The sequence below is a fragment of the Melospiza georgiana genome, chromosome 13 (genome assembly GCF_028018845.1).
Source record: "Melospiza georgiana isolate bMelGeo1 chromosome 13, bMelGeo1.pri, whole genome shotgun sequence".
NCBI lineage: Eukaryota > Metazoa > Chordata > Aves > Passeriformes > Passerellidae > Melospiza > Melospiza georgiana.
This window is the reverse complement of record NC_080442.1, coordinates 15,451,146-15,523,234: the sequence shown is the minus strand read 5'-3', so window position 1 is coordinate 15,523,234 and position 72,089 is coordinate 15,451,146. Positions and strand designations below refer to the sequence as shown.

Genomic DNA, 72,089 nt, shown 5'->3' with positions numbered 1-72,089 from the left:
ACCTCTGAACAACAAAACAGGAACGAGTAATGGGTTAGTTCTTTGCTAATAGCATACCTGACACAAAATATCTTGTTATCCAGCCTGAACCACTTAGGAATTAGCAGCTGCATACTGTGCTATAGGCAGTTTGAACAGATGGATTTAGAACTGGAGACTCAAATATATCCCTTTTTGGAATTTGTCTGCCTAATTTACTCATGTTACTGTTACAGAGATACCAAGATAGCTGCTGCTACTGCTCTGCACTGTATTTACTCGGCTGCATTGCCACACAGAAATGTGATTCATAGACTCACAGGAATTGCAGATGGAAGAGCCATATTAGATCATTCAACCCATCTCCCTGCTGATGCAGAATTGCTTGCTATGGCTACAGTACATTTTCTAGCGTTTTGTCTGGTCTAGATGTAAAAGTCCCCTGACATGGGACTTCCACTGCTTCCCTTGGGAAACTTCTCCAGAGTTCATCTTTCAAAATTGGCACTGTCAGAGACAGGCTAGAGAACTAGAGGGACCATTGCTCTGTAGTCAGTTGGGAATTCCTCCCTTCCTAACCACTAGATGATCCTGCATGAAGATGCTGCATCACCAAAAATCTCATAGTGCTTGTGGACACGTCACAGATTTACAATAAGGGACGTTTGTCTTCTCATTTGCAAGATGCACTTTGCTCTTCCAAACCTACCAACTTCTGTTCCCTTTTCATCCCAATCCCTCCAGTGCATCTGCCAGGCCCCAACAAGCAATGGCTTGATGCTAAAAATCCATCTGAACAACCTCAGTTCCTGTCTGGATCCCTGCATTTCTCATGTAAAGTTCAAGATTTTAATTCCCACAGATTCCTGGCCAGTTTTCAGTGCAGGGCTTTTCCCTCCTCATCCCAATGATATTGTCTTTCTGTTTGATTTTTTACTTCTACAGTAGCCTTTGATTTATTCCATAAAACAAAGTAATTTTCAGTTTTCATCTTGTTCAGAAAAAGTCTGACCAAGGAGGTGGGAACTGTTGTCAATCAACACCAATAAAAAATTAAAATTTCTCAGAATGTCTGAAAAGCAAGAAATTAGTAAGGGGTGGGGGGAAGACTTGTTGATTGAATGAAACGGCACTTAAAATTGTGAGTACACTGTAAAAATGTAAATAAGCAAAGGAAATATTTATTTAGAAATGGAATTGTGAGCTTCTCTTGACAGAATACTTTATTTATCTGACTTCTTTATGTAAGAAGAAAAATAAAAAAGAAGTACAGGGAGGCATTTCAGTTATCTGTATGTACACTGGCTTTTCATTCAATATTTCTTCCAAAGGAGGTGATATGACCATCTCCCAGCCTTCATGATTATCTGCTTTTATTATGACTTACCAAAACAAGGCAGGCCAATATTCAAAGATTTCTCTTAAATCAGTGGGCTCTCTGCTGAAAAAGTTCTGATTTCTCTACAGTTCAGGAACAATTAGGAAATGGAGACTGGAGGATAAAAACTTTAAAAATGAAGAACAATCAAAATTTACACAATATAAAAGATCCATATATTTTTTCATTAATTATACTTTTTTCCCATGATCTAAGCCAGAACTGGATATACCAAATACCAAGTGAAAGGGGGCAGTTATGTCAGTACTTCTAACCCATCTGGAAGCAATAACTAGAGTCAATCACAGAGTAAATCCTTATCTGATGAGATTTCCAGCCCAATTCTTTTAGACACCAGAGGTTCAGATAGTTCAGATACGGTTTGGCAGCTGAATTGGTATTTGTCCCAAGCAAACCTCCAGAGGTTCACCAGTCACTGGCAATAAATGAAAGTCTTTATCAGGTGATGGCTGTTTTGTGGTCAGCATGAGATAAATTGGTGGTGCCAGCCCAGGTCCTAGGAGACAAATGTCTCTGTCCAAATGCCATCACCAGCCTCCTCAGAATCCCAGCAAAGGCACTGGCACCTGGAGGTTTTAACCAGCCCTCCTCCAAATGGGGGTGGCTTTTGCTTTTGCCCTGAGGTAGAGTGGGAACCCAACTGCTTTCAAGGGCAGCAGCTCCAGCATGTTCATTTTCTGGAGCAAAAAGGCTCTTTGAAGGAGACATCAGTGGAGAAAACAAGCTGCTTGGGATGCAACACACGCCGTGAGATCCACATCCATTCCATCTCTTCCCCATTAGCTTGTTTGCCTGCTATGCCAGGTGTTCTCATTAGCCATATGTATAAATATTTGTCTAACTTTTTTTTAATCATTCTGGTACTGTATGTATAGGGAGAAGTGAAGTCAATCTGTTTGTGAAAATCAGTGTTTGAAGATTTCCTCTTGGCTGCTGGTAGCTGGGCCCTCTTTAATAACCCCTGTTGCACTTGGCTGTTATCTCAGAGCCCCTTTTCCAACTACTAGAAACCAAATTAGAAAAAAAAGAAAGGATATGGATGAGATATTGACCTTCCACATGTTGTACATTTTACCAATAAGTATTAATGACAAAGGCACTAAGGAGTGTAATCTCCCATCAATGAATCAATACAAATCCCATTAACACTCGATGAGGGGATAAGATAGACTTCAGAGTTTCACACTTACTCTTTGTATAGGACTCCCTCTAAAGGCTCTGGAAGTCCTTTTTGCCTCAGGACCATCAGTATATTGTGAGTTTAGTAAAATGAACAATTTGCAAGAGGACAAGAAACTCAGCTGGACAACACACTTTACAAATTCCAAGTCTGCTCCATACAAAAATTGATCGCTTATTTGAATGCGAGTCAATTTTTTAAGAATCTGGGAACTAAGAAGCCTATGACATCAGCTGTTCGAGTTGCCAGCAAGATCAAAAAAAAAAAAAAAGAAAAAAACAACGAAAAACCTAGAGACAATTGAACCGTTTCAAACTTCTTAGAAATACAAGTTATCAGCTTTTAATCAGCTGTCTCCCAACTTTCTCACTTGTGCTTTAACTTGTCCCTCCAGTTTCACAAGTGATACCAACATTATATATAAAGATCCACCCTTGACCTCTTCCCTTGTAGATCTACAATCATCTGCAATAGTGATTTAACTCACAGTCCCTGCACTGTGCAATATCTGCTTCTGCTAAAGCCAAAAACTGGAGCTAAACTTCATGGGAACTTGCAAGAGACTTGAGTATACAGATTTAGCTCACTGGAGATAGCCAAGGATAAATTAGTTAAAGAAAGCACTGATGTTACTCAGGGTAATTGGTTTGAGTTAACCATTAGACCTACTGGGCAACTTTAAAGTTCTTGAAATGCTTTTGACTCCAACACTGTGGTGGGAATAAGAGAAAAATTGCTTACATATATCTAAATCCTCTGGGCAAAATTTTCATACCAAACAGTCTTAATTTAGGCTGATAAATCAGAGAAAAGAGAAAAATCAGATTCTGAGCTGTATGTTTTGATTTGGAAGGATCTTTTGGTTTTTCTTTCCTGAAGTGCTTGGTGGGGAAATGTTCAAAGCCTCTGAGAGTAATTTGTACTGAATATTAATTTGAGGGAGGGGGCTTTGAAAGCTTTTCCATAAATCAACAGCAAATTTAGGTACCACAGTGTCAGTGAATTGAATAGTTTTCCTTAATCTTCTACTTCCCTTTCTTCCTCCACTCTCTTGTATTTATGTCTCTCTGAAAATCTGAAAAAAAAACCTGCCTGCAATTCCATTCCTTACTCTCTGTTTTTGCAATTAGATGTGCAGTCTGTGTTACCAGTATCCTGGGAAGACAACCAGGCTGCCTGCCTCCTTCCTGGTTGCTCTGAATTGCTCCAGCCAGCAAAGAAAACATTGTGGGACTTTGTTCAGAACAGTAAGAAACTAAATATTTATCTTCCCTCTTATAATTCATGCAGCATGGGATTAATATGGAAAGTACCAAGATTGAAAGGTCAAGTGAGCTTCCAAACAGTGTTTCACAATGATATATCATTGCACTTTACCATGTCCTGCTTTCTAGAAAATGAAACACCAGTACCAGTGATGCACCTAAAGAAATTATCTGAACCATACCATGGTCCAGTTTTCAGTCATGTATTTGTAAGTTTTATTTAAATTTGCTGTAGGAATCGTTATCTCTGGTGAAAATTTTAAATCTGTGTCGGTACCAAGAGAGTCTACACTTGTGTCATTTTTTGCAGGCACCTGATGATATTTTAATTATTCAGGGGACTGGCTATGGTGTGGAGATATTATGGTTGTAGGATTTTCCGGTGTTGGAGCAAGTCAGCACAACCTAAATTCCTATCACCCATCTGGAGCAGGCCAAGGAGTAAAATTGTTGAGAATTCCTGTTTTTTTTTCTCAGACATATAGTAGTAAAAACACATTGTCCTTTCTCATGCAAGACTTTTGGGATGGACAGTTTCCCTTCCTCCAAGCTGCTGGAGCAAGAGTTCTCACATTTATACTCAAAGGACCTTCCCTGAAATTTCAATACTTGTGCCATGCCGTTTGCATGCAACTATTAGAGAGACTTCAAGTAAGGCCAGTGCAAGCCACCAGCCAGGCTGCACACCACGAAAAAAAAAAAAAAAAAAAAAAAAAAGGAATTTATCTTTGGCAATTTCAGTTTTCTTTAGGTTTAAGTTGGTTGAATCAGACAATATCACTTCTCACATGTCCTTTAAGTTATTCACTTAACTGTGCTCTTCTTCTCAGGCTGGAAAAGATCCTGTTCACAGCATTGCACCATGGGTCAGAACAGCACTGTAGTTTCTACTAAAAAGGTATTTTCAGTTTGGTTTCTTTTTACTTTTTTCTTTTGCTTAAGTTGAATAACCCAGGTTCCTAGTGGAGGTAGTGGGTTCTCCACTTCTTGAAGCCTTCAAATCAGGAGTGGATGCCTTTCTGAAAGATACCATTTAGCCCAAAATGATTTATTAGCCCCACTACAGTGGGAAATGAGTGAAATACTAAGACTGGAATTATAAAGTCACTTAGCATAGGTGACCTGATGACCCTCCCTGGTTTTAAAAATCTAACAGCTTAGCCAAAGATCTCAGAAGTGAATACAGCTTTTTTATAGGCGTGATGTAAACAAGTTTATATGGATGTTTTGTGAACCAGGACTCACTGAGGTTTTGCTAGGTCAGATTTGAAGCACTTTAGAGCATAAGGCCACTTCTTCATGAGTACAGAAGTCATAAAAGAATAATTAAAAAGAATAATAATATCGTGGGTGAAAGCTAAATAAAGCAGTGGTTCAAATCCCTCAAATGTCACATTCTTTGGAAGAAGAGAAGTGGAAAATTATAGGTGCATGGCCAGAAAAAAGGGAGGGGACATGAAGCAGAACCATCAGCCATCAAAATCTTCTGGTTTGCAGATAAGAAGGGAATGAAAGACTTCCTGCACACAGGGAGCAGAGGCCCTGGGGGCCAGAGCCAGCTGGGAAATGCCTAACGCTGTTTATAGAAACCCTGGCAAACAAACAGCTCCTGCCTGGCCCAAAAGTCATAAAAAGCAAAGGGACAGTGCCGGTCCCGACCCCTCTGTGCCTGCCTGGCCTGACAGATTTAACAAGTCCAGCAGTCACATCAAAAACACCCTGAGCCTTTAGATGAATGAGCTGTTTGTTTTTCTTCCCGATGGCTTGATAAGAGGTCACAGGATGTGTTCAATTTATTTTCCTTTTTTTTCTCTCTCTTTTTTTTTTTTTTATTATATAATGAAACAATAGGTTAAGAGAGAAGCCCCAGCCCAGTCCCAATAGGTCTCTCCGTTCCCCCATGCTGCTCCATTTCCTGCCTTTTTTGAAGCAGACATCCCGCTTTTGTTTTCCTCCGGCCCGGCCAGCGCGTGTCGGCCTGGCGGCCACCAAACAAATGAGTTTTGGCCAGTGTCACCTCCTCGCCCCCGCCTGCCCGCCCGCCGCCGCTCGCTCATGGCCGGCGGCTTCCTGAGGCCCAGCGGGCGCTGCCGACGCTCCGCAGGCCTCGCAGGAAGCCATGGCGCGGCCTTGCAGCCGCCCGGGCGGAAGGGACGGGAAATCCCTGCAGCCGCCCGATTGCAGGCCCGGCCATGCGGCGCACGGCGAGGGAGCCTTCCTGTTGGCCCGGCCGCGCTTCTCCCCCGGCTGCGGCAAGGCCGTGGCACGCCGGCTCCCACACGCACGCCGGGGGAAGTGCTGGGAGCTGGAGATAAGCGCTGCTGCTGCTCCTGCTGCTGCTGCTGCTCCAGCTGCTCCACCGCGGTGAAAGTGGGAAATAAGGCCGAAAGTGGGAAATAAGCTTGGGAGGCTCGCTGTGATCTTCCAGGATCTATCTGTGAAGAGCAAGGAGGAGGGAATGGAGCAAGTTATGGCTCTGAAGTTACAACCAATAGCGCAAAAGAGCAAGTAGAGCTCAGCAGTTAGGGGGAAAGTATGCGCCTGAAGACAATAACCTAAAGCACACGTAACGTTGAGTAGCTCGGTTCTTGTGAGAAGCATGATCAATAGATAACCATGCTCTCTGACTTGGGAGTGCTTGAAGGCTGTAGGCAGAGAATATTACCTAGGAGTTGGGCGAATCCTGTAGACTATGGGAATTCAAAGGTGTACTGGGACGTTCCTCGTTCATGAGATTGGGTGTTATGTACAGTAGATAAGTTCCTGGGTCTTTGGGTAACACTTGCGGCTTGGCCGTAAGTAGGAGCATTTGGGCTATATGGTACCTGAAACAAGAATGTGTCTGGTGGGTGTATTGGCCAAATACCATCCGTTTAGGAGATAATGTTTGGGTTTTTGATGGAAGGGAATGACGTATGATGTGGATTATCCTACACTTCATGGACTGTCTGATGGGGCATACATTTCTTCTTACTTATATACATACCCTGAAAGCAAGAAGAAATGTGCTTATATCTGTCTATAACTCTCCTACCTAGAAGAGTATGTTCAGAGGAGAACCCCACCAGTCAGGAATCCAGGGAGACCAAAAGAACCTGGAAACAGAGCAAGGACACCATAACCACCACCCCATCCTGCTCTGTGCTCATTCCACTCACAACTGCCCTCAAATCCTGAAGCATGGAAAACCTTTCCAGGAACAAAGCAGAGGAACCATCTGAGGAGCTGAGAGCCTCCAGCAGCAGCAGAGTTGAAGAGTAGCAGATGAATTTCCATCAGGATTGTCCCTGCTCCTTAGGACACCCTGTCCTGGAAGGGGACACTGGGTATCTCCAGCCATGGTTTGAGGGAAGGGCAGGACCAAGCAGCTTGCAGGACAGGAGCAAGGGAATATGCTGGAAACCTCCAGCCTCCCAAGAGAGGTGTGGGTGAAGGAGTCCAAGGTTGGAGTCAGGTGTCGAAGCTTTCACAGCTCTTCCCAAGCTGCCAGCTGGTCTAAAAACTGGGATGTAAATGGGCTGTTTCCGACAGATATGAATTCTGTGGTTTTCAGGGAGTTTGGTCTCTCCCTCTGGGCGATATGACACCAGGCGTCCTCGAAGGAAATGTGTCCCTAATCACAATAAACAGGGCTGGAATTCAAAAAGCAACACTGCACTGATTTCTTTTAAAGTTCATACACACCCTATCTGTGCTCAGAAGGAGCTGAACAGAAGTAGAAAAAACAAATTTTCTCTTCTGGCTGGAGCTGCCCAGAAAGAAGGATGATGGCAGGTGTTGGCAGACCCCAGACACAGCATCTCTCCTGCGTGAGGGTTGGGGAGATGGCATCTTCAGGGATGAGCTGCTCCTGTCTGGAACTTGTTCCATGTCAGCCCAACTTCTGATTTTAGTCTAAAATTGTAAAATTGAAAAAAAATAAGATCTCTTAAACTGCTCATTAAGGTTTTCACTTTTCTACCTTCCATCTGATGACCTCTTTATAATTCCCAACATTTGAGTGACCTTTTCTTTTGCACAGAGGACACAAAGCTCATCCACCAGGCAGTGCATGAGTTAAAAATATATTCATATAGACAAATTTGAACACTAAAATAAAATTGTCTTCCTGAGGTCATTGTCTCTGTAGACCAAATTGAGGGAGGAAGTGCAGGAATGTGATGCTGATTAAGATACCACATGCTGGGCAGGTATCAGTTTAAACACTTTAGACTGTTACCTGCTCAGCAGGGGAGACCTGAATCCACATTTGATGATTAGACCATATTTATGTCTCAGCTCAGCGAGTTTCTATACATTGGCCTGATGAGCAGAGTGTATAAAACTCACACTGGTGTCTCCATATTCATCAGAGGGGTGAAAAAAATAAAAGTTTCACAGGTATGTAAGATTTCTGAATACGTGGGTGTCCAGGGCCCATTTGCCCCAGACTGTATTATGGGGAAATGAGATTCCACTCAGTCTGCCCCCTTTCATATTTGGGATGAATCATGCAGCAAACTGAGTCATCTCAAATTAATACTCATTCACAGTTGCACAGGCAACAAAACCAATAATGTGTTGCCTGAAGAAGGGAGTTTCTAGCACATGGAAACTCTGCAGATATAGATACATACACAAATATATGCACATCTATCTATAACCTCTACATGCACACCTATATGGGACCTATGTATATACATGTTTTGCAACTTTGCATGATAAGCAGTTCCTGTGTTGCTTCCTATGGTATTTGAAGGTCTCCAATTCTGATTAGCATTCTTGATGGGTTCTTTCAGCATGGTTTACTCAGGAAACCAGGCTTATGCAATCACAGTCTGTGTATGTGTGTACGCGTCTGTCACCATTAGACATCAGATAATTTACACAGGAGAGAGGCATTATGAATGTCCCTAGACCAGGAAAAAGCTTCCTGGAGAAATAGCTGCTGTCAGTGTTTTCACCTTAAAGAAACAGAGTGAACCCAGCTACAAGACATGTCTCCACTAAAAATCTTCATTAGGCTGTATTAAATCCTGTACTGGTGGAACTGCTTGCTCCTTATCTAAATAATTATTATGAATAAAGAGTCACCAAAGAGGCAAAATGCTACTCATATTTCTTATTAACCTGCTACATTTTTCACTGCAAGAGATACACTTTTAAACATTCTACTTTCCAGTTTACAAAATTCTCCTTTTGGCTATACACAAGTAGGTTTGCAGCTCTGGGCAGAGTTCAGCTTTCAGGATATTGCACTCCCACGTGACCCAGACCATCTCACATGACACAAAGACTAATATTTCTATTTGGGAGTTAAAGCTGCCTTCCAAATGCTCATGAGTGATGTGTGAGAGGAGCCTTTAGCCCACATGCTCTGTAAAATACAATTCCAGAGTAAGGTCTGATTAGCACAACTTCTGCTGATGGACCTGAGTGCTCCTTCAGCAACAGCCCATGAAGATTAAGCCCCATAAGGCCCAATTATGAACTTAGGATTTAATATGGTATTTAATATAGGACAATGGTTTAATTTCTTTTCCTGGAGTTTTATGTTTTGGGGATCATTATATATATATACGGCCTTGGCACTGGGGTTCACACAAAAAGCAAAGAATTGGGCTGTGCTGTTGTTTACACAGAAAATCCAACTCAAACAGCTGTGATTGCACCTGGAGAAGTCCTGGCTCCTGCCAAAATCCATCTCTGACTTGGAGAGTTACTCTAGTACCCCGTTAGGCATTTGTGCCCATGTGCCCACTGCCACAGCTCATTGTTACAGTTGGATCACAGACAATTTACTGGAGTTCTTTTGGGACAAATAATCCAGGGATATGGAGAAACCAGAAAGAGGAAGGGAATTACGGTTTGAATTGCTGATATTTCTAAAGGAAAAACAGCAGTTGCCATGACAATGAAAATGTGAAATATTCAAAGAGGTCAAAATTAAAATACATGATTTACTCTTCACAAAGTAAGTGCTACACACACACATAGCTTGTAGACTTTAGTTTTTCAGATTCAATTTTTAAATTTTTTTTCTTTTAGATTCAGGAGACCATCTCTTGGAGAATCCCTGATTGTTAATACACCTTCAAACTGACCTCTGCTGTGAAGTCCATTTCTGAAAGAGAGTCCTAGTAATGCTTGCTAGTAATTTCTAGAAAATTAGAAAAATGTGTCAAACATCTCTAGTCCATCTTTACATCTGTGACTTAATGGGAGTGAACAGGCCTGGAGAGATGGAGAATCCCCAGATGGGAAAAATGAGAGCATTTACTTCTGGAATATTAATATGTTGGCAAACAGAGATGTTTGGGGAAGGACAGACCAATAATCAGTGTTTTGTGTTTCTTTGTTTCAGATTCTCTTGAGAGGGAGGGCTGTTTAGTTTTTTATTTTTGTTTTAGTTTTAGCCTCCCTGTAGCATATTTCCAATATAGCCACCTTGGCACCTCCTTTCTCTTTATTTTATGCTTCTGTAAGGAAGAGTAGCTTGTACCAGAAGATTGACCCTGTATCTATATAACAAAACTGTTCACAGGCTCCATCCACAAAATTTCAAATTTGACCAAAAAATCCAATACATTTTGGAACGCTCAAGATACAAAACCAGATTTTATTTTCCCACTTGTGGTAGCATAATAAAATGAAAGAAGAGACTGTCATTAAAAAAAAACAAAACAAAATAAAACAAAAAGCAACAAAATACCCAGAAACTCCTCCTTCCAGGCTGGGACTGATCTCTGTTTACCTTGGGGGCTGCAGACTGGCAGGAGAACCTGCCATCTGAGCATGGCACGTGCCAAGTTCTCCTTGCAGCCGAGTCCTTGTGCTGTAATTTACTTTCCATGGAACAGGGGAGTATCCAGAAGGATCAGTGAGGTGTAAACCTTAAAGTGTACAAGGCCTCTTTTGTTCTGAGCTCATAATGTTGTTACTCATGTGTGTCTTAGGTTGGAGATGGCCACGGAAGAGCAGCCAAATCTCTGCTACCTTCACCCTTGGTCACTGTTCCAGCCATAGTGGACAGCAGCATTTTTGTCCTCAGGGCCATCAAGAACAGGGCACTTCAGGAATTCACAAAATCAATAAAGAGTAAAACCATGTGTGAGTGGGAAAAGGGAGGAGAGAGGTCAGCAGAGGGACCAGCCTACCTAATGTCTGGGGCTTGTTCAGTGTGGGGTGGGTGGGCTGGGGGAAGGTTTTCTCAGAAGCTCTCTATTTACTGAAATAGGTTGAAGAGGTTGAGCCACTTAAAATCAGGTTAGTTTTAGTTCTTTTGCTGTGCTTGCTCAGGAAATGTCAAGGATGACCCTTACCCGCACTGTATTTTGAAGAGGATGGATTCTGCTCTCTGTGGTGCTGCTGGAAATCCCAACTGCATTAATTGTGCCAGATTCCCCTTGCACAGATCCTTACCAAATTGTGCATGCATCTCATTCACTGTCATGGGTATAAAACCCAGTTGAATTAATAAGTAATGATTTTGTGTGTTCAGCTTTTCTTTTCTTTTCTTTTTTTTTTTTTTCAGTCATGTAGAAGGCTGATTGCTTTTATTAAGCAGCTAACAATTTGCCACCAGAAACCTTTGAACCATTCATTTAAATTCCTGAATTTGGGGCAAAATATTATGTGCACAACAGAGTCAGCTCTCCTTATCTCTATAGCCTGAAGTATTCCAAGTGTTACCTGCTGTACAGTGCATATCTCATTGCAGTACATAGGCTCTGAAGTGTGCCAAGTAATAAGCTATAAAGAGAGAAGCAGGACTCAAGCAACACAAGGATGCAAAGCAATATTTTCTCTTGACACCCAAGGTCATGGCATAAAGAAACGTGGAACAAGGGAGCGTCAATTTTCATTGGAGAACAGGGTACAGTGCTGCTGTACCAAGCTAACAGGAATAAATTAATGTGATGGAAAATTTAGAGTATCCTCTTAAAATGTGTTTATAAATGTGTGAGTGTGCATGCAGGGGGATGATGCTGCATTGCTCTCTATATTTTCATGGCTAGCCAAAACAGGCTGCTCAGACTTAAAAAGAAACACTTCTTAAAGATAATCTACTCTGTATATGCTATAAATACCGACACACAGTTTTGCAAGGAGCTCTGGGTTAAAGAGCTGAGAGGAAAAAGTATGGTTTGCTGCCCAGTGAATTACTCATCAATACAGTCTTAACTTGTTTGCAATTCCTAACCAAAATATTTACCCGATGATAATTTTCTAGAATTGATTATACTTATACCTGGGCCCCCGTAAAGCTGGAAAAAAACTATTATTGCATTCTTCCATTCTCTTGACTCCATGGTAGGAACTATCTGTGAACAGGGAAATAGAAGGAACCTTGTTTGCCTGGCTATAAAGTGTAAATAAGGAGTAAATGCAGAAGAATAGTTGGGTTTCTGTTTGTTCTGTGCCCAATTTGTCCTGTGAAGGCAATGGAAAATCTTCTGCTGTCTTAGGTAGGGTTTATATCAGTCCCTTAGACATTAGCAATCCATCCAGAAGGATTCATAACATTCACCCTATGGCTCCAACTTACTTTAATTCTTTACCTAACATTTCTGAAATGCAGACTGTAAGTGAGCATTTCTTTATAGTTAGGAAAGCACACGGTGCTTAATTTTAATGGAAAACTCTTTTTTAAACACAGACGGATCCTGCTGTGTTTGACAAATATGTTCCAGAAAGAAGCTCAATCTAGATGTTATGTGTAACTTTATCTTATTCCCTTTTGAGCACTACTGTTCTTGCAAAGTGATCTCTCAACTGCCCAAAGTCATTACACTTTTTCCCTTTCACATTGTACCTCTGTAAATGTCAGGCATAACTACATTTTTATTTGCAGAGATACCACTGCTATGAATGAGTAAAAATTTCCTGCTCCCCCGCCTCCTTCTCTTTACCCTGTGCGCTTTCTGCTAATATGATTTGTTGAACAAATTGTTCCATTAATCTGGGGCTGTTTGACAGAGTGAGAAAATAAGTGCCAAAGTGAGAAGATTCACAAGAATCGGAAATCTCAGTCCCTCTTTCTCAAGGTAAATAGTTATTATATCAGGGTGTCAGACTGGTGAAATGGATGTACTTTCATTCTCAGTTTGTAAATGTCACTTTTCCTCAGCCCATCAGGGTGACAAATGAGGTGTGGGTTACAGTAAGAGTTCATTCCTTGACAAAGTTCTTGCTGGTTTATTTCAACGGGAAGGCAACCTCCCCTTTCTGCCCCCCACCCAAAAAAGCAGGGGGAGGGGGACACATCTTCACTCAGGAGAGAAACAAAAAACAAGGCTTGAATAATGCCCAAATTGCTCCCATTTGCTGTTAAAACCTGGTGGAGGTTTCTTCAAAAAAACAAGTCATGATACACTTTGTTTGCTTTCCTACTCTTTCCTTGCTTGTTGTTTTTAGCAAAGACCCATATGACATACTTTTACTGGTGCTTATGTCAATATTTATTGAACAAGTGGTCAAGAGAGGCCACTTTCTAAGCCCTGTGCTATCTGGTTGTTAATTACCGCACTGCAATGTGTTAATGAAGAAGAACACCCGCCTCTTTTGACAGGTAATTGATAAGAGATCAGGAGGCCCAATGACTGAGGAGGAACGGGAAATGGCTTCTTTGATTGCCCCAAAGATCACAACTAGCAAGGAGCTCACATGGCTCCTGGGGAAGCGCAGTCACAGGGAGAAGAGAAAAGGATGATCTAAACAATTTGAGCACCAGGTCTTTTTGATTTTTGAGTCTCTGATTGCCCTCAGGAAAATCAGATTTGCAGGATCTCATTAAATGTCTTCCAAGTCTGAACTATTATCTCAGGACATAGACTGTGGGGTTTTCTTCCTGATGGTTAAGTAACCACAAAAGAAAGCTGCTCCTGCCAGAATTTGCCATAGTGGGAATTCGAATAGATATTTGTTTGATGGGTTCAACTCTTTTCTTTCGGCTTGTAGCAGCTCTTAGCTTTTACAATTATCTGGTAACTCAGTTTGGGTTCTCATATTGAGAATGGTTTGTGGGTTTACTGTGCTTGGTGCTGCTGAACAAAACTGTTTTGAACCAAAAAGATGTGATTTTTGTGAGAAATTCTGGAGAAAAAGCAAGAAGAAAGTAAACATGGATGGATTTTTTTTTTTTAGTTTCAAAATGAAATAAAATTTTCTTCAAAAATTAGGAAAACAAGCAAGCTGAATGGAAAAAACAGAAACAATCAGCAGACCCTACGTGTATATTCTCAGAAGCTTATCAAAAGCAATATGTTTCCATGTAACATTTTGCTTTTAGTGAATCAGCATTTTCTGATGAAAATACATTTTATTGCAAAATGTCTGCTCCATTGGCACATAATCCTGCACATGTCATAAGAAATGAAAAGGGCTGAGGGTGAATGGGAACAGGGACCTCCAGATCTGGATCTACTGCTTGAACTGAAAGGCTCCTAAATGAACAGCTATTATAGACTCCTGTGCGTGTTCGAACCCTCAGAGGGAGATATTAATTAAATGCATGTAACATGTTTCTTTTCCTGACTGATAAAATGTCAGGCTTTGACTTAGCTTGACGATGACAATGCTTATGATTCAGAAATGGAAATTTGCTTTTCATTATTAAGAAAACCACTGTACTCCAACACTCACTTGAAAGAATCTATTTCTGCCAACATGTCTGCTGTTAAATTCCCATGCTAGAATATTTGTTAGAAATTAACATTAAAATGGAGACTACACATAATCAAAAAAAGCCTAATTTTTTCTCTACGTGTACATTTCCAATATATTTATCTCTATAAAATCCAAGTAGTAGATAATAGTGAATTTTGTATGACATCATATGCATTTCAAACAAATCACAGTTTCATCACCATAGGATTATCTTTTCCTAACAAATCAGGGACTAAAAGGCCATGCTGAAAATAGAAATTTGAAAAAGTAATAGTACAGTGAATAAGGGAAACAAATCACTTCATACTGTGACTTTATTTTTTCTTTAAAATGTTCTTCTCTTTTTCTCATCAAGCTTGCTCCTGCACATAAATTGTTCTTTGAAGACCTATTTTCTCTAGTACTGGCTAAAATAAGCAGAACAGTTACAGTCAACAATATTCTGCCCACTTTGCCAGAGCCTTCATAATTTATGTCTAACCTGGATAGGAAAAGCCCTTATAAATTTCAACAAATGTCTCATTAATTAACACCCCATCTCCCTAAGCCACAGAGCAGCTGGTGAAAGGAATTGTGTAGGTTGATTCTGTAGATATAAACTAGGTCAACAAGAGGGATCCATACTCACTATTGCAAGCTGATATTTCTCTGGAGGGTATTAATAGTTTCTCAGATCTTTCAGCTTAGGCTCATAACTATACAAAGTCAACAGTATAAAGCTGCTCAGCCTATGTACTTAAATTAAAGAAAAATAAAATAAAAAAACCCACAATGCATTACAAGGTTTCTTTGCAATTTGATGCAATGGGTCAAATCCTGAAATCCTTCTTTAGGCCTATAGCCAAGACAATGGGAGGCTTTCTATTGATTTAAATGAACTTTGTATTTCAAATTTTTCCTGGTTAGTACTTGATCATGCAAACTCTTTACTGATTACCCTATATATTCATGGAGAGTCTGAAGTCCTTAGTAAGGCAACTCTTTCTTCTTGCCTGCATGATAAATCATCCTGAGAGCATTGTTCTCTACTCATTTCTAAATACTCCTTTAGCCTATTCAGCATGCTAATTTTAGGGCAATTTATTTTTTCTATAACTGTGCATAACTGTAATAAAATTAAATTAAAAATATAAGGCTGGACAGCAAGGAATTAATATTACAGGTCTATCTAATGCAAGAGCCGAATACGAGGTGGAAAAACGAGAGGAAGAAAATGCCTGGGAAGCATTTCCCTTGCTATGGATGTCTTGCATATGAAAACCTTGTCTGAAGTCATCTGAGGAGGCAGACAGGCAATTTTCACCTATTCTTAGTGTTAGTATATACTATATCATGATGGGATGCAGGGAAAGGAGAGGAGAATGCAGTGGCTCGCAGGGAAAGATTAGCATACAAAATTTAAGCAGGATCTGATAGCAGGAGGAGGGAGTCCATGGGCAGGCAGAGCAGAGGAAGACTTTTCCACACGGGCAGACTCATTTCAAAAAGGTGCAGAGCCAGGAGTGCAAGACCAAAATAAATGATAGCAAGAGGGTGAGCATTTATCAGAAAAGAGGCAGAGCAAGTAGGGGATACAGTGGGATGTGCAAACAGCAAAGCAGTCAGGAGTGAAGCCATAAAGCTCCTCGGAGGAGATAATCCTGCCTCTAGTGAAGTCAATGGGAGTTTTGCCATTGACTTCAACAGGGTCAGGATTTCACCCAGGGAGTGTTAATATGATGTGGAAAGAGATAGGAAGACTGGGGAGATACTCAAGAGAGACAGCAACATGGTCATAGCATATAACATTAGCATATTAATGGCTATGGCTGTTTTATTTTACAGCTCTGTATGAAGCATAGAGACTATAGGAACTTTAAGAATACTAATATGTCCCTCATTATTAACTAATGCAATGTCAGGAATCCTCCAAATCCAGATCCCCTGCCCACCCCTATCTCCCCCTGCAATATCTCATGAGGGAGCTGGAGTCAGACTAATTTTGGTATTAAAAAAAAAATCCAGAACAAACATCATTGTGTCCAGTAAGCCGAATGTATTGATTGAATCCAAGCTGACCACAAAATTTAATTGCAGGTCCTGAATTATTTGAGGTTAGGAAAAGTTACATTATAGTTTCTGAGTTAAGCTAAATAGATCAAGACTTTTTATCTTGTAAGAGAACAACCTAGAAGAGGGATAAGGAGGTCAGAGATAGGTCTTTAACATACTGACTGGCCTGGAAATGGCAAATAGATAATGAATGTTCACTGTCTCCAGTAATGCAAGATTTAAAAGTCATCAAAGGAAACTAGCACAGGGTATATTCAAAATGAACAAGACTTCTGTCTTTGTAGCACAAAGGCAACTTGCAAATTCCTTGCAAAAAGATTTAGGGGAGCTTGTATAGCTTCAAAAACAATCTATGGAGAAATTCATGGAAGAAAACCACATTGAGAGTTATTCAATGCATAGAGAGCTTTTGTTTAAGGAGTTTCTGGGCCATGGGGATTTTTTTTCTGAAAAACAGCGCAGAAGTTTAGAAAAATACGTTTGCATTGTTCCCAGGATATCTGCTTATATCCAAATCCAGAGAGCCCACATGTTTATACAACTCTTAGGTCCAACATGGTGCAGCAATTCACTCTTCTAAGGCAAGAGAGGCAGATTTATTTACATAAAGTCTACATTTCTATTTTTTTCCATTTTTTTATTCAAATATTCTGGGAGTACCAGGTAAGGGATAAAACTGTCTGCAGGAAAAGGTTGGGTTTGTCAGAATAACTCCACTGGGCAGCTCTGGAAGGTTTAGCTCTGCCACTGCTCACTGAAAGGAGACAAGGATGCCAAGAAATCAGCAGCTTTGTTGGCTGGGATTTTGCCTTCTACTGGAAATTCACTTAGGAGCTAATCCAAAGCCAACTAAGTCAATGAAAAACTCCCATTAATTTTAATGGGTTTGGGATCAGGCCCTTAAATCATATGTAGGCAGCTAAATCTGCCAGTCCTTTAAAGCTGCATAAATTTACCTGCTATTCCCCAAAGCACAAATGCATCCCTCCAACACCTGTCTGACAGAACTATTGCATATAATAAGAAAACCTTCCAGAATCACAAGTAAGCTGTGAACACCAGCCTGCCACCAATCTCTTCTGATGCTGAGGTAGTTAGTACCTGGGACTGCTAAAAAACCACAATCAGGGATGGGGCTGAGATGTGAAATACAAGTTTTCCATCTGCTTCAGCTGAGCAGCTCACAAAACATTAGCCAACTGCTAAGTTGCTGCTTTTCTACAAACTGAGTCATCCTCATCACACATTACACTGGGTTTTAAATGATTGACAGGAAAAAAAGCTAAGAGAAGCAGCTATTTCTTTACATTTAGCTGGTTTGTCAGGGCATTTGAAAACTTCTGGATTAAGGTGAAAATGCTTAAGGATTAAGTGGGGAGTGAAGGGAAAGGGAATGAAAACATTTTAGTGCTGTGAATTTAGAAGTCAAGCAGACACGCTCAGGAGAGCTAGCAAGACCTTTACCAATATGCTGTATCTAATCAACAATATCATTTAGAGTTTTCCACTTTATGGAGGAGAGAAAAAAAGTAATGTTTGAAGGTTTCTCTAGCCAGCGCTCTATCTCATCAGGGCCTTAATATACTCAGCGTGTGTTTTGCAAAATGGGATTTTGCAAAAATCAGGGTTACCCCTTGCACCCAGGCAAGAGGTATTAAAAGATATCCATCTTTACAAAGAGTGTCCTGAAATGATGGAAATAAATATAAGTCTCAAGAACTTTTGAGAGAGTTACCAGAGGCTCGATCACACCACACAGTTGTGAATCATAACAAGAGATGTCTGGGAATGTATTATTGAAATGAAAGTGCTGATATTGATAATATTCACATTTAAAGGGCTACTGTGAATTGTTTTAATGTTCCTCATCACATGAATAACAGACAAAAAGGAGGTACCCTTCTGTACTCTTAATTTCTTTGCACTGTGGTAGGCAAAAGGTGGCTTGAGGGGGTCAGGAAATAATTATTTGATTCCTTGGCCTATTGCATGTCTCTGGTAATGCTTTGAGTACTTGGTTTTCTGTGTTTATTTCCCCATATAATATTTTTTGGGCAGAAAATTTTAAAAAGGGATAAGAAAAATCACATATGATCAATTTTACTGCATAGTTCTATCACATATCAGGAGATTAAAACATCTTCCACTAGCCATGGAAGCTTGGTTTGGAGGACTATAGGAAAAATTAGGGAAGTTTTTCAAATGCTTGAAGTAAGTTTAAAGACCCCAGAGAGGAAAAAGGCAAGTAGGAAGAACAAGAAGATTTAACCTTATCACTTGTAGGAAGCTGTTTCTTTTGTAGAGACTCCCAGAGCTGGGAAAAAAAAAAAAAAGGAAATAGTGAATCATTAATTCTCAGCTCAGTTGTTTTCTCTCATGTTTGCTATTCAGAGTAAGTATTTTATGCCCATTCTGGGACTGGAAACATTTATATACACAGTAGCAGCAGCATCAGCATCATAATAACTGAATAATTTATATTTTTAAAAAAAGGTATTGTTGCATTTGCTCATGTAATGCTCCACAGCAAATCTCTGCCTAGAAAATGTCCCAATGTTTAGGGGAAAAAAATATACTTAGCTAAAGACAATCACCACCTATAAATAAAAATCTGAGGTAATTTCAGCTTATTGGTAAAGATTGATTCATGTAACACACAAAAGTAGCAGTTATGATTCAGGCCTCTCCATCACAGCTCTGATTATTTCTGAATTTTCTTCCTGGGGCAATACTTGAAGCTAGCAGGCAGCTCAGATTTTGAGTGGTGTGGCTGCCAACACCAGGTTCCAAGGAGCCGTGCTGGTTTCCTCACATGGTCCAGTTATTTCAAAGGTTTGACTGGAAATTCTTCTGCTCTCATGGCAGAGGTGTAGAAATATGCTTTAAGGAAGATGAAATATCCTGAGGATATCCCAGAGATGGAATGTTCACTCTGAAACCTTCTTCCCTTCAAGCCCAAGACTACAAAAATTCCTTGGCTTGTCTCTGACCAACACAAGCTTATAGGCACACCATTGCAACAGGCATCCTCCACTGAGCACCAGTTCAGGGTCTGCTTTTTCAGAAAAGATACAGAAATTAGACTGATCTTTCTACCCCCAAAAAAGCCCAGCCTGATATGTCTATGTCAATGAGTTTGCTGGATTTAAATTTTTGAGGTACCTGCTTAAAATAAGGGGGGCGAAAAAAGCCCATACTAGGGGCTTGAAACGTTACATAAACTGGATTTACTAATCATCCAGTCTGCACCCTTCCAAGCCCTGTAAAATACATGTAGGTTAACATTATTAAATCCCACTTAAAAATAGGTTGGTTTTGTTAAGTGTGGCATGATTTTTACTGGGTGTTCTGCCCTCCTGGATTCTGGACCTCGGGGAGCACATGTAGGTACACGTGTCACTGGCTGATGCAGCCACCTGGCTGCCACCCTCCATCAGGTTCCCAGCCATTCCCCCTTATTAGGAGAGAGGGTTTTTTCTTATTTTAATCTGCGCATTGCACATGCATTTAATTTTACATAAAAATGCATGCATAATTAGGCATAGCAGCGATGAAACATTCCCATTTGGAAATGTCCTGCCCAAACCCACACAATTCAGTGTCACATTTGGTACCAAGGTTTTTTAGTACATGACAGTCCATTATCCATTAGTTCTGAATCTCTTCTGTTAAATGCCTTGTTTCGGTTAGGAACTGCACAGTAGGAAATTAAAACATGTTGATAGATTGGAAAGTTATTAAGCTTCCTTGCAGTGTTAAACAAGAATTTACAAGAATTCGCTCTCCAGATTTATCAGGGATATATTTACAGTACTTGAGTAAGTGTGAATATTACTCACTGGAGATATTTAGTCACATACTGTATCTCTCTGAAGGGAGACCATATTGCATTAAATGTCTCCACCATGTTCTGTAATTTGAAAGATAAATCCTTGAGTGCTGATTAGTCATATATTGATACAGAACATCTATTATTTTGGGTCTATAAGAAGATTTTCATCTCTGTAATATTAATTTCTTGGCTATCATCATGCTTTTTCTTAGCAACCATCTTTCATTATCATAACTCAGGCCACTCGATATTGTTAAATTTCCTCATGTACAGTGCCAGAAATGGCATTGCAGGTGGGGGAGGTAAAAAATCTTACTTAAATTAAATGGTTTGGTGTGGGCTTAAAACAAGAGCAGATATTGCTAAGGTTTTGTGTGAAGTTTTTCCAGTGACACATTTTATGGCATTAAGGAAAAAGCTCAGACTCACAGGGACTCCATTTCTACATCCGAAAAACTGGGTTGTAATGTAATTTCCCAGTGATATGGGGAGATGTTGTTTTTATTCCCAAATTATTATGTAATATATTAGTTAAAATAGGGTCCAATTGCTAAGATAAAAAATAGCATTTAGCACCTCGACTCCCACTGCATTCAAGTATCTGACTCTGCTTGGGTATCTGGTAAGGAAAAAAAAAAATAGGTGCTCTGTCTTGCATGTGTATTTCTGTCTAGTTATGAAATACAGGCAGCAATGGTGACCAGAATAAAACTTCAATTTACCAAAAGAAAAGATAAAATAATTTTGATAGTTTTGTAGGTAGTGGGAAATATCAACTATCTCTGATACACATGAGCTTTACTCAATACTCAAAGCCAAAATAGCTCTCGTAGTCCCATAGCTCAAAGTTGAAGTTAGGAGCAATTTTTAAGCATTGATTTTTGACTAACCATCAGTGTAGCACTAGATTTTTCTGTCTTTAAATCACAGCTGGGAATGGTATTCTCAAAATACTATGGTTGAGTAAGAATCGAACGGAGTTCCATGGAAAGTTACTTTTCACAATGCAATATTGTTCCTATACATTAGAGAAATATCAGTTCTCCTCGTCTGTCTTCAGCCCACTTGTCAGGAGAAAAAAATTGTCATGTTTTCAGGTTTTCTCATTTTTTTTCCCCCTTTCCATTAAAAAGCAAACAAAATCCCTGGAAAAATAAATGTCCACTAAAAAAATCCACACAGGGACCCTAATTTACTCCTCTCCAATGTAAATGTTTTGCAAGTGTTTCAGCAAAAGGAAGATTTTTTTTTTTTCCTGGACAACAAACACAGCCAAGGTATTTGGTGCCCTGATAGTGCCCTGCTAACACCTCCAAGCTGTGAGACAGAGGGGCTCAGACCCAGGATCTCATCCCTGTGCCTTCCCAACCCTCCTCTCTCTCTGCGAGGCAGCAATGATCACCACAGCACAGGCAGCTCCACATCCTTTGTGATCAGAGAAGCTGCTCTAACACCAGCAATTAATTTCTCCTATTGGGACATCAGGGGCTTCAAACAGTTCACAAGGGCGGCAAAATAGATGGCAAGACTCCAATTTTCTTCCATGAACTTTCTAGGTCAGAAATCAGGTTTTAAGGGCACAGGAGATCATACTGTCTGGCTTGCTCTATAATCCTGGAAAAGAGACCTGTCCTAGGCTGACCAGCTTGTGAATCGAGGCCACTGTTTTTCCTTTAGTTGGCCCTGCAGAAAAAATAGATTTTTCTTTGAGCTAAATGCTCAGAATTCTTATGGAAATAAAAAGGTGAAAAAAGGGAATGGAAACAAAAAGGAAAGGGAAATGGAGGAGGAAGAGAAAGGGAAAGGAAAAAGAGGTGAAGGGGAAGAAAAAGGGGAAGGAAAGGGGGGAATGAAATAATTTCTACTGTGTTAAACGCAGCTGGATATGTGCCTGCCATAATTTCACACACAAATCTTAACCTTTCCTCCCTCAGCTCGACCAGACTCCTGTAGTTCACAAAATGTTATCACAAGCGAGTTGGGCTGGCTGCACACTCCCGGCCCTGGGAGCATTCAGACCAGTATGAGACAAACCAGCTGTGCCAAATCCTGAGCTGAAGCCTTGCCATGAGGTTCATCTGGTTTAGATCAGAGGGCTATAGGGCAACTCTCATCAGAAAGTGCTGGGAATAGGAGACCTTAAACCTTTTCATTCCCGCAGTCCCTCAACCTCCAGATAAATTAAAATATTTAATCAAAATCTAATGGCAGTGATCTTGTTTGTAGAAATGCTTTATTATCCCGTGCATTTTAACCACAATCTGCCTGGTTCCTAATGCAACCTAAAGAACTAGTCGGCATTTATTACAAATGCAAGGCAGAAAGCTTCTGGCTCAGCAATTAATCACTGACATGGAGGAATTTCTTCTCTCCAGGTGGGGAACCCATCCAAAAACTAAGAAAAATAATCGGGCTAATTAATTCTTATCTGCAAAGAGCAATTAGATAAATGACCTAAAAACAGGCCTGTCACCCCTAGTGAGGTGCTCAGCTTCTAAATAGAATAATGTCTCTTTGCCAGGCCATCTCTGCAGTGAAATGGAGATCACAGGGAGGAAGGGGAAAAGACAGCATGTGGGGAGGGAATGGACTGATAGGGGAGTAGGTTAATTAGAGCTGAGACCAGCCATTGATATTAAAAAAAATTAAACCAAAGCTCTGCACTCGGGTAGATTTGCTATGATCCCATCACCTTCACAGCTCTGCCTTTGTGCAGCCAGAGGTGCTAAGGAGAGTGAAGCCACGTCTCCAAGCTACTTTTGAAGAGGAAATCCACTCACCAGGCTTGTCCACCACTGCATTGCATTTCACCTTGGTGAGTGGCATCCCTGACATGGCATCCTTATTAACTCTGAACTGTGTCTGCGGCATGGAACGATGGCACCAAAGTGAGATGCAAAATACTCTGCTTCAATTAGTTTGCTCCAGCAGACTTCTTCTGGTTTATATAGGAAATATGCAATGCAAAAACCTTCAGGAGAGAGCCAAATTAATCTAAGCAGCAAAAGTGAAGAAGCAGTAAGAGTATTTGTACAGCAGACCTTTGCTCATCTGCGTATCCCCAACAAACTTTTGCTGTCCTTTCAGACATCTCATAGCCAGGCAAAAACCAGGAGAGTAATCAAAATATGAGAGAAAGTGCTTTGGACACATTAGGATAATATTAAGAGTTTGTTTTTGCTTTCCTGTTCACAATTAAATTCCTTGCTCAGTGGCACCTTTTAAAAGGTATCTTTTCCCTGATCCTGCTGTTCTGCTTACTTATGTCATGACACCATGCCATGTCCAATGGCAGGGGACAAAGGGACACATTGAAGGAATTGATTCAGGCTTATTGAAGTATTTACAGAAATAAGCCTAAATGACCAGACATAAAATACTGCAGCAGTCAGATTAAAACAATCCACTGCAGTTATAGTTAATCAGGGCTTTAGCCTCCAAGGAACTGATTTGAGACTAACAAAGTGTTTTCCAGCTCCCAAACCCCATGCCAATCACGTTACTCCTGCCTTGGAGCTGTTAACAATACCAAATACAAAAGTCTGCAGATAGTTTTACTGTTTCCAATATCCAAAGCTTCTTACAGAAAAAAAGAAAGACTAAAAAAATTACCATCCTCAGGGCTACAGATGCTGGTAAGAGACCTTTGTCTCTGTCTGAAACCTTGTGTGACCAAGGTTCTTATAATTTATACAAAGCAGATGCCTGCTTAAATGCTTTACTCAAAGCTGTCATGGCCCCTACATCCAAGCAGTTCACAATAAATTACAAGGACTAATGGATTAGATTAAGATGCATGAAAACATTGTATATATTCTGAAGAATGATACTTCACCTACCAAAAAAAAAAAAAAAAAAAAAACACACCACAAAAAAAACCCCACTGCTGTGAATGTTTGGAAAGGAAAAGAGATATATATTCCAGTTAAGTACTTTGCTGCTTGCATTGGCTGAAACGCGGCGGCACAACAAAAGCAACCATCTGTGTTTAAACACAAAGGAAGAGACAAGCAAGTCTGTGTCAGTTTAAATTTATATTTTCCCTCGATGATGCTAATGTGAGGTTTAAGGCAGAGCAAAGCCCACAGGATGCCTAAGGATGTTTCTGGAAGATGAATGCGTGTGTGGAAGATGGGCAGCTCAGGTCCAGGTGTGAGCTTCTGCAGGGCTGGGGATGTTCTGGGGAGAAGTTTTACTGCAGGAGCAGGATTCGTTCCCGAGCTTTTGTCCACTTCATAAACTTTGCCACAATTCAGAAAATAAAGATGAATAGGTTTCAGTTTGCACTTTTTGCTGCATATATTAAAATGGACAAGGCTCCAGGCATGGGCTGTTGAGGGGGGCTAATTGGAAGATTGTTCTTATAAATATCCTCTGTTCATTTTTTGTGAAGATGCAGGAAAGTTCTCAAGAACTGGAAATTCAGATGTGGCTGCAGTCCAGAGTGGATAGTTGCTAATATTGCTGCATAATAGAAGAGCTGGGAGTATCTGAAAATAACACAGGAAAAAATGGAAAAGTAGATGGGAAATTTGAAGGCCAATTGGTGTTTACAAGAAAAGCCACTGGCATATTATCCAAACTTCAGAATAGAAGGATGGAATGATGCAAATCAACACAGATTCACTAATAATTTAATTAAATTTAGTAAAGAAAAAAAAAATGTGTGAAAACATCCGAACTGCAGTTTTCCTGCCAAAGTTTATTCTCTTTTATTTCTGAGCCTGCTTTGGCTCTATCAAGAAGAGCCAAACCAAGGCTCATTCATATCTTATCTAGAGTATGTTGATTGCACTGTATTGGTAATATTCATGCCCACAATAAAATTGGAGCTACCTGGAATGGAGAAATTTGGGACAGCTGACACATCAATGTCCCCACCCCACTGCAAATGTCTGCAAGGGCTGTTTCCTCTATATGTATCCTGTACAAGGATTGGGAGTCAGGAGAAACACCTTTTTCTTTTTTTTTTTTTATCTTTCAGCCAACTCACTTATGTTTAATTTATACAGAAATAGGTACAGCCTCCTTCAGCACCAGAGCATTAGGGTGTTTTTAATGAATAACTTACAAGAAACAGTCACCTGCTAACAGGTCAGCCTCCCTTTTGTGTTTCATTCTAGTTTCATTAGTAAAGAAAAAAAGGCCTTTGATTGGATTAATGGAAATAGAACCACAGGGTTTAAATTATAAAGTATCCAGTGGTTATTTCTAGTAGCTCCTACTTTCAACTGGGATCATGATTTTTATCATCTCAGGCTCAAAGCTTTTGTGTTTGACTGCCTTGGACTGCAACATGGAAAGGTTTTGCTTTAGCAGAAATCACATTTCATCTTTCTCTCTTCAGTGATGCAGCTAAACAGCCCCTGGCTTTAAGGCTATCACCCCTACTTGATCCCTGAGCTGCTGGGGTTGCTCTCGACAGAAACTCCTGAGCAGAATCCCTTTGGTTGTTTGCTTTTTTCTCCCCTCTGCTCTCCTCATATCCCTGCACCACCACCTTCCAGCGAGGGGCTATTTTTATTTGTGTATTTATTTCTTTCCATTGGAACTGCAATATCTGGAGGTGGCTACAGGCAGGACACAGAGCCATATGCTGTGCCTAACTTATATAAACAGCGTCCTGGGTGACAGCCTTTCCTGGCCCATCTGCAGCTGCCAGGGAATCCATTATTTTTCTGGTCCCTGGGGAGAAAAAGTTCTTGAGCATCATTACTCCTAGGCAAATGTAACTGACTCCACCATGCACCCTAATTTGCTTGCCATAATTATAGGTCGCTCACCCCCCTTTGCTATTTATAAACCTTTTTTATTTATTTTTTGTACTTATCAATAATGAATGGAGGCTAGTGAATCATGGGGCTGTAAATTTGAATATTATGAAAATGCTAATAACAAGGTATCATAGGCAGCAGCACCCAGGTCTTATCAGCTGGTCAGATGCTCTATTAAGCAGCCAGTGAGGAGTTCAAGCAAATTGGTTATGTTAATGTCCTGTAGTACTTGGGGAAGACGAGGAGTTAGCAATTAATTTTTTTTCCTTCTTCTTCCCAGGCTGCAAGCCGACAAGGCAAATTTATATTCCTCCTATTCTGTGGGACCCCAGCTCGCAAGGGGGGCAAGGTGAAAATGCAGGAGCCTACCAAGAGCTTTCTGAGATCTAATTGAATGGTGCAACTGAAAAAGCTGCTGGGAGGGCGAAGGGCTGAGCAAGGAATAAATAAAGAAATATATAAATAAGCAAGCAAGCCCCAAAACAATGGGAATGAGGCATTCTTCCCCATTCATTCAGCTGACAGTGCTTTTGCAACTTAAACCTGTTTTATTAATTATGTTTGACATTTCCTTAATTAGTTTCATTTACATCCCATCAGCCCCTACCAGACGATTGCCCCATACATCATTTCACCAGAGGACTGAGATGCCTACAGAATTACAAAAACACCCCCCTCACTGCAAACCCCAGTAACTCATCACTGTATATTTCACAGATTTTGAGAATTAATCTTTTCACCTCCTATTTCTCTTAAAAAATTATATATGGGCATTTCATTTTTTTTTAATTATTATGATTTTTTCAAAGGATTGTGATGCAGGACGGAATCTCTGGTTTCCTTCCGTACATACAATTTGCTTTGTTTCACAGTTCTTATGTATCCTGACATTGACAAAATATGGACTCTAGTGAAGGATCCAATTCCATGGACTCTGCCTTGGCTCCAGAGCCTCACTACTAACATCAGTGCTTTTCCCAGTTAGCTCTAGAAACTCACAATATTTTAATTTAAGGAGAGATTCTTGCTGCCCCCACAGTTGATATGCATTTTTCCATATATTGATTAATTTCCACAGAAGCCACGACAGACTTTTTGCAACTTAAGTAAGAACGAAAGGATTTTTTTGTTGTCGTTTCATGCCATTGCTCAGAGCTCCGGCGTGTTTGTCCTACCTCTCTCTCCATCCCCTCCAGGGGCTGGTGCGTGCGCTGCCACTCTGCACACTGAGCAGCCAGACGCAGGACTGGCATTAGAGGCAGGCGTTTTAGAAGTGCACGCTATTTTAAAAATCAGCTCAGCGCAGAGAACGGAGCGAGTTCACAGCTTAGCACGAGGACCATCCAATCTGGAAGCTGCGCAGCCAAAATCACACGGTGGAAATCCAATCTCCTGCAGGAGCAGAGCCCTGCGTGCCCGACCTGGGAGCCACCTGGCAGGAGGCAGGACCTGCTGCCCGCTTGGGCTGTCAGATATCTGGTGCAGAACGCGGCTCTGCTGTCCAGCCCTCAGCGCACAGACACTGCCTGATCCCGGCTGGGCTAAAGTGACAACCTGTTTTTGCTAATCCCAGAACGTGCTACCAGGAGCTGTCATTTCAGAGTCGTCACACTCTCTGTTGATAGCGCTGGAGTTAATCATGCAGAAGGAAAAAAAGCTTGTATTAAAGCAGATAATTATTCCCCAATTCCTTAATAATGCATGCGAAGGAAAGTGATTCTTATTGTCTTGGCAAACTGTGGTGCTTCAGCACGTTTTTTGTTTAATATTGGTGCCCAGGTATCTTTCCTCCTTTACACCACCTAGATCAGGGTTGTTGCACTGTACAGTGTCTGAGAGGTTTCTTTGCTGTGCATTGCTATACCTTATACTCAGCCCATACTCGTGTTGTACCATTGGCACAGTGGGAGCTAATTGACATAAGTAACCAGGTTATCTTGATTGATTTGAGAAGTTCATCCAATTAAAAAGGCAGCTGAGGAGATGTTGTCCCTATCCAACCACCTACCCTTGCAAGGGCTCTCCAGATCTGTGTGTAACAGCAGCACAGGGATCTGCCAGCTCAAGCCCTCCCAATACAAATACCAGATGGACTTACAAGCCCCAATAAAAGAAATATTAATGCAACATATGGAAATATATTCACTAAAAGAAACAGACTCAAAGAAATATTGATGTGCTTGCTTTCTCAGTGGGACTCATTTGCTAGGGCAGAGCTTGCTGCAGTCTCTTAACCACATTTCTCAGCCCTTTTGGCTCTGGGGCCAGGTCACGTGAAGCCAGGCAGATATTTCTGAGCTTTCAACAGGATCCAGATGTCACAGATGCTCCTGGTGTTCTGTCCTCTCCAGCCTTCACATAGATGGCCCTAGCCTGGGTTATAACCAACTGTCTCCTCAAATTAAGTCTGCCCAAAACTTTAAGCCTTCACTTTAATAAAATTCTCTCAGCCCTCAGAGGGGAGAAGATGGGGGAATAACGTTCTCATTTCACCTCAGAGGTTATTACATCTGTGCTTTGGGAAGCAACAGACATCAGGGCTAGAGTTCCACAGTTGGACTAGACATAGAGAAAAAAATCTTGCAATTTGTTCTGAAACCAGAGAGATTTCATCCTGTTTTGGAAGCCTTCCAGGTAAAAGCCATGTCTGGGACCCTCTCCAGATTTTCTGCAAAAGCACTGGCTGTTTCATTTCCAGATCATTTCAACCCTCAAGATCAAAGGGAGCCTGATTTTAAAAGCAGGAATTAAGTACTGGTGGAGAAGAAGGCAGTTTTAACTTTGCTGTAACCATACACATGATTCACAGAGGAGTTTCATCAAAAAGTTTGGGGGGTTCTGGGTTTGTTTTGTTGTTTGTTTCTCACTTCATTCCTTCCCTTGTTCTCTCTTATCTGTGATCCAAGCATTTCCCCAAGACACTGCAAGAACATGGGTGTGAGAGGAATACGAAGCAGATTGTACAGAAAAGGCTGATAAGTCCCATTCAAAATTTGCTGGTTTTTCTTTCTGAAGAATTCAGCTCAGAAGCTGTTGAGAGGAAATTTGGAGAGATGAAGATGGGGGATGAAATACCTATCCCTGTGGGACCACAAACAGCCCTGGGTGCTGTTCTTTGGGCTCTGGCTTCATAAAGTGGTTCTTTTTGAGCGAGGTTGGCTCCTTTTTAATAATGTTCTCTTCTGTCATTGATGCTATTTCATGGCAGGTTAACCTCAAAGGGTTTAGATCATTTCCCAGCTTTCCTGTTTGGATTCCCCTATAAACACACGAACACAAACCCCAGACCCTCCAGTTCAATTATGAATAGTTAAAAACCTCCACTAAAGTAGTTTGGTAGATTTATCAGATGCTGCTGGGGCTTCAGATTTATCTCAAATAGCATCAAATGACCAAAAAAGAAAAAAAAATCAAAATATTTTTCTGTCACATGCTGTCATACATTGTCAGGGAACCTTGTGCTGTAGCTGCAGTGAAGTTGAATCTGATTAAAAGATCAGCAAACAAGGCAGGTTGAGGGGAATTTGATCTCATCATTGCTATGCCTGGAAATACCTGTCATCTTCTAGGTTGTCCTGTGCTGTGACACTCTTTCTTATCCAGTTTGCCAATGGACATTCATGGTGACATTCTCTGCAAGCAAAAAGGGGAAAAGGAAAAAGAATAAGAGGGATTTGAACCATACCAATTTTATTTTCAAGTTCTGTATTTTTATTCCTCTGAGATCAAGTCTAAACATAAATACCAATTATCAGAGCTACAGACAAATGAATAATTTGTTGTAAAACAATCCTGATTTATTCAAATGAGTGTAGAGGTGAAATTAGAGCTACGCAGGATATTATGTTAAAAAGCACACGCATACAAAAAGAAAACAAAATGTCTAATTTTAACATAGTGTTGTTATCTGTGATTAATGATTTCCGTGGGTGTATAACTCTTATGCAAAAATGCCATGTAATCATGTACATATTTGATTAAATGGCTTAATTTGTGTTCATTTAAAAAAAAATAAAATAAAGCCAAATAAGCTAGATAATGAGTGGGCGTGTTGTAGGAAAAGCAGATGGGATTTGAGGCACTAGCTGTGTTCAAAGGAAGCCACCAATTTCACTTCAAGAATATTTGCGTATGAAAGCTGATATTTTCTAGAAACATTCATGAGTAGAACACAGAGGGAAATTTTGCCAAATTCTGCTGTTTTTAATGAAGGCATGCGGGGGGGAAAAAATAAAGTTCAGCTGAGCCCAGTTAAATTCCCACTCCACAGGAAGAGCATCTTTATTTATTTATTTTTCTCTATTTACTGGGAATGTTTTCTTTCTCTGAGTCAATTATACCTACAGCATCCTTTTGTTTACTTCTGAGCCTCTGACAACAACCTCCCCTTTCTTTGCCTTCACCTGTGGAATTAAATACTTACTTTTCATCACGCAATAAAAAAGACACCTCCCCAGACTGGAAATAATGGGATCCTTTGGTGGTAAAGCTGTGTAAATCACAGTGTCAAATGAATGGACAAAGCTTTAATGGGGCTAATAAACACGTCCCTCTGTATTGAGCAAGGGGACTTTTTATGAAAATGATCAAATAAAGTAATAAAAAAGAAGGGGCTTCCCCTCTGGGTTTATGAGCTCTCTTGTTACACATCATGTATGACACACTGACTGGCAGAATATATGATGGACTGTCATACATTGCAGAATGACTTCAATTAGGATGATAAGATGACAAGTTCCCATAGTTCATATCTGGGTTGGCTGTGGGTTTTTTTTTTCAGCAGGGCTCTCACTTTGACCTCTTTCTTTCTAATGTTTGATATGAAATTTAAAGGGCTGGCTGAGGTCGTAGGAGACAAAATATGACTTATGTCAGGAGAGGGAGAGGAAGGCCACTTGTTTCTTTGTTTTCTCTTATATCCATGGGTAGGATCCTGTAATTCAGCCTCTGACTCACTATTGAAAATAATTAATGCCAACAGTTCAACCCACACTCACAACTCCAGAATTATAAACCAACACATACAGCCTGCCACTCAAAACTGACTGCAAAAATCACAGCAAACCCTCCAAAAACCTACCAACAAATCTGGAGGTACATCAGACAAGGTGACACATGATCCAGCATCCATGAGTGTCATTTATTTGCTTTATACTGACCAGTCCTGAATGTTGAATCACAAGGAAATGCCTGTATTTTTGCAGGGTAGAGACTGACTTTGGGCCCATAAAGACACACTGGAAGAAAGAAAAGGCTGAGATAATTTGCATTTCTGAGATTTTCCAGCTAAAACCTTGGTTTGAATCTCTCTATTTGGCTGATACAGGTAGGAAACATGAAAACGGAGTTGTGCCCGAGATGGATGGTGAGGCAGTGCTGTCAGCACTTTGAATCTTAGGGAAGAAAAAAAAAGGCATAAATTAGAAAGTACTTAAAATTTACAGATGGTTTTGAGGGTCTGAAAAATTTCACATGTTAAAAAATAACCCCCCAAAACAGCCAGTTTTGGAGATCTTTAAAGGGCTATGTTCGGACAGTCATCAAGAGCAAATATTGCTCTTGTAAGACCTACACATAATACTACTGGGTCAGGCTCAATCTCAGGCTGCTTCTTCTGCGGCAGCCATAAAACAGACAGAGTGAAGATGGAAAGCTATTCATTCTCAGCAGGGCTAAGCAGGCTCCCTGATATTGCTGATCCTGAGGAGCATCATGTGCCTGACCCCAGGGATGCTCCCTGGCTGGACCAGCATCTCCTCACCCACTCAGGCTCTGACCCTGGCATTTTACATGGTTGCATGGTTTGAAGCAGCCCACCAACCTGGAAAAGGAAAATGCTTTCCAATGGAAGATCACATATTTTCCAGGTGGCCTATTCTGCGGATTCAGCGTTATTGCAGAGGATTTGCCTTTAAGTCAAAAAATTGCTTGTGTACGAGTCTCAAAAGCAAATCAGCAAGTGGAAGGAGTGGGATAATGGAGGCACTTATCTCTGCACAAAGGCACAAGTTTGATTTGCATAGATCCTGGCAGGAGTGATTCTGACTTTGAAGAATGGCACATGTCATGGTACGGCCACGGCAAAGATTGTAACTCAAACACACTGGGAAAAGAAAAGCCTCACTGGGTAGAAACTGAATAGCAAAACTCACTTCACTTCTCCTTAGCTCTGAAAAGCCACAAATATCAGGAGGTTCAAGGAAGAATTTCCTGGGCATCTCCTCCTTGGGGTAAATCGAGGTCTAAATCTAAACTAATGTGCCCAGAAGCTCCTGTTGAAGGAAAAAAAGAGAAAGAGAAAAGAAAAGAATAAATGGGGAAAATTCAGCTGAGTTTAATCTGAAGAGTGTATCCATCACCAAAAATGATACAAATCAGCTATTACTGGATCATGCAAAGGCAGCTCCACTACCTGTGATCCTTCCTTCGCTTTCTAAACCTCTTTTCAGCCCAGCCTAATGAATTGTCAGAACTGTCAGACAGCTCCAAGGAATGACAAATGTCTATGATTTGCTGCTGCTACTTTGCTGAAAACACCTGATGTATATAGTCCTGAAATCCTCTGTTTTGTATTAAAGGCAAGTGTAAGCTGAAGGAATTGGTGTGCATGTGGAGTTATTTTCTTTCCTTTTACATAAATGTAGCTTAACAAAAAGAATATGATAAAAGAAAGTTCAGGTTGAACATTAAACTACTCCTACATCAGGAAATGTCAAAAAATAAGGCAGAAAATATAGCCTCAACCATGGCCCATTTTGAACATTTTACAATCCCATATTTAATTATATTATTTAATATTGTATATAATAGCTCTCTATGACCTGATATAAAACTTGCAATCATATATCTCGATACTTGCATGATGCTTTCTTAATCAGAATTATAGATAATGCAGCACAAAGAAATCTAACTCCACAAAGAAATTGTTTGACACACAATAAGATCAGTCAAATAATTAATCTGACAAATATCAGGGTTTGAGTTAAACAGGCTCCAAACATTTATTAACTTGCAGCCAGATTCTGTGAACATTTGTCATTGACTTAAATGGGTCTAAGATTTCACTTCTTGACGAGTGACAGGCCCTGATGGGTATTTAGTCATTTCTGCTATACCAGATTGGCACTGTACTTAATACATTTGCTAATTCTGTCATAGAACTTACTCTCTATAACATTCCCTTGCATCTTCCCTAAAGAAACTCTTGTGAATCTGTCCCTTCAATAACACACACAGAAAAAACATAGTTTTGAAAAACAGACAGTACAAGTCTTGCCTAATTAGTCACTTGTCCAGCACTGTAATGCATCTAGAAAAAATTCCAGTTGACTGGGAGAATAATTTTTGCTGCTTCAGTGCTTGTTGGATGATATTTTCACAACAATCACTTTGTTTGTATGACTTTACAGGAAAAAGAGAGAGACATAACCATGGCATTATCCTTGAAGGTAGCAGACACAGAGGCTGATCTGAGTAAGGTTGGGAGTGTCACAAATTGTGCTTCTCAGCTGAAAGATTGGAGACAAAACACTGAGGTTGTAGAAAGCTGAGCCAACTGTGCAGGAACCAAGTGGAGCTGATCCTTCCTCTCACTGTCACAGCAGGTTTATTGTCACAGACTGAGCTGCCTGGGAATAGAGTTCAGACTCAAAACTCTGCTAAAAGCAGGAACCTGGATCAGAACCATGAGGACATTTTGTCATATTTCTTGTAGACCACTTCATTTCCACACTGGAAAGAAAAAAATAATACCATTTGTAGATCAAAACGTAATGCCAACCACCCCATCTGCAATTGTGGACAGTGATCTCCAAGAGTGGTAGAGTCAAGGGTGGTGCTTCAAAGATGGAAAATAAGGTTGAGCTGGGTCTTGATGTTTTATCAACTTCATTAATGCTTCAGGCTCTCTGCAAGTCAAGAGCATCCTCAAGTCTTATTTCCCAATGAATCAGGCCAAGTCCAAAAAGAATATACTTGCCCAGCCCTTGCGATTCTAATTAAAGGGAGGGTTGGGAGAAAAAAAAAAACTAACAAAAAAAGCCTGCAAAATTTAAATTGATTAATTGACTCACATGAAAGGCTGTAGAATGGAAGGCCCCTGTGCTGTGTGTCTTATAATAAAGCTCCCCTGGCACACACTTGCACAGCTGCTACCTTGGTGTGGGATGTCTGCAGATGATACAACATTGCCATCTCTCTGGATATCATCCCAATGAACACATTCCCCCTCAAACCACTCATGTTAGCCACTCATGTGAGCCAGACAGGGAACTGAGGCACAGAGAATGCAGATAAAGCCCTCCAAGGCATCAAGCTTGCTGGCACCTATTGAAGTCCAGAGCAATCAAGCCTCTAAACGGGGGTCAAACACTGGAGGATTTCATCTAGGACACTTTGCCCTCTGTGGTCAGTTCCAATTAATCAGGGCATGGAAAACAGGTCCCCACATATTAAGTGGCTGTCTAAACACTGGCATCCTGCCTCCTGTCCCTTATGAGCAGGCGTGGGCTTGGGCCAAGCCTGCCTGAGTGAAGGTGTTGGGTTGTCATCCCCTTTTCTGTCATGTCAAAGCACGGTGATGGGACTGTGTGAGGATCTCCCAGGGCATCAGTGCTGCTGGATAACAAAGGGGAGCTGCTGCTTTCTCAGCAATCAGAGCTGAGCTCCCAAAAGCAGCCTCAGCAAAGGGCAGGAGGAAGCTCTGAAGCGCTGCTGGTCCCATGGATGCGCTGCAAATGAAGATGTGTATACCCAAGCAGGAGGAATAATGAGAAATGTATGCCGAGGAGATTACTGGGTTTCTCTGTTAGATTAACTCTGTTTTGACAGTGGTTGAGTTTGGGAAATCCTCTATGATTTAAGAATAAGAATTCTTCTCTAAGTGGCCTAAAACTCACTGCTATATCATCACTTGCTGTTGTCAAATAAATAATCATGCGAAATCAGCTGCAGAGAAAAGTCTGCTGTGGAAGAGAGTTCATGCATGACATATGATATATCTTTTCACAGGGACAGATACATCTTTCTTACAGCCAGCATGCAGCTTCCTTCACTGCACCTTCCCTCCTATCCAAATCACCTCAAATAAATGTGAGTTCTGCTGTGTTCACAGTAATTCCTTCATTTTTAAACACATAATGGAAATGTATAACTAGTCCTCATAAAAATTTATATCTCAATTCGTCCCTTTAATTTATAACAGGCCCTCCAGGCAGTTATTATTCAAACATTAATAAAATGCCTATGGATCACCAAAAGCATCAATTTTCAGATCCACCTCCACTCCTATTTGTACATATATAAAGCCAGATTAGAGTTAATGCCACTTCTGTGTCTAACAACAATTACGCCTTTAATAAGATAGGAACAAATGATATATTATCTTAATCATGTTAGGAATTTGAGTTCTTTCCATGAAACAAAGTTGAATTTTTTATGCCCTTTGTGACAATTGTTACTTAACAGCCTATGTGTTTGGATATTGCAGTTTATGCAAATGTTCATGTTCTATAAATTTTAGATTTATCTCCATTTATCATTCCACATGTTCTCATATACAGACATTATGGTTTAGTGTCTGACTCTGCACACAGTCTAAAATATGATTAGGATACCTTTCACTTATTTATAACATGGAAAAAAGGATGAGGGGGGGGTGATCGCTGTTGTAGAGGCAAGATCCTCCACTTCCATAAAACCATGCACTGTGCAGAGCTGCAAAAGCCATCTTGGAATTTGGTCTTTCATTTACTGACAGCTGAATTTCAAAGGATTGAGGTTTATATGGGAACTCTTCATTCTGTGCTCTAAAATCAGTCACGAGTTCATTGTATATCACACTTTAACAACTCTTACTCAGGAGAGTAATTATGGCTAATATGAGCTCTCCCATAGAGAGACAAGGAGACAACTTGCATTCACAACTGTTTTTGGATTGAAGCCATTTTAGAGGATCATTAGGATCATAAAGATTCGTAGGAAAGAAAACCCTGGTATTTTTCATTTTTCTGCTGGGAGATTTAAAGCCCCTTGAATTTGGAGAGAAGAGCAAGAAAAGTACATCCTAGAGCATAGGATAGCATAGGATAGCATAGGATTCAACTGTGGTTGGATTGACCTCAGAGAAACAACAGCAAATTATATAATCTGAGAAGCTGGGCCTTTGCATAGCCATGAAAAAAAAATAAAGAAAATACAAAAAAAAGACCTTTCCCAAAAACCTGAGCGCACTCCAACCTGAGGTCTAAAGCAGGTTGAATTTAGTCTTAGACTTCATCCACAGGAGCTCACAGTGACGTTTCAAGTGGGTGCTGAGCTGAGGGGGAATTATCAGGGCTGGAGCTATTGTTGTAATTTCTTTACACCAACACAGTGAACGGGCAGGAATTCAGCTGAACCATCTCACCTTCATGATGGAACCTGTGTTGCACCCAGGCAACAGCTGAACAGGAAATCTGTCTCCTTCAGAGAGCTGGCAGCGTTATCTGGAGGGTTTTATTGCCATGTCTCCCACCCCTGCCAGAGGGAAGTTCCCTGTTGCTCACTGAGGTGTCCCTGCATTTTCCAGGCACTGTAGAAAAAGCTGATGGAGACCCAGGGAGGGACCAAATCTAAAGTGAACCCCATTAAGACAGGAGCTGCCTTCCTGTGTGTTTCATTATTAATACCGAGTTCAATTACTCTGATTTCTTCTGTTGATGAATTAGTAGCACCAGAATCAAGTCCCTGGCTGATACCCATTTGTCTTTGCTTATAAGTGCTAATGTGATCCTGTTCCTTTAAAATCAAACTCCTGCTTCAGTCACTTTACATCTTTGCAACACTAACTGTCTTTTCACTAATTGGTTCTGTGTAAATGAAACAAGCTGAAAAACACTGTGGCACCAATAAATATTAATAAGTTATTGTTTGTTTTCTTTACCTTGCTTATGAATTCATACAAAGACAGTGCTAAGACATTAACTCCAGTCTATTAATTGCCACCTGATAATTGCCACCTGATACTTTTCTCCTGGATAATTAGGTACCCATTAGTTCTAATCAAGTAGTTACTTAATTATTGCAGTAATTAGTCTAATGGACTAGCAAATTGAAGCTTTATCACTTTTGGATACTTAATGTTCCTGACAGAGTGCTTCACAAGTGTCAGGGTTCCTGATTCAGCAACCTGCCATTGATGAACCCCCTGCTGCCATCTCCACCCTCCCACGCTGCTCCCCGGACACACACAGCACAACTTGGGTGTGTGAAGCCAGAGGAAACAGAAATTCGAGCCCCTGTTCCTTCTGGTTCCCCTTTCCCACCCCTGCCTATGCCTCCCCTCCTGTGCTCTTGCTGCTCAGCTCATTCCACGCCAGAAGAACTTTGTTGGGAAATTAAATAACATCTTGGCATGGAGATCACATGCATTAGGCTGCACAGCAGCGTGAGTCAAAGGAAGGAGCTAATGTTGGCAGGTGTGGGAAGAAAAAAGCAACTGTGAGGGGAGAAATAATAAGGAGTGTTCATGAATACTCATATACAGCCCTGCTTGGAAAGGGAAAGGAAGAGGAGCAAAGCAGACTGGTGGTAAATGAAGGCATGGCTTCTGAGGTCTGGGACTGGTAATAGGTCTCTCCTTCATCTCCAAATTGGAGGTGCAAAACTAACAGAGATTTTTAGTGAACAGACAAATATAGAAAGTCCTTTTTATTCTGCCTGTGGCCTCTGTATCCCAGAGTTGGTGGGCAAGAGGCCATTTCTCTGCCCCATAGTTTTATAGCTAATATCACACTTAATTCTAACTAGGCTCTCAATCCCACAGTTCTACAACATTCCACTGAGAAATGTCATCCTCACCCCTGTACTCCGTGTCCTCATCCAAGCATCGTCTTGTGCACTGTGCTTGCTTTTGAATGCTGTGTTTGAGATGGGTATAACATGCACAGACATTTAGAAGCATTACATGTGAATTTATCTCTCCCACTGATCATCTGAGGCAGATTCTCTCATGTTTCTTCATGTCAGATTTGTATCAGAATTGATCATCAAACCCTTTGGCAAGTGTCATCTGCCCCAGACGCTGCAACGTGTAACATATAAGCAAGCATTCATTGTACTGGGAAGGGGAAAAAAAGATTGATCCTGACCAGAAATAAAGAGGCTAATTCCATTCAATAAAAGCTTGACAACTTGCTAATGATTAAACTACTTCACATATGTGGTAAGATTATGTATTCTGAAATAGATGTATTTATCTGTCTTGATCAGATAGCTCCTGATTCCATTGCTGCTAACAGTGGAGCACAGTCTCAGATATTACCCAGAGAAACAGGCTCTGGAATATGTCCTGGGTGGGTCCTGCTGGGTTTCCAAGCAGACAGGTTCATGGGTTTGCTTTTTATGGATGGCAAGGTACAGGCTGGTGGCATTGAGGAGAAATTAGTGGTGTTCACCTGAGTTTTGACCTACTATGGAACTGGAACAAGGGCAAGTTGTGGGTCAGATGTCTCTCATGTGTCAAAAGCTGTGTAATTTATAATTTAGGTTACCACACAGAGACCAGATTCCCCTAGTCTACCATTCAATCCACACTCATAGACCAAATTAAACCCTACAACCTAGAATCCTCACAAAATATGGAACTTATTTTACTTGTTGACCTATCCTCAGTATGTTCATGTTATCAGAGCTGACAAGCCGACAGTTTTCAGGGAAAACAAGTAATTTAGTAACTTCATCTCTCCTAACTCTTCTCACTGCATGAAAAGCAGTGTCCTTTTACAGTTGCTTTGCATTCTCACCCAAAATATGATAGACAATGACAGAGAGGTCACTGGCTCCTGAGTTTTCTGCCACAGCTCCACACGCATCCATCACAACCAGCTGGGGATGTCATTTCCTCTGAAGTTACTCCTGAGGTAACAGTCAATAAAACCTCATGCTGCTACTGGAAAATCCTGCCACAAAACTGCTTAAACACCTGTGTGGGGCCACTGAGCAATAACAATCCCATGCACTGAAAGCAAAATTAAGCAAAGCATATTTGGCCCATTAAGAAAACATATTGCTTGAAATTACAGCGCCCCAGGATGCTCAGATCTTGCTTGTGGTGTAGCTCCAGAGGAGAGGGCTCCCAGCTCTGTTCAGCAAGGGACATTTACTGACCTGATTTCAGGGGCTGAGAACACTATCTCTGTCAAGGAAATGTGGCAGAGAAGTTTTTGATGGTGAGAAACAGCATCATCCTTGTCCATCAATAAGTTGTAACTGATGTTAAAAAATAAGCAAAGCCACCTGAGGAAGGCAGAAAACTTTGGAAAATCAGTGATGCTGGATCCATCTGAGCTCCTGAATACTGCAGGCCCCCAAGACCATACACATGTAACTGAGAGCAGGAAACACTGACAACCTCATCTGATTTCCCCAAATTACTTGGACTTCTTTGTCCCACTGAAAACAACCTTGGTGCAGAGCATCTCCTCTATGGGTGCTCCCCAATGCATGAGCTGGCACTCGGGGGACAAAGGGACATCAGGCTGGGGGAGCCATCACAAGGGTCTCACCCAAACTGTGCCAGCTCTGAGGCTGAGCAGAGACTGCCTGTCTCCAGCACTATTGATCCTGCAGAAGCAGTAAATTCATTTTTAAGGATGCTGAGAGACAGCGAGCAAACCGTACGTGACAGATGTTACTCACGTTGCTTAATGCACTACTCGGAGGTGTTCAGATGCTCTCGTGATGAGGGTGCAAATAAAATCAAGGCAGAGTAGAGTGAAACAGGCTAAGAAGAGTTTTAGTTTTGGGAAGCTGAAAAAAGGGGAGTTTTAGCTTGAGGAGGAGTAAATTTAATAGTATTTTCCCCTCTGGATCTGACATCATAGATTTTCCCTCTGGATCTGACTTTGAAGCAGACTTTTAGAATTCTTTAGAAATTACACCGTAACCAGCAAATTGGAAGACAAACCAAGAATACCTTTTATGTTGAAAATACCAGGAAAAACAGTCCAGTGGCTATTGATAGAGATGCAGAACACATCAAGGCCAAATTGTTCAGAATTCTTACAAAAGAGGAAAAAAACCCAAAATAATAAAGCAAGATCTTTCATACCCTTTCCCCACTTCTCTTTGTGCTGTTTCCAGCACTTCAGTTCACAGTCTCAGTTGCAATCAATTTCAGCTTGTAACAATTCAGCAGTTTAAGATCTCCATAACAGTTTAGACCACTGCTGTTCAATGGGCTGCACTGCTTTTGGAAAAGCCTGAGTTGTGCTGAGGAGGAGAGTAAGTGCAAAAGGAAGGAAGAATCAGGGAGGCAAGCTGCTTCCAATTTGTCTATCCAGAATCTAAGATCTTTTTATGGAGTGTGGGTTATTATTGGAAAGATCTTGGTCTTCACCTCTTTGAGAAACTCTCTGAGTGCTTCCTTTATGAGTTTTGTCATTTTCTTGCTTGGAACACATGGAACAAATGCCAGCCCACAGGATACAGGGGACAAGGCAAGATCAAAGAGAACCATTCAGGTTTCTGCCACTGAATGAAGCAGGGCTGTTTGCCTGGCTGGGAAAGTCAGCAGCAAATATCTACAGGGTGACCACTAAGTGTTTCCTCATGAGAACCTCTGGTGAACACCAAATGGCACCCAAGCAATTCAGTGGCAAAACAACACTCAAGAAGCCGTAGTTGCAAGCAGTACCCGAGGAAAGCAGAGTGATTAATTACTTTGGAAAGACACCCCAAGCCATAATTTCACCCAAGCCATAATTTCAGCCTTCTGGCCATAACCAGGCAGAGAGCAGGGAGCAGCAGCATGAGCAGCAAGGATACAAAAAAGCACAAAAAGCATCCTAATCTGAACCAGCCCCCCCCAAAACAGTCTGGGGGTATTGGATGGCCACTCACTTTCCCATTTAGAGCAGAAGGTTTCCTGCTTTCCTGCTCACCCTGCTCTCCTCATTTACATCATCCTGGTGTAGAATTAGATGGTCTGAGGGTAAAGACAGGACTGATCACTCTGAAATTTGGCTGTATGGGTGGCTGGACCCCTGGATTTGGGGTTCTCTGCTTTCTGTTCTGTTTTTTGGAGGTTTTTTACAGGTTGTTCTCAGCTGCCTGTCAGACGGGGCCATGATGAAACCCAACATCTTGCAGAGACATAAAATGGAAAACAGGCAACTCATCAGAAAAGTAGCAGCTGTTTTACACCATCACTAAACAGAATGATCATACACTAAAAACTAGATTTAGCAGTTTAAAAGAGCTACTAACGCAAAATTAGCTGGAGACAACAGCGTGGTTTTGTAACTGACAGTGCTTCACTCCAACGCCCTAATTCATGCAAAAACAACTTAGGAAACATTAAACGGCTGATGCTGTTGGAAAGGGGAAGAGCATCCACTTTCAATGGCTGCTTAGGAAGAACATGCAGATTTATTGCATCATCTTTTTTCCTTTTACAAATTTTAAATAAGAATTGTGTCAAAACTGCCACCTCTTAAATAACAACGATGCTATAGTCCTCCTGACAGAGGGAGATACCAGCTTTTATTGGCAAGTCATTTGTATTTATGGCAGGCTGAAAGCCAGTAAAAAGGTTGTGCAGAACTTTAACTGTGAATGAGATGGAATAAGAAGGCCTTGAGCACTTTGGATCATCAAATACTTCAATAACTGGATATGGCTGTTCATACAACCATAAATTCATACACATAGAGAGGATATAAAGACACAATTGCCATATGAATGGAGTTTCTGTTGCCTTCTGGAAGCTCATATGTGTCTGTGATCTGTTCTAGATACAGGTGCCACACAGTCTTTCCTTTGGCCCAGCTGTGTTTCCCATTGAGGATGAAAATTTCCCTGTGTTGTAGAAATATCCTGCCCATAACCAACACATCTTATGAGAATTAGAAATCTGCCTGGCAAGAGATTCAGCTGATCACTCCACTACCAAAGGATATGTGGCTTGGCTGGAGGTCTGTCATCTTGTAACAGTGAAGGGGTGAGTCCTGATTGCTCGGGACTAAATTTAATTTGTCCTTACAATTACTAAGATAAGAACTTGGTTTATTTTCCCATGGAGTATCTGCCCTGCTCTGGCTGAGGTGCTTTCATATCTCCCATATTGTCAAGTCCCTTCATCTGTGTGATCTGACCCTGCCTGTCTTAGGGGATTCTCCCATCAAGTGCCATCAAAATCCTGCCTGAGGGAAGAATTCAGGGCTGGATATAGAGGGGAAAAGGGAATAAACTTTTAGGCTGAGGTCTGGCTATTTGTTCTGTGCAGACAAGTTGTGGCCCTGAAGAAGTCTTTTGTTTCCTAAAAAATTGCGAGGGTGGGAGCATAAAAAGTGCCCTGTACTTCAAGGGTATTTTTATTTAGATGCTACTCTTCAAAAGACTATAAATAGCAGTAAGAGTCTAGCTGCAATCTAAAGTTTGAAAAGTTGCAGACTCTTGCAGACAGTCTGATGGATCTAAATTTTTCAGCTAAACAGCATCTATGCTCTTGACCTGAGACCTAGATTTCACATTTCAGGAATTAAATGAGCATCATTTTCTAAAAGACATTAGACCAAGGCTGGGCTATCCAAAGGATGGTTTCACGATTTAGATGAAGATGTTGTCATGTCAAGGAGACTTAAAGCCTGACATATCTTTTTTCTATTGAAAAGCCAGACCTAGTTTGTTATACCACATTGTAGCTTCTTATATGCAGGGGACAAAGGAAAAGTGGAGGCTGTTCTGGGTTTAGCATCTCTTGGAGGATTCTCTGCAGTAACAGGGCATAAGGCCCTGATGATCTGCCCTTGCCTTATATTACCCTGCTCAAAATTTATCCTCAGACTGTGCCAAAACCCTGACAAAACATAAAGCAAATATTTGTGACCTCTGCCAAGCTGTGAATCTTCTGTGCCTGAGATACCTCAGATGCTTTGATTAGACTGAAGGAGTTGAGCCTGAAAAAGGGGGAGTGGGAAATGGAAGGAAAGCTATTCCTTACCTGCTGCTGCAGAATTCAGGTGTGTGTCTGAGTACTCACCCTCCTTCCATGCAGAAATCCTGTTTTTCTCAGGAAGGTGTTGAACATAGAACCTGTTTGAAAAAAAAAAATAAAAAGATTAAAATAGAAAGTAAATTTTGATGCAGGAAAATAAAGGAGATCTTTCTCCCTTGAAAAGGCTGTATTCAACCTCAAGAAATTGGAGCCCACACTATTCTTTGGCTGCAAACAAAAAAACTCAGCTTGTGGCTCACAGGTACATCCCAAGGCGGGATCTTCTGGAACCTGGGCAGCCCCTAAATCCACCCAAAAATGCAAAATACGCCCCTGCTGCAGCCCTGGGGGGATGGAGACAGAACCTCTGGCGAGCAAGGCACAGAGCCAGAGGAGAGATTGACTGATCTTGTTTCAGATCAGATGGATGGCTCTAAGTGACCTGTAAAGACACTCCCTGAGCCCTGAACCACAGCATTAAGAGCCAAGACACCACGAGCACGCCTGAAGTAGTTATTAGTGACTGAAGTAGCACTTGTCAACTGCAACTTCAGTTTCAAGTAATAGTTTAACAGCATCAACTAGGAGAAAGGTTACATCTCAGTGTGTCTGGTGTGCTGCTGACACTTAAAGGAAGTAATTGGTAGGCTTAGAGCAGGGGCAGATGCCAGTGGTAGAACAGGGGAGGAGGTTGGGTACTCGAAACAGAACTTGAACAGCATCATGTGATACAAGAGCCAGGAATCCATCATCCCAAGCCCAGGCATAAAAAGCATGAGGAAGCTGTAACCCAGCCTGTGGAAAGAGCTGTTTCAGAGCTATTCTCCCCAAGTGAGCTGGGTTGCTGTGACTTCTAAAGACCCATCTACAGCTGCAGTTTGCAGCCCTGTCCTAGTAAGAGGAAGAAAAAACCAAAAACATGTTGCCCTCTTGAAGTTTTTTGCCAGCCTTTTGGAAAGCACATGTAATGCAATCTCCAGCTGATTTTTGGCTTTAGGACAGCCCAAGAGAGAAAAGGTGTGTGGGGGTGTGCATGTTTACTGTGGACCAGGCAGGAAATGGAATGAAGTGGAATGAAGTGCACTTGTGGAATGAAGCGCAGAGTCTCATTTTACCTGTACTTGGGCTGTGTGATGCTAAAATGGAGAAATCAGCATGCAAATCCAGCAATCCCCTGGCTGTCATCACCTCCCAATTAGGTGCATTTGGTTTTGGTGGGCGCTGAAGGGTTGTGTCAGCAGGTGAGGTGGGATGGATGGCTGAAGGGTGCCCTGGGCAGGAGGGTGCTCTGTGTGTGCATGTTTCTGCCTTGTGCTGGTGGCTGGAATGATGCTGGCCTGCCAAAATAAAAGCACTGCTGTCACTCACTGGCCAAAGGAACAGATTCTGGTCCTGGTGACGCTAAATTTCTGCCAACATCAGTGCAACAACCACAGAATTGTAGAATATCCCTAGTGGGAAGGGACCCCCATGGAAGTCCAACTCCTATTTGATCCACCAGTTATCAAGGTCAAAGCATGGGTGTCTCAAGTACATAGTTTGGAACTTTCTGGCTCCTGCTCCATTCTGCTCCCCTACTGCCATTTAATAACCATTTTCTAACTCATGTTATTGATTACCTGCATTGCATGAGGCGTCTCACAGGTTAGGGACGTTTGGGAGCTGCTGAACTTGGTGCTGGTGAAATAAAAAATCTTGCTCTTGTCCCAGGAAATGCTCAGACAAAACCAAGGGAAGAGGAACTGGCAAAAGAACAGGAGAAATATCAGGACAACGTGTAGCAGCCTAAAATGCAGCTGCATCCAGGAAAGAGAAGAAGACTTCTCTCTGTCATGAGGAGAGAGTGTGTCTGTCCTAGCCAGCCAGCCTGGGAGGGTGGGCAGGATCCTGGCTCCTTGGATGCCCCTCTGATCTTCTCCTGACTGTGACCAGCAGTGTCTCATCAAACCAAGTTAAAGAGTGAAACAGAAGAGTGTCTTCAAAGTAAGGAATAACTTGCATTTGTTGAAACAGAAGGACTCCCATGGAGAAATATCTTCCTCCCAAGAAGGAAACCAAAACAGCAATACATTGGTCACACCGATAAGCTGGAGAAATTACATTTCCAGAGTAATTTGGAAAAACATACGTGCGGTTCAATTTGTCCAGAAAAATAAAGAATGTTTCCACAGATAAAATCCAAGTAATTCTAAACCCCTGCAAGTGTTTCATTTGTGTGGAGCACCAGCAAATTCAGTATCTTTTCTATTTGCTATAACTGAAACTCAGAAATACATAGACACATTCTGTAGGAAATAAATTAGAGGGAGGTGAGCCAGTTGAAAAATTCCTTACATTCGGAGCCTTAGTAACAAATATGAGTTCCAGGTCATGGTAGGAAAAAAAAAAAAAGGGATAGAGAAAAGTGCCTGGATTTTGTAGGGAGGAAACTGGAAATTCATGGTCAGCTTAAGATGACAGCTTACCATGATTGAGTAGAAGTCAAGGGCACTGCATGAAGTTTCAGCTCTAGACAAAAAGAAACAAGTCCAGAGCAGACTTGTGAGTCATTGTCAGAACATGGATGCTTGAGTTTGGATATGCAGATAAGGCTGCCAAGAGAAAGGTGGGGGAGCAGAATGGAAGAGAGTAAGAATGTTTATTTGTGAAGCCAACAAAAAATTGTAGGGTGGGGAGATGGTGAAGAGCCTGGAGTCAACCAGAGCAGCATAAATAGAAGGCTGAGATCTGGGTGCTCAGAAGAACAGAATTTATTCTAAAAGCAAGGAAAAATGGGAGAAGAATTTAAGCTGCTGTTAGCAACAACAAAGTATTTAACTGTGACAAGAATACCAATGGTACTCTGAGCTCTACACATCTGTTTCTGTTGGGTTGAATTATCTTAAGAGAGAAGATGCCAAAAAAGCTTAAAAGAGCCCTGCCACCTTTGGCACCTACCCCAAATCAGGCCTGCACATCCACCCCATGTCTCACTGAGACTGAGAGCTTCTGTCCTTGAAATGTTAAACTCATTATCTGCTAGGTGTGGACAGTCTTGTGTATCACAGAGCCAGGAAGAAATTTGACATCAGCATGTCAGAGGGAGGGGGGAAAAAACCCAACTCCTGAGAAATGTTGAGAGTATGTGTATTTTTGGCAGAGGATACCAGCCAGACATGTCAGCTGATAGCATCCATAGAGCTGGAAGACTGAAAATGAACTGCAGTACAACAAACACAGATTTCACCACTGAAAGCAGCACGCTGACATTTATATTAGCTCCGTTTGACATGACCTGATGAGCTGGGCTTGGCTGGAGCACAGCCTGTTGCAGCAGCCACCATCCACCCTCTGCTGGTCCAGCTCTCCAGCCCCTCTGCCCTGTGCCTTCCTCATCCTCCTGGAAATTAAAGGACATCATGATGTCCATATGCAAATATCACTGTTGGTTAGATGGCACTGCCATTATCTGTACATTAAACCATACAGACATGAGGTGGAAGGAAATGTGTAGGTGTTGAAAGTCTGAGCAAGCGGACCGTGCTGGTGCTCTTTGCTGTGAGAAGGTCAGCTCCTCAGCCAATGGGTGGAGGCAGGACTTCCACCTTGCCCTGATTGAGGGGACCTTGTGTCAAACCATGGCCACCAGTGCAAGTCAGGGGGGCTTGAAAATAAGAAACATGGTGGGATCAGCAGAGGTTCCCCTCCTCCAGGCCATTCTGCCCTGACCAGAGCGACTCCTTTGACCTTGGTGGAGTTACCTTGATTTACCCGAAGGAAGCCCAGCCCGATAAATTCCGTCTGGTTTATGGCTTTGTGTAGGAGAGAAAGGGACGTTCGGACCTGCAGTCCCCAGGGCTACTTTGGGGGCTGACTGTCAAGGTGTGTTTTTTATTGTGTGTACTGCTTGTCTGATGATAGGAACTAAATTGAGAAGAGGCTCATTTCTCACAGGCCACTGAGCAACCAGAATGTGCTAACTGTCATACGTAGGAAGCACTCAGGTGTCGGGATTGTCAAGAGAGAAAGTGCAGTGCTTTTTATTAACTGCAAGAGCAATCAGCTCTGTCTGGGTCTGCTCAGTCTTGTGGAAACACATAGTTCACACTGGGCAATGCTCAGAGGCTTAACACAGGTATCAACACTGTGCCTGCGGTAATAACTTCACATCAGAGCTGTTGCATTACAGGCTGGTGCATAGTCACAACTGTGCTTGTGGTGCTTGGTAGTCTGATCCCTCAAAGGCATTTGCCAAGCCTAAATAGGCTGAAAATTGCACGACTCGATTGCATATTTAAAATGGATTTTGTCCTGCCCTCTCAGGTCTTGCGTGGTATATGCAAAGGCTTTGTGCACCCCTCTGCCTGGTGTGGTGCCCTGCTCAGAGCCTCCTGTGCTGCTTCATCCTCAGGTCTGAGCAAAGGCAGCAGCTTCCAGGGCTTTGGGACAGAGCAATACAAAGAAATACCCCCTAAAAAGAACAAGGGTGATGAATATTCAAGGTCAGATCTGGTCCAGTGTGAGATGTCTCTCTGATCATTGTCTCTCTGGACTACATGATCTCAAGCATCCCTTCCAACCCAACCTATACCATGGTTCTGTGAAGATGATGTCAAGACACTTGAAGCCTTTTTTTCCTCAAATTAAGTTCAGGTCCACTGAGTCCTTCCCTGGAGGATATGAAAATACCCTCAGATTTCAAGGGGAATTCAATCTGATCTTGATTTGAATTTGGCTAACTTGAATTGAACTAAAATTGGGTTAGATTCAAACACAATTTAAAAAAAAAAATCAAATTACACATTAGAAAAGTGTTTCTAGCAGCAGCATCAGTGCCACTTAATGGTGGCAAAAGGGTCAGATGTGGTCCAGGTTCCACTTGCATCCTGACACTGTGTCACTGATGGACTCTGTGAGAGGAGCTCAGGGACTTGCTTTTCTCAGCTGGGATATCTCCAAACATGACCCAAAGTCATGATCACAAGCACATCCCCACAGCATGCATAGGAAAGAGGTCAAATATCCCTCAAAATTGCCTCCACACTGCCTAGAGCTTATTAGAAGCAGTATAAAAGGTTCAATCCCTGTCAAGGAGTCCCTACATCCATAAGACCTGCTACATCTCAGGAAGCTCCAGAAGTGGGGAAAATCTCTAACCTGTTGCCTCAGCTGGGAGTTGTCTGCCTGAAGTGATGTGTCTATTACATTTTCCTAGCACAAAATCAGCTCACAATTAAACATATATGTGTGGGCAAAGTTCCAATCTGTTTACTTCCCCGCTCTACCCAGGGAGAGCCCTGAGAACAGCATTAAAACAAGAGGCCAGCTGGCCAACAGAAATGTTCACGGCTGGCTGCAGTGCAGCACTTAGTTGCAAACGCAGAAAATAGCCCACTGCATCAGAGAGAGAAAAATGAAATACACGAGGCGCGCTGCAGTGCCTGAGCTGCTCCCTTTCCCCATGGTCAGGGGTGCTTGGTGTCCCTCCCTGGTGCCTCCAGGGTGAAATTCTGCCTTGTGGTGCTTGAGGAGATGCCCAGCCCCAGAGCCGTGCACTCATCCCCTGGGTTATGGGTGGGCTGCACGCTTTGAGGACAAGCAAAGTGACACATGCTGTCACCAGAGCAGGGTGGGTCAGCTGTGCAGCAGCCTGTGCCCTTAGCAGGTGCTTCAATGTCAAAGGTATTAAAGCTGGTTATTTCCAGAGCTGTGCCAAGTGCTGTGCAGGCTTGTTCCTCCCCTACCCCCATTCTAATTAAATTTATAGGCAGCAACTACGAGCTGGGCTAAGAGTGGAGCTGTCAAGTCAGGAGAGAGGCACCAGCACTGCAAAACCCTCCAGCTGGAAAGACAGAGTTTCTGATGGTCGCTGTATTTTCTGGGAATTATCTCTCCAGTCTCATCTCTCATGTATTTCCCCATATATCTCATCTCTCCCTCTGTCTCTCACACACCCAGGTGCAGGCACACACGCAGAGGCACGTGCCCACTCTCTGAGTTATGTGCTATTTCCTCAGTTTGCTGGATTACCCCTGTCTTTACAGGAGTATATACAATATAGCTGAGGGCTCTATCCTTCTGCCAGCTACATCAGTGAAAACGCCTCATTTAACCCTAGATACAGGCAATTCTGATTTTCAGTGGAGCAGGCTTGCAGCTCTCAACTGATGGTCCTGTGACTGCATGGTGCAAAGCTGTCTGAGTTTGCACCTCATCCACCACCATAAGACTTGTTAGAGAAGTGCTATGGGCATGTCCTGGATAAACTGGGGCAATCCTGGTCACTGTTCCAAGATTAATTTCTCCAGCAAGGCAAAAAACTGAGATCTTCACATGGTTCACAGTGAATATTTCCTACAGCTTTCAGCTTTACATAAGACCATCCCTGCAGCCCTCAGCAGCTCAGAGGAACTCTGATTTTGCTTGAGTGGTGCCTCCAGAGACAACAGCACCTTAAGGGATGAGGCAGGCCCAGGACCTACAGATGCTCTTTTTCCCCTCTTGAATTGTTCTGCAGGGTTTCCCCTGACCTAGACTGGGAGAGGTGATAAGATTGCAGCCAGCAGCAAAATGGCAGCGTGCCAAACAAATATATTTTCTGCAGCCCTTCTGAGGGTCATGTTACTTCAAACTGCTGTGTGTTCCTACCTGCACACACGTGGAGTGCATTGGCTGGTCCCTGTGTGGCACAGAACATGCTCATCCAGTTCATTTCCCTCTGGCCACATTGGAGGAGGACAGCAATTCCAATAAAGCTATCTCATCCAGAGGTTGCACACAAAATCACCAGGGAAGGCAAGCTTGGTGGAGGGTTTCAGTGTGCTGTTGTACACGTTGCAGCTGGCTTTGAAGCAACTTAAATAAACTGAGGGATGGTGTGATTCTGATTTCCAAATCTCCTGGATGAGATGTTGCATTGCAAAGCCCAAACCTGATCCCCAGAGTTTACAGAAGAAAAACTCCCTCAACCATTCTACTGCTACTGCAATTCCTAAGACAGTTTTCCAAAACTAAAAAAAGTCAGACAAAGATGAGGCGAAGGATACATGAGGGATTGAAGGATAAAAAAATTCTTCTTGGTAAAGTAGGGAACCTGCAAGAGGTGCTGAGTGTCCACAAAAAATGGGAGGGAAGATGGAGCTCTTTCAAAGTCGGGCATTAGGTTTTCCCTGTTACTATTTGCTGGTTTTGTGAAAGAAAAAAGAACAAACTAAAATAAACTATCCAAAACTTCATGGCTGATGATGTTAGAAAATCTTTCTCTAAGTGCTGCTGGCGGGTGACACAGAAAACCAGGTACCTGTGACGTCTTGGTACCATCTGTAAGTAAAGTCTAGAGTGGGGATTGGGTGCAGTTTAGGTCTCATCATGAATCGCTTAAGTTTTCAGATGTTTTGAGACGTAACCTGGAAAACTTGCCATCCCTTTATTGCCCACAGAGAGGATAATTAACACCATAAAATGCAGCAGGTGACTGTACCCCTTTCTGATGTCAGGGGCTAATTTTCAGGTCAATGATTGAAATGCTCTGCTGGTGTCAGATGAGCCTTTGTATCTAAGATTTCACTCACCAAGGACTCTTAAGACCATGCACATTCATTAGTTTAAAAGATATAATTGCCCATCCAAGCTCACCATGTTCCATTTCTTCCTAACTTTGCTCACCTAAGTAGGTGGCAGTGAGTGCATTTGCTAACTGGTGATTACCAAATTATTTCATTGATAAACCTTCATCAGCATAACTTTTAGGGAAAAAAGTAAAGTTAATAATGAGTTGATCTTTTACTTCAACACAAGGTAATTTTATATTAACTTGGCCAATTTATTTGGGTTGGAAAGGAGAAAGAGAGAGAGCTTGTATTCCTTTGAACTAGTACTGCAACAGAGGCAAACAAATAGGAAAATTTCCAAACATACTCATATTTTAAAATCCACATTAATTATAGATCCACTTATTCTTTGTAAAGGCAGGGTCTGCAGCCTGTCTGGGGGAGGGAATAGGGGGTCATGTATAAATTGTGTCCCAAGGACCCCACTGAAATTTCCATAGCATTCACCATATGACACTGACGTGTGAAAATTGACATGAAGATTTGAAAATTGGGACCGAGGGAGACCAAGCATAAAATAACTTCAATTTTGCGCTCCCTCTGTCTCTCAGAGGAATAGTGCAGTGGACTGACCAACACAACACAAACAAGTGAAGGGGAGAGAAAAAAATATTCAGGGAGAAGGATAGTAGTTATTAAAGAGAAAACACACTCCTCACTCACTGAGAGAAAGGATGATCAATGGATTTAGTCACAGAGAAATTCAAGCAGAAAATTGCTGCTGTTTTTTATCTGAGAGGCAGAAAGTTTAACCAAACCAGAATCCTCTCAACTCACACCCAAGGAAACAGTGAAGAAAACCACTGTGTTTTAGAACAGCGGGAGAATTCTGTTTGTGTGTGCATGTGTGTAAATTTTTGTTTGTGATTTTTACAAGTGTTATGATGCCAAATAAACTGTAAGGTAGAATCCTCACCTCCAGAAAAGAGCTGCATTTTATCCTATCTCTATTTTTTCACTCTTTTTATGATTCTGAATGTGGTTTTCCAGAACCAAGTTTTGGTATTTTGGAGCCTTCTGCTAACACTTGTGTACACCAAACCCAGCTTTCGGACTGGTTCCTTATACTTCCCAATAAATAGATCACTTTGCAAAGGCAGAAGGTACCAAAACATCCCTGGCCTATGGAGATAACACCAAAGTTCCTCTCCTGAATTATAACTGCCATTCAGGAAATAGATATCCATAATTTTCTTAGCACTGACTAGGTATTCAATAGCTAACATCTTTGGGTTATTGGTCAAAATGTTAACGGGTTAGAAGCTCCCTTTGGACTCTTAGCAGGACCATCCAGCTCTGCTGTGTTGCACTGCAGCAAATACCTGAAAACCATGGGGGTTGTGCAAAACTAGATTTGTCATAAACTTGGTCTGAAAATTCCACGTCTGATCTGCCCTGCTTTATAGAGACACTCAGCACTCACCATCATCATGAGCTTTGGAGAAGAGCCCAGTTGCTGCTGCTGCTGCTATTTCCCTCTTGGGTCACAAGTTGTTTGCTGGTCCCTCTTATCCAAATGACACCTGCAAGGCAATGGAAGTGCAAGTCTGTACATTTCTGTACATTTGTGTATGGATAGAGATAGAGATAGAGATAGAGATAGAGATAGAGATAGAGATAGAGATAGAGATAGAGATAGAGATAGAGATAGAGATGAGACAGGCATGTAGACCACAGCTTTAGCTTTTAAACTACCCATTCTCTAGCTGCTGCAAGTCCTGAGGTCATTCTCAGGCTGACAGGATGCACTGCGCAGTCCTGAACACTCAGTGCTCTCCCCCCAGCCTATTTTGCTCAGGATTACTTACTTTATTTTATTTAGCTTTGTGGCACACAAGGTTCCTCGTGCTCGCTGATACGATGATCTACAAGAGCGGCGTTCTCATGCTATGGATCTCATTTATTACGAAGTGAAGTATATAATAATGAAAAATAGCTGCAGCTATTCCTCCTCTCTCCAGGGTATCTCAGCACCCTTATGGATGACCGCACACACAGTCAGCTCCATAGAAACAAATGGAGGGGAAATGGCAGCACACAGCTCCGAGCTGGAGGACTGAGTGCCTTTGGTCTGGAGCACGCTTGATCCATAGCTCCGGCTGAAGGCACATTACAGAGGGTACTGAAAAAGAAAATATTTTTTTGCTACAGCATGCCTAGATGTGGAGCAGATTGGCCTTGTAGGAACTGGGGAGCGGGCAGAGAGGAGAATTCTCTATTACAGCAGCCCGTAGGAAGCATTTGTCAATAAACACCTTGAGGATTTTCTATAGAGTCCAAAGCAAAAGGCCCCGCGATTCGCAGTCAAACACAAGAGCTGCCCATCATTGACTCTGAATGCTCTGCTGAGCATGAAAACAACAGCATGGAGACAATATGAAAAGGCCTTGCAGGTAATTTCACAGGGTAACAAGAAATGCCAGGCTTATTGTAATTACTGGCACTGGCGACAATGGAGTTAGTTTCATTTAAATGCTGGGACCTTCAGGGCAGCTTCTGTGCTTCACACACAGCCCGGTTTTTATAAATTTTGTGCTTTGACTCATCTGATGTAGTTACATAAAATTAGGTGATTTGAGCTGCACTCAATATGTGCTTTTGAACTTTTTTCCACAACTAGGAAAACTAGGATATTACATTTAAATAAAAAATAAATAAATTGGAAATTTACTAGGTGATCACCTGATTCCAGCATCTGAGGCTTTAAGGAAAATAACAAGAAAACGACAAGAATTCACAATACTAGAACAATAACAAGGATGATGATATTAATAACGGGTTATTATCATGTAAATAGAAAATAGAATGCAAGGACACAGTATCTAATGATTTCATTACTTTCTTTTACAGCCTGTTGCAATACCCTGGCCATAAGGCAGTATTGACTTGAGCTATAGTTTTGTTATGTGTCTGTCTTTTATTGAAATACTTAAATCTCTTTGTACAGTGCCTGAATATGGCAAGGTTGATGCCATGTCCCTTTTAATGAACTCATATCATTAAGTTACTTCCAATTTACAAAACTGTGTGATCAGAACATGGCTCAATACTTCTATTAGCACTTTTAAATCACTCAGGAAATAATTCTAATTATTTCTTCACTCTAATAATAAAACTAATACTTATAATGTCTATGCTTCCTCAGTTTTATTTCAAATACTCTTTAAAGGGCCTGAATTTCTCACCTTTAGAACTCTCTTAGTTTGTATGATCTCTTTGGTAAAGACCCACTCATCCCAGTACAAAGGTGATTTAAAAAAGATTTTCTTTACTTATTTATGTATAATCACAGTACAGATTACATCAAATGCTTTACAATGTATAAAACACTCCTGGCTGGTTTCACGCACTTGGGAGATAGTCATCTCCCTGTGAAGTCTGAGATGAAATATTCAAATAAGAAGAAAATAAAAAGGATAACACCCACCTTAAAAAGGTCTTCAGAAGCCTGCTGGGCAGAGTTTGAGGAGGAAAGATAGGAAAGATATACTGCAATTTTTGAGAAGGGATGGAAGAATCACCTCGATTGCTACCATGGAGAAATGTTTTCAAGGTTACTTTTAACTCCAGAGCAATAGTAGCAGACACTTGGCAAGCTGTCCTGAAGATTTTTAACTAGAAAAGTGATATTCACAGAAGCAAAAAAGACAGTTATAGGCCATTGGGTCCAGTGTAATTGGCACTCGGCCCCAGCCACAGAGGTTGGAAGCTCTCTCTGAGTTTGACACAGGGCATATATTGAAGTTGGAGGCAGTTTAGTGAAAGCTCATTTTCTTGGACTATATAGGTCTGTCAAAATGCAAGCGCTTCACAAACAGCTTCAGAAATAAAGACGGAAGAATAAAGTTCCCACAATTCTGAAATGTCCACTTTTAACAGTTTGGAAATAGAGTTTGAGGTTTGTGTTTAGTTTTTATATATGTGCATTTTAAATAGTTTAATATCTAGAGATGTGAAACCCCCACAGTTTTAGATATACAAGTATATACTTTAATATATATGGTTTTTAGGTATATATATATATATATATATATATATATATATATATATATATATATATATATATATATATGCAAATATATACAGGTAAATATATATATATATATAAATATCTTTTCCTTTACTGGAATTCTTGGAATTAGAATTTTTCCTTTATTGGACTATTTCCCTTATTATAAAATTAATTTGAAAGCTGAAAAGCAAAATAAAACACTGTTTGTAAAAGGGATAATCTAAAACTTTAAATATCTCAAAAAGGGAAATGAGATTAACCTCAAATTATTTCTGTAAGTGCTGATCTGCATGGGATTAATCAGATTTTTTCCATTTGAAAGCAGAAAGTGAAGTAAGAAACTATCTGGCTAATCTTAAGGTAGATGTCATGGGTAAAATCAACTAAAAGTAGAGAAGAAACAGCCCTTCTTGCTTTGTAGGCATCAAGGTTTTTTTTTGCAGACAGACAAGGCTTCTTAAGGACATTCTTGATATCTTAATACCTCAATCTTGTTCAGTGTCATTTCTGAATGAGACCATTGTTGAGGCAACAGTGAGTTGCATAGCTCCATCAACCTTCTTTAATTTGCTTGGAGATTATGGGAAAACCTCTATAAATCAGTTTTATGACCTCATGAAAAACTTACAGTTGTATGGCATCACTTGCATGAATTATGAGATAGCCACAAAAAGGACCAAAGATGTCAAGGACACCAAAGTGAAGCTTTATGTACCCTGGGACATGGCAGCACATGTCACAAATCTGCACTTGGTAGAAATACCAAAGGCAGACATGGAAGCTTAAACTCTCAGTGTCTCCTAAGCATGAAACAGGACTTGAAAAGGCTGGGAAGGAATTGTTAAAATAATCTTCGTGAGAGTCATTAGTCTGAAGATGTAACAATTTAATTCTTCATTAGCATTAAAAAAAAAAAAAAAAAAAAAAACAGAATATGCGCAGAAAAAATATACTTAATGAGAAAAGAATGCAGGTCAAATACTCTTTTTTCTTATTCAAATGCAGAGTTTACATAATGTCTTTTGTTAGAGACTTTATGCAGTGTGAATATGCTGCAGCTGTAGCCACATATTCAGTATGTTCACAAAATAGACCTCCAGTTGCTCTTTCCTGGAGTTCCTTCTGCTTTAACATTGCATCTCAATGTTTTTCTCATATTTGTGAAAACCTAACCCAACCATCACTGAACTTTATGTTGCTTCATGGTACTGTAAACCTAAAGAAAAGCCTGAATTTTGCAAATTGAGTTGAAAACCTCGGAGGGCACCTGGGGATCAGGCTCTTTGTAATGTTAACAGCAGATATAGCCACACATGCCCTGATTATTAGTTAGGTGCTTCCATCAACACCGAAACATTTCATAACATCAAACTCATTTTGACACTGCTTCTTTTTGGAAGAAAACTAGAAGAAAGATCTTGACTGTGCTAAAGAACCCATGCCAACTTTTTGAGGAGGACACAACAATATTTGGCTTTACATTTTAATTTTCTATCATATAATAGGGAATTATTTAAAAAAAATTAACCCAAGTAAAATATTCTGGTTTTGTCAAAATATTTCTTTCTTTTATTGACACTAAATAAATCTTATGATGTTTCCTGGCATGAGTACTGAATGTTTCCATTGTCACTCTATCCAGAAGGAGCCAGGCTCCCAAATCTCATCCTCCCTGTGTTAAATGAAATGTTTATCCTTCACCAAGTACTGATCAGCCTAAACATAACCTCATTGAGATTTGCCAGGATAGGGGAGGCAGAAGGTCCTGGGCTGAGCCAGAGTGAGCCCTGGCCAGGCTGATGTGCTCTCAGCCTTTCCCTGTGTCCCTGCAGCCCTGTGCTCAGGGAGGGGACACAAATGCAGCTCTGTGTCACCTATGGAGGGAGGAAATTGCTGGTGCTGTGCTGGCTGTGCTGCACCAGTGCTCTGCTCCACTGCAGGTGATTCTGACACTCTCTGCTCTCCCCCTGTTTAATTCCCACCTTCTCCCCTTTCTGTCCTCACTCCAGAATTCCCCAGGACTGCTCTTATGCCTTAGAGCCAAGCAGACTTTCAGCCCAGGAGAGCAGCAGACAGTGAACACAAGATATCTGTGCCTGGTGCTGTAAACTAAATGGTCCCATTTTCTATTTTAACAGGGCTCAGTGCCTCTCTTTGGAACAGAGATCTGATATGGAGAGATAGACTTTGCTTTCCTCCCCTCCCCTGGCCTTCTCAGCTTGATGTTCCTACTAATTCTCTCACTCAGGCCCTGCTGTTTGAGTCTCTTCTCTCTTTTTTTCCCCCTCTGCCATTATTTCGGGTGGTTACTCATCCCATTTGACTCCCCCCAGGGTGTCACCAGGCTGCTGCCAAAAGCTCTTCTGTTTCCTCTCCTGTTGTGCTCACTCTTTCTCTTTGTTCAACTTTTAATCTCAGCCCTCGGTGAGGTGTGCTGAACAGTCATGATGAAGCATTCAGGATGTTAGAAAGTAAACTGCTGGAAGAGGTCAGCAGGAGCAGAAACCAATAAAGCACCAGGAGGAAGTTGGATATGTACGAACAAAGCAATTGGTAATGATGTGAAATAGTTGGGTCAAACAAGGGCTGTGCACAAATGAAAAGATTCACCTCCAAACACCTGAAAAGTTTACCTAACCTGCTTCTCCTTGACAGGAGCTGGTCTGTTGCTGTGAACCATTGCTAACAGCTTTATACCCTGCTTTATTTGCACATCTCAACACCCACACGAGCGGCTGGCCATCAGCAGCAGGGTGGATTCTTTCTTCAAAAGAAACTCCTTAAATCCTATAAGCCTCCTGTTTCCTTTTCTTTTCATTGCTGCTTATTACGTGCAAGGTGTGATTTCAGACTAAGTTTCCAATACCCTCTCTTAGCACCAGAAAAGCCATTGAATTCAAAGGGGTGGCCTCTGATATATGGGATTGTTCAGTGTAAAGGTGGCCTTGTTGAGCTCCTACTTAGGCAGAGAGCAATCAGATACTACAGCTCCCACTAGAGAGGGCAAAATTCCCAATTTGCCAGGCAGGAGAGGTTTGCTTACAAGTGAAGGATGCTTTTTTTAGATGGATTTCACATCTGAATTCCCCAGATTGACCCAGGAAAAAGTGAGGGGTAAACAAACAAACAAACAAGCAGAGAAAGGAAAAAGAAAAGTTCAGTTCAGATTAACCCATTTTCATGAAAATTTTTTTTTTTTTTTTAAATAGATAGTGAAAAACAATAGCAATAGGAGAGATTTTGGGCATGGCATTTTCAGACTGTCTCCTTTCCTCCCTTCTGAGGGGCCAGCACTGCAAGAGGGGATGTATTTTTCCTCCTTTCACACTTGCAAGCCAAGGCCCTTCTCTGGCTTTGCTCTTGGTACAGCTCAGGGAAAATATTTTAATGAAATTTCCTCAGAAAGTGAATAAGTCCCTGTTGGTCCCTGCTGCCTCTGTGTCGTCGCTGACCTCCACTGAGAAAGTGTTCTGGCATTTCCACAATGGCTGAGGTACACTGACCTGAAAGGAGCAGAATTCCGAGAGCCTGGCTCAGATGGCAAATTGGACAGGACTTTTCCCTTCTCTGGGAAGGCAGCCAGCCTTGCAGCTGCAGCCTGGGCCACTTCAGAGCAGACCTGGAGGGCACTTTCCTAGACCTCAATGAGAGCAGCCTTTATTAAAAGGAGAATTATAATATTAATAGGAAAATTATTTTCCTGCTAATGACAAAGAACTCAGTTTCTTCATACTTGGACACAGTTATATTCCCAGCTATGCCAATCTCAATATTATCTCAGATGGATACTTGTTCCCAGGAGGCCCTTAGGGGAGTGACCTTATGTCCCTCTACCTTTGATAAACCACTGCCTGCATGCATATAAATCAATTAACACCATCAGCTTATGCTAATTTTGAATTTAGATGGCATGCTGGAAATAAACAGGGGTGTTTATGCCTATCCAGAAAGAGACCACAATAACAATCTTCCTTCTTCCCCAATGTACACACAAAAATATACCCACACCCAGTGCACACACAAGTCAGGATCCAGCAAACCCCCAACTTCAAGGAGCTTTCATTTAGCTGCTTGTGCTCTCTCTGTTTTCTAGGGCAATTTGGACAAACAGAACAGCCAAAATAACACCATGCAACATATAAATATCCCTTGTCAGCCATTTGCTTTCTGGTTTGCTGCTGTGTCATTCCCATTCCTGCTTTTTGTTGTTGTTCTGGTATTGCTTTCTTTAATTTAGGGTACTCTGAGGGATGTGAAGTTACCAGGCTGGGGAGAAAAAAGACATTTAAAAGTGGAAAAAAATTATTCGTGAATAAAGGTTCCTTTTTATCATAGCCTAACTACCCACAAGAAACAGCACATCACAGCTTCCCCCCACCCCACCACAGAGCATGACTTACTGGTTTTAATGGTCAAGAGCCATGCCTGAAGTGTTGGGTCCAGACAAGAGCAGCTGGGAACACATCCAGGAGGGAGACGGAGCCTCGGGACACAGAGGATGATCAGAGGAGCCCCAACAGCCTTTGAGATCAGACCAAATGATAATTCCCCTCTTCACCCCTCCCCTGGCAGCCAGGGGAAGGGTTCATAGGTGGTGGCCAAGCCACAGCAAGCAGACACCCAAGGAGTTTTAAGGCCCTCCAAGCTCATCAGCAAAAGCTCCTTGTGCTTCCTTCTGGAGGACTTTTCCCTGCCCAGGCTCTGTCTGTGTCTGGACCATGAGTGGAGTGTGAGGGTGCTATTTGTAGAGCAAAACACATCAGTACATGACATGTTTTAGTGCAAGACACGCAGAGCTGTGTGCTGAGAATCTATTCTCTGCCATTGACTTATCTCCATGATAAACATATTCATGAACTAGGGGTAATTTTTATCTCTGATTAAAGCTGTAAGCAGGCACAACTCTTTCTCAGTTGACAGCTCTGGGCAAGGAATGGATATGGCAGGATTGTCTAAAATACAAGTCAAGTTAATTTCCTTGGATCCTGCAATTCTCATCAACATGGGCATTTTCTGATTATATGATTTACTTACCAGCAGTGCCCAGCCTTCCATGCCAAGGCAAAGAAAAACAGAGGACATATGCTGAAAAATTTGTAACATGGTCCCCTAATCAAGTGCTGGCTCCATCCTGTATCCTGTTATAAATTGTAATCTACATTGTGTCTACTGTACACATTCTTTCCTCCACTCTGCCTGATTGCATTTAAATACTTTTTTAAAGTCATTATTGGTTCTCCTATTATTTATATGTTGCTTGGTTTGGTGGTTCTCTCCTTTTCTTTTTAGCAGAGAGACCCAAGGTTACTTTTATTCCTCATATCTGAGGAGCCAATTAATTTCCAGCATTCCCCAATGCCATCCCAATAAATAGAGGCTGCCGTAGCCATATTTCCTTCCACAGGGAGACCAGGATGTTGAGCCAGTTCTGAATCCAGTCTTAGATCTACTCCATGGTTGAGATATTCAGAGGATGGTCTCAGCTGAAACCCTCTTTGCTCACCTGATTACTGTGTGTGCTGCTTTCCTCATTGCTTTTCTGTTACACTCAGAGTATGTGTGTTTCACTTTCACTCCCAGGCCAAAGAGACCCCATTTCTGAGCAGTATTACAATGACAATATCCACAGTTGGAGAGGGAAAGCTGAGGGAGGTTCTAATTTTTAGTGGGTTTTAGTTACTTTTAATAATTTTGCCATAGACTGTTTTTTTTTCCCCCTTTGTATATACTCCTTACTTCCTCCTTATAAATCCGCAAAATACCCTTAAAATCATTCCTCTTTCATTTAAAACTGCTGGGGGCTAAATTGGCCCCTGTATGGTCTGGAGTGGGGAATTAAAACACCACAGCAGCTTTCATGGGAACAGGTGTCCTAAAAAGAGAGATGGGTACAAGCACATCCTGGGCACAGCCCCTCCATAAATAACAGAACCCCAGCCCTCTTAAATATCCTCAGCAAGCCTCCCTAAGAGTTTTAGGGAGACATCACATTCCTTTAAAACTGGGTAGTCAAGCAGCTTCCTTGCTGCTTGGGGGCAGAGGAGCAGCGCCAGGGTCAGGCACACGGTGACAAGTGCTGTTTTGGGGTGGCAAAGCGATGGAGAAGCAGCATTTATGGTGCTCTCTGCCCTCATACCTCTCTGTGCTCTGTGCCTTGTCCTGTTTTTCTTGCTGAATCGCCGCCTTTGAGTGTGGGGGAAGGTGGGGCTGTGCAGGTTGGTGGCTGTGCCCAGGCCAGGCAGAGGGATGCGGCTGGAAGTTGGCCGAGCCCTGGTGCGGCTTTACGCCATCCCAGCTGGTGGCACTGCATCATCCCTGCAGGGCCAAGCAGGGGCCTTGACGCTGGCAAAGGGATCAGACACGAGCCAAGGTCAGCAGCACGAGCAGAGATGCAAGGGAAAATGCATCACAAGGTCAGCAGCACGAGCAGAGATGCAAGGGGGAAATGCATCACGGGCAGCGGGGAGCCGGCTCCGTGCAGCTCGGAGAGGATGCTGTGGATGTGGGGACTAGCCAGCCACAGACACAAAACTGGGCTTTTCTCTCCTTGAGAAACAGGGAGGAAACAAGGCATCCTTCAGGCTGAGCCCGGGAGCAGCTCAGAGAGGATGCTGTGAATGTAGGACTAGCTAGCCACAAACACAAAACTGGGCTTTTCTCTCCTTGAGAAACAAGGCATTCTTCAGGCAGCAAAACACTGTTCAGATCAGACTTTAGAGGGGAGAGTGCTAAGCTGGAAGGCAAAGAGGTCTGACATGGACAAAAACACATGCAATGAAGGATAAAGTGCAAAATCTTGCTGGCCAATGGCACAAAGACCCTCTGTTAGTGAATCTAATAGGCGTGTGACACACACATGGTGGTGGTAGTTGAGCCTTCCCATCTGCCTTCCCACTACTGATTAATCAAGTGCCTCTAAACCGAGGAAACCTCCAAAAATATCCATCGACAAGAGCTGAGAGTGTGAGAGAAAGTAAGACAACTCCAACTGTGTCGGCAGAGGCTGTGCTTGATGCTAACAGGTGGTGACGAACACTGCGTGATTTAGAGCTCAGAGGGGAATAGGAATCTGAAAGATCAAGTATCATTCCAAAACACTGACAGACTTTGGGATCTGAACCTTCAGGCTTGAGGTCTTCCAGGACAGAGCAGAACATGAAAATAGGGAGAGGAAATGGAGAATTCGGCTCCAGTTCAGCATTTCCTGCCTTCAGGAACTCTTTGTTATAAATAGTTTAAAAAGAAATTTGTAGCTCACCTGATAGGCTGACATTCTTGAGAATGCAGAACAGTACAAAGTATTCTTTTGTTCAGATCTTAGAGCAGTCTTCAGACCCCATTCCTTGATATCAGTAGTACCTTGCATCCTTTGCACATTAAGTTGCAGTGACACCTGTACCCATACCCTATACAAATGTTGATTGTCAGGATGAAGACTGGCAAAAGTAGGATCTCCAAGTGATTTATGAATGTAATTCAGTGGCTCTTGTTTATAAACAGCCTGGTTTGCTGAATTGCTGTATGCATCATTCCTGCAAAGATACACACAGGTCTCAGGTGCTCTGCACGCAACAAGAAACCTGCAAGGCACCAAGGAAGTGAAGGAGGAGAGGTGGAGTAAATGAAATAGAAACTCTTGAGTAGGAAAGATGCATTTCCCTGAAGTTGCAAGACTGAAGTTTAGCAATGGAAGGAATTCACTGGCCTGGCAAGCCTGAATGCTGCCACACGAAAATACTTTGCTACTGCCTCAGCACTGTCCCCAATATCCTTAGCAGTTATACACCCTATTCTTCTCCTCAAGAACAGAATCATCTTGAAAATAATTTATCCCTCTTATATCCAGTACAAAGCAGTAATACTAACCAGCCAAATCTTTGCTGTTGAACCCAAATAAAATGTGATCAGAATTTGGCTTGATGAAGATCTGGTGAGGGAACTGCACAGAGCAGAGAAGGATTTGTTTTCTTTTTCCATTGTGTCAGAACGAACCCTACGAAAAGAGAACGGTGCAGCTTTAATAATAAAAAAAAAAAAATGAAAGGAGGAAAGGAAGAAAAAAAGAAAGAAAGGTGCCTCAGTTGTCTCGGCAGCTGATCAACAAAGGAGCAGTCGTGAGCTGTAACCTCTTGGAGCTGCAGTCTGGAACATGACACATGTCAGGCTATGATAAATGGTGCGGAGTGTGTGCAATTTCAAGCGCAATGCCCTTGAGATGCTCAGGACCCCGATCGCAAATGTTATTGTTAAATTAAACCTTAAAGGAAGGATTGGGAAGGGGAGGGGTGGGTTTGTGTGTGTGTGTGTGTGTGTTTATTTATATATATATATATATGGATGTATGAAATGCACAGAAAAGAAGGGGAAAATGGCAAGGTGAGGAGAGAAAAACTTTATATTTCTTTTAATTGAATTGTGCATCTTCTAGGTCTGGTTGAGCTATGGGAGAACTTCAGGCAGGGTTTTTCTATCCTACAGGCATTTTATTACTTTTGCTCCATCACAATTTGATAGCTAGAGATCAGCTAAAGTAGGCAGGTGCAAGATTGGAAAACAGGTAAATAAATAAATAAACACATGCCACAGATGTGCAGTTTCTCTAGCTCAAGTGTTCTGCGTCCAGGTACCTTTGAATCTAAATGAATGAAGTTTCAGAGAGTACTGAGTGCTGATTTTTGGGAGCTGCCTGTCTCTGAGGGCTTGTTTGTTAGTTGGATTGTTGTTTGATGGTGTGTGTTTGTTCTTTCTGAGACAAATACTCACCCTTAAGAGCTGCTCTGAGAAAGAGGCAAGTTTACATCCACATCCCACTGTGAGGAGAGCAGGGACAGAATTTTGCAAGTTCTCCAGGCAGATTTCATCCCCAGCCTGCAAGAATGGCCTCGAGGTGCAGCTCGTTGGTACTGTGGCGTCAGTGTCCCTTTTCCTGTGGTTTTGGAATGGGAGTGGGGACAGGGGCAGTGAACAGTGTTTTAGACAAGCAATTGCAGTAGAGTGAGGGGTCACGGGGTATGGAACAATAAGAAACAAAGCAACCTCTCCCACATGCTGAATAACCTTTTGCCAGGAGAGGTGGCAGGAAGGGCTCCACAAGCCTTACCCCCTGAATTTTGCACCACGTGGGTTCTGTAGAGAGCAGAAACTGGATCTCCTGGGCTCCCACCTCTGTAGCTTCCAGGTGCTGCCTTGCTCCCTCTAAAAAGGTGAGAACCAACACGCTCCTACCTTGAGGCTGACTCTGGCCACTCTGGACCTGGAATTTGTTCCTCTCTCCTCTTCCTTCTGCTGCCTATTTTATGCCTCCCGTCTTTCCCGCGTGCAGAGGAGCCTCCAGTTGGAAACTCACGCAGATTCCTCAGAAGTCCCCTCTTTACTTTCTCCCTCCCCCACCACATCCATGCAAAGTGCAATTAGTGTAGGCAGAGCAGGAAACACAGTGGGGAAGGGAGCTGTGTAAACGAGGGGGAGGACACGGGGTGGGTGAGGGACGGGGTGGGGGAGCTGGAAAGGGTTCAAGGGGAAATGCTTGCATGGCTCGCGTAATTGAAGGGAAGAAGGAGGCAATGAGAAGGAGATGGGAAAAAGCCTTTAAATCGTGATGGAAAGTAAATTCAAACAAACAGTAAAAGGTAACAAAGGACTAGCAGTGACTCATTTAGCAAGATATATTGTTTGTTCTAATTTTTACCAGGTACAGGACAAACCCAATGGTTGGGAAAATGACAGCGTAAGAGACCTCCGTGACCTATTTAAAACACTTAGGACAAGGAAAACAGGTAGCAGAGATCTGGCTGCACCAGATCCATCTACTTATTGCTCCTGGTTGCCTCATAGTGACTCATTGTCCATTAAAACCTTCAGAGTGTCATGACAGCATTAAAACCAAGGCTCAGATTTGGGAAATATAACATATTCAAAGAACTTATTAGATACCAAAGTACTAAGATTATTATTTTTAGTTGCATCTTATGAACATCCTACATCTTGTTTTGTACTTTTTGGCTACTGTTGCCTAGCGTCCAGGAAAACTCAAGTCCTTTTTCAGTTCTTTGGAATATTTTCCCCATGTTTCTTGTTATTAAAGAAAATAAACATTAGACAAAAGCGGATTTTATTGTATCTATAAATAATTTAATGCAGATGGATTCATGGAAAATACCAGCAGGCAGATTTTCAGAGAGAAAGAAAGAAAGGGAATGGTCTAAGTTTAGATGGTGAGGAAAGAGTGAAGAGACAAGAAACTACAAGATGTGATGAGTAGATACAAACAAGAAGGTAACTAATAAAAGGTAGCTGAACATAAAGATGCCTTGGAAAGACAACTCAATCACTTTAAAAAGAGATTATCCTTTAGCAATGAGCTTCCTGCTACCAAGGAAAAGAAGGCATTTGCTCTGTGTCTTGGGAGGGTACCACGGACTTATATTTAATAATTTCTCATACTGACATGTTACCTCTCCTAACTTTTCCTTTTGGGGACAGGTGATGACAATGTTGAGATGATAATTTAATGATGTATCCCTCCTTTATGACTTATCACAGTATCCTGTGGACTTAGAAGCCCGTGTGGATGGATGCCTGAAAAGCTGTTGATATTCAGTGTTGTGTCTCATCCTAGAAGAATGCCTGTTGTATTAGAACATGGGAAGTTATATGAAATGAACATTGAAAAAAATCTTGGCCTTTAGGTAGGAGGAGCTGGTGAAGAAATGAGTGGGAAGGAATAAATACATTTTTAGGAGGAATGGAGCAGCTTTGCTTGACTGCAAACAGCCATTCCTAAGCCACCAATTTTTGCTGATGTTGCACCAGAAAAGCCTTCCTTGAGGTATTGCTTCTGCCAGGCAAAGTGGAATAAAAGCCAGTTAAGAACTCAGCTGGAGTCATTGAAGCAAACATAAAGCAAAATCCTGTGTTGTATGGGATCCCTCCCTCCACAATGTAAGGCGTACCAGGCCTCTTTGTCCAGTCACTGCTTGGACAAGGATTGCATTTTTGTGATGCGTCTTGGCTTTTGTACCTGTGCATAACCAAAAGGCAACGGGCACTGAGGAGGAAGGGCAGAGGAGCTGTAAACCAGGTCTGTGACAAGAGCTGAACATGTCTCTGCTCCCTAAGAGTGCTTTTGGGAGAGGTGCTGCAGCACTGAGCCATCTCCTGCAGTCACAGGACATCAGGGGAGGGAGACAGGAAGGTTTCCAGGGAAGAGAAACCACCCACCCACAGATGAGAAGAAAGGTTTACTTCAGACATTAGAGAAACAGGAGTGGAAGCCCAGGGAGAAATCTCCTTCTTGCCATTCTGCTGCTTTGCCACATGCTGGGGGAGCAGCACATTGTTCTCCAGCTGAACAATGCCCAGTTCCCACCACGTGCAAAAGGGAAAAGAATGTGAGCTTTGCTTTGCTTTATTATCAACTTGTGCAGTGCAGAGATAACTGCACAGGCTGCTCGGTCCCCGAAAAGCGAAGATGAATTTTGATCAAAATTGGATTACAGGGCATTTCATTTCTACTTAAGAATGGTTCTGAATTGGTTTCCCATTTACTCAATATCCACAAAAATAACAAAATAAAAACTGTCAAGACAGAATAATGCTGCTGAAAAGAAAAAATAAAGCTCAAAAATTTGAGAATAAAATAATTGGACTGAAACAGCTCCAAGTCAGATTAGCATTAAATCTTCCTAAGAATGATGAAGGCTCTTGCAACCAAAGGCAAGATATTTCATTAGGCTGAATCTGCATATTTAATTCTCAGCGTGCCAATTTAATGTAATATTTTTTTGGTTATCAGGGATGGCTCTTTCTTGATATATAATAATGACATTGCATTTGGTTTAAAAGTAGAAGTCCACAATCAAGGCAATCACAGACTATTAAGTGCTCAGTCAAATCCCAATCAAATTGTGTTCAAATGGGTTAAAGGGAGACGGTCAGAGCTGCCAATCCCAAAATACAGCCCAGCCCTTCATCCCATCCTGTGGCCAAAGGAATAGCACTCTCTTGACTTCAGCAGACCCTGTGATGGAAAATATTTCTGTCCAAAACAAAATTGGCCTGTAATCTGGGTAAGCTATTCAGAGCAAACAGTGGCAAATTTAGCCTTTTCTCCTGTCCACAAATCATCCATGTATGGACTTGTTGTTTTAATGCCTTTGCATGTATTTGTCTGACAAATACTAAATATAGAAATAGCTCAGCAGCCTGGTGACATTAATTATATCTTGTATTATCTGTGGTAGATTGTGGCATATGACTGGTCCTTTAGGTTACACTGCAATTTAGCCATAGAGCAAATATGTTAAAATACCAGTGTAAAACGTACTAAATCAGATCCTCATGAATTTTAAAGCCTGGAGTCTGAAGCTCTTCCTCAATCTGTTTACCAAATCAGAGCGGCTGCTCTCAAATTAAAGTGCAGTGCCCCATCCCCATAAGCAAGATCAGGCTTATGAGCCATCATAAACCCACTCTGCACTTGTAAATGGCAGCTGATTCAGCTGTAACCTGAAAGCAGCTTTTGGGACCAGAGCATTTAACATTTCCAAAAGTTTCTTACCATTGTCAACCTTCTAGATTCTTTCAAAATCATCCAGCATGCCAGGCTGTGGGTTCTGAGTTAAGTGTCTGTCCTCAGTAGGCACCTACTGAAAAGCAAGAGCAATGTCCCCTCTGTTTTAAAATGTTTGTTTTGTAACAATACATGTTTGTAAATGTGTTTGTGTTTCTGTAGGGATTGATTGAAAATAAGATCATAATACTGAAAAGAAGAAAATCTGCATTTTTGCCCAACAGTGTAGAAATGTTGTGTGTAAGAAGGCAAGATATGGAGGCAAATTCCATTTAAAGGGTTGAAGGCTCAGTGTGATGGCACAGAAACCAATGTCAGCGTTTGCTGCTCTGAGCCTAATTTTGTCAGAAATTGCTTCTTAAGGACCTCAGGTGTCATCTCTCCATGGAGGACACAATGTACATCTTAGGGTTTAGTCTGTTTTCTGGTGCCAAAAGGGCAGAGCCAGGGCTGTGAACGTCTCCAAAACCAGACTGGAGAGGGCTGAATCCTACCCACAGGCACAGGCTGCCCAGAGAAACTGTGGATGCCACATTCCTGCCCGTGTCCAAGGCCGGGTTGGACGGGGCTCTGAGCAATCTGGTCTCGTGGAAGGAAGGTGTCCCTGCCAGTTCCAGGGAGGGTAAGCTGGGTGATTTTTGGAGGTCGCTTTGAACTCAGATCTCTGTCTGTGAGACGGCTGAAGGATATCCATAATTCCTTGTGCCCTGAGTGGACATTCAGCCAAGAGAATACTTGTTCCATAGTTACACAAAACCTATTTATTACCTGCGAGAGATCTGATCCTCAAGTATGTGCCAGGGAAAGGAAAGTATTCCCAGGGTCATGTTGTCTCCTCTTGTCTCGGATGCTTTGCAGTGTTTCTTTCCAAGAGGAAAACTTTTCTTGCTGATGTGCCATTCTCTTGGAAAAAGAAAAAGAAGAAAAACCAAAAAAGACAAAAATTCCCCTTCTGCCGACATTCCCTTCCGAGTCTGGGAACCTCTATTGTCTTTTCTCTGGTAATAAATGATAATAATTAAAGGCAAATACACAATAATTAGTCACACTAGGTTTATCCATCTGGCATACCTGTATCTCATCACTGTGTCTTTGAAACAGATGACAAGCACCATATTGCACAACATCCTGCTAATGGGTCTGAGCAGGGAAAAAGAAGGTAAAAGGGTTACCAAAAAAAAAAAAAAAAAAAAGAAAAAAAAGTGAAGAAAGTAAAAGAAAAAAAAAAAAGGTTAGCAACAGGGACTGGCTGATATTATAAACATTATAGAACATTTTAAAAAATACTGGTGGCTGATTCTCACGTTATAAACCACTTAGTGGCAGATGGGCTTTTGACTGGGGATTAGAAAAACATGGAAATATGCAGCCCTTGGCTTAAACTACCTCCTCCTTCAAATACCTGTACCTGACTGTTGAAACAAGGATCACTTCCTGGAAGATTTTAGCTGGGCATGCAGATGGATGAGGAAAACAAGCCATGCTAAAAGCTAACTGAAAATTTGGGTTTGTTCTGAGGATAAGACATTACAGACCCAGTAATCAGCTATTTTGGTCCCTCTTCTCTGGGTTGATTGATGCACACCAGGAGTCCCTCCATCACTATCGGGGCTGCCTGAGAAAAGGCAGAGAAAAATTAATACAGCAAAGAATTTTCAACAAATATTTACTTCTTTTTTTAAAAAAAATGATCATACAAGTCTGGCATTTGATTTCTGGGAACTTGTGAGAAGCAGAGATTTACTTGTATAAATAATCACAGGGAGCCAATTTCAGTCACATGCATTCAGATTTCGATTAAACCTCCACAAGTGCTTCAGCTCCCTTGCAAAGAAAAAAGCAGAGCTTGGCATGCTGTCGGAGCTGATTGTCTGGTTGTAATGATTTTTGGGTTGCAGTGCAGTCATGCCCAAGACACCCTCAGTGGAGCTGGGCCCTGCTATGTTACCTAGCTGCATAAAAACAAAGAAAGCAAACAAAGGCAGGGCCTGACCAAGAGCCTCCACAACCTTGGTGAGAGATGATAATCAAGTACAAAAGTGATTTTGTGCTTCCCCAGGTCTAACCTTCCTGAGCCTTGCAGAGGTGATAGCTGAAAGCTACCAGATGGCACTCTCTAAAGCAGTAATATTATTTTTTTAAGTGTAATAGATTATAATAGATTTATAATAGATTCTGAGGTGGAAAAAAAAAGTAATTTGTAATTTACACCCACTACCCATCCAAGCTTCAAGGCAAAATCTTCCTTCACAAACATCAAGCTGCCCTGTCACTCGCACTCTGTGAAGATTTCTATCTGGTTGGGATTTAGGGAAGATCTCAGTTCTGCCTTTGCAATGAAGGGGCCTCTTCTGTAGGTGTTATTGAGCTGAAACCCACCCCAAGCCATGGGTGGTTGATGTGATGCCAGCAGCTGTACCATTTTCTGTTGAACATCCCAACCTCAGGAAGAGCATAACCATGACCCTGACCAAACTGCACTCAGAAAATGCAACCAGGTGCTCCTAAAAATGGTAATGGCAAATTGGTTCATTTTCATGTAGTTCTTGTGCCTTAGGATCCCTGATCATACAGGAAGATAAAGAAAATAATGGGAAGGGTGAAGGGAGGTTCTGCAGGTGATGCTCCCCTAACACCTCCCACTAACTCTATCCCTGACCATATGGACATAGGGAATGCATCATTAACTGAGTTGGGAGAACTGATTTTTTTTTTTATACACCTGGAGCTTATCTTGCACAACTTTGCCTCCCAGAAGCATTTCAGCCAAGCTAAGCCCACTGGCATACATCACACACAATAAGCTGTGATGGTCTTGCAATAGTCTGGAAATGCAAAAAAAATTGTATTGGTCTGCAAATGAATTGTCTCCCTCAGTCTGGGAAGAACCATGAGGCTCTGGATGGGAAACTTATATAAAACCAGAACAAAACCCTGGAGTTTGTCATTAATTCTTCCTAGGTAAATTAACTGGGGACAAGCTTTTCAAAATACTTCCTGTACATATTTTCTGTACAAAGAGACCTTCTCTTGTTTGTTTCTCTCTTCCTCTGGACAGTCCCTAGTGATGATTTTCACAGCTCTTATGGAAGCAGCTCATTGTTCTGCGGAGACTTAATTAAAGTGTACTTCCATGTGAAATTAGGCTATTATATTTATTTAATCTTTATGGTAATTGCTGTAGAAGGGCTGTGGCTGCCTGCATCCTACTGTCACACCCACGTCCCTCCCCACCCCAGGGCCACCCCTCCCTGAAGGAAATGGCAAGTTGTTCTGCCCTGGTTGAACTCCCCATCTGCTCAAGTGATGCATTTGAACTTTAACCCACAGGCAGCAATATTTGCTCACCATGCCAGCGTGGTTCACAGCCTTGAGGTGTGCTGGAAATGCTCTGCAGAGAGGATTGTGTTGGTGGTTTTCTTCTCCCAGGTCCCAGCTGGTTTTGCATTGACTTCTCACAACTGGGCTGACTTCTTAGCAGAGCTCATGGGGTTTTTCACACTTTCTGTGCCAGTCCATAGGTCTTTCCTAGGCTGAATTTCATCTTGAAGCTATGCACTCCATTGTCATGGGAAAGCTTTTTCTTAAAATTAAGAATTAAATGTCTATGAGTCCAGCTTAATCACCTGAAATGTTAAAAAAAAACAATGTCAATGAACATACAATTGCCAGGTATCATTTATGTCCAAATATTGTCCAAACAAAGTGTAAAATAAATCTCTGGTACTTTCTGCTCTAGTTGGGGGTAGAAGGAATTGCTTCAATTTGTTTTCAGGACATCTCTACAGTGAGATGGGTCTGTTTTCCAAAGAGATGTTGGTAAATTGAAAACAACACCAGGTTTCCTTGACTCCACTGTGCCTGGAAACAGATGAGTAGAGTTGCAGTGAGGAATAAATTTCAAATAAATGTAATTAAAGTCTCCAAATGGTGTGATGACAATGTGATTGACATTTTTTTATTCTGTCCTCAAAGAGTGAGCTCCCAAAAAGTGTTTGTCCTGAGATGCACCAGCAGACAGGTGATCTGGCCCCCTCTCAGGCCATAGCTAAAGTTCAAGTCTGACTCAAGAGAGTCACAACACAGGAAGAGGAAAATTGAGGTCTCTGGCTCATCACTGTAAAGATGAAATTGTATTTTCTGTCATACTCTAACATCCTGTTTAAATTGCTATTTCTGCAATCCTCTCTCACAGAGAGCATTTGTATTTAACATAATTTTGCACGTTGGTTGAATAAAACACAAGAATCCAGCTTTTTATAAATCAATTGTCTGAAGGACAGATTATAATCCAAAGCATTTCCAGAAATTCTCTCATCTGTCTTCTGCCAGGTGTGTATTTTATGCAATTGATAGCCTCCACTTTGTTTCCATATGAACTGACTATTCTCTTTCATTCTGTCCCACAGGGCTCCGTGCTGGCCCTGGTGCTTCTGAAGCTCTGAATTGGCTTCCTCTTCTAAATCAGCATGAGGAGTGAATTATTATTGCAACATCACATCACTATCACTCAGATTCACTTTGATTTATCTGCAGGCTGATCCCAACAGCCCAGCTCTGCTTTCTTGCTGGGTTTGATGCAGCTATTGTTTCGATTCTGGTGGTGGAGACGCCGTATCTGCGCTCTTTCTTTGCAGTTTGCCTTTCTGGGTGGTGGGCTGTGTAACTCCATCTTGACATAAGGGACGCGTCCACCACTTTGGAAGAAGATATGAGAAACCGCTCACTAGGCAAAAATGGAATAATTCATCTCCACCGCACTGCAAAAGCTTTAGCCTAATCCTTTGGGCACAGAGAATTGCTTCAACTCGGGG

At 41.8% G+C, this 72,089-nt stretch overlaps 1 long non-coding RNA gene across 2 annotated transcripts; it reads right to left on the bottom strand.

Moving 5' to 3' along the window:
* Positions 1-24,429: 24,429 nt before the first annotated feature.
* LOC131088956 (uncharacterized) lies at positions 24,430-52,155 on the bottom strand. 2 transcript variants are annotated; one of them, XR_009115200.1, is made up of 6 exons: positions 52,116-52,155; positions 43,110-43,201; positions 32,281-32,400; positions 31,209-31,365; positions 29,684-29,761; positions 24,430-24,844 (listed from the first exon to the last, which is right to left on the bottom strand). It is a non-coding gene; the product is annotated as an uncharacterized LOC131088956 (long non-coding RNA). The 2 variants fall into 2 exon arrangements; XR_009115199.1 differs by lacking the exon at positions 24,430-24,844 and having other exon boundaries at positions 29,562-29,761.
* Between the last annotated feature and the right edge of the window lie 19,934 nt (positions 52,156-72,089).